This window comes from Limanda limanda, chromosome 10 (assembly GCF_963576545.1).
Source record: "Limanda limanda chromosome 10, fLimLim1.1, whole genome shotgun sequence".
Classification (NCBI taxonomy): Eukaryota; Metazoa; Chordata; class Actinopteri; order Pleuronectiformes; family Pleuronectidae; genus Limanda; species Limanda limanda.
In genome coordinates this window covers 10,932,493-11,004,581 of record NC_083645.1, presented here as the reverse complement: position 1 = coordinate 11,004,581, position 72,089 = coordinate 10,932,493, and the positions used below count along the sequence as shown (strand labels likewise).

General features: G+C 42.8%; 2 protein-coding genes across 4 annotated transcripts; both read left to right on the top strand.

Annotated features, from left to right (window-relative positions):
- Positions 1-32,787: 32,787 nt before the first annotated feature.
- On the top strand, positions 32,788-44,588 carry LOC133012206 (synaptopodin). The gene is made up of 3 exons (XM_061080185.1): positions 32,788-33,538; positions 37,639-39,698; positions 41,582-44,588. The coding sequence occupies exons 1-3, from the start codon at positions 33,370-33,372 to the stop codon at positions 42,749-42,751; spliced, it is 3,399 nt and encodes a 1,132-aa protein (XP_060936168.1). The 5' UTR covers positions 32,788-33,369; the 3' UTR covers positions 42,752-44,588.
- Positions 44,589-46,597: 2,009 nt separating this feature from the next.
- tspan17 (tetraspanin 17) lies at positions 46,598-71,252 on the top strand. 3 transcript variants are annotated; one of them, XR_009680741.1, is made up of 9 exons: positions 46,598-47,207; positions 56,497-56,547; positions 59,633-59,779; positions 60,990-61,160; positions 61,628-61,753; positions 61,941-61,988; positions 62,667-62,815; positions 62,912-63,028; positions 65,735-65,803. XR_009680741.1 is itself a non-coding variant. In XM_061078982.1 (8 exons), exons 1-8 carry the CDS (start codon positions 47,118-47,120, stop codon positions 66,180-66,182), a joined length of 816 nt encoding a protein of 271 aa, XP_060934965.1. In that variant the 5' UTR covers positions 46,598-47,117; the 3' UTR covers positions 66,183-71,252. The 3 variants fall into 3 exon arrangements, 2 of the variants coding, with proteins under 2 accessions (XP_060934965.1, XP_060934968.1); XM_061078982.1 differs by lacking the exons at positions 62,667-62,815; positions 62,912-63,028 and adding an exon at positions 66,117-71,252 and having other exon boundaries at positions 65,735-65,851; XM_061078985.1 differs by lacking the exon at positions 62,667-62,815.
- The last annotated feature ends 837 nt before the right edge of the window (positions 71,253-72,089 follow it).

Below are 72,089 nucleotides of genomic sequence, written 5' to 3'. Positions count from 1 at the left end.
TCGAAATAGACGACACAAATTCCTCTCTTCATTTGATGACTTTGGCTTGTCAGCACTAACAGCTTACTCTGGTATTTCTCCCCTCATTCCTCCTCCTCCTCCTCCTCCCTTTCTCTTTCTGTCACCTTGCCTTCTCCTTGTTTTTCGTCTCCATCCTCTCACCCGGCTGCCATATAATGGCATGTGTTTTGATTGGTGCAGCGGGGGGAAACAGGGTATTGTCTGGACAGGATCTAGGCTGAGATCAGCAGATAGATTGTGCGGTGGTTTAGGGCAGAGCTCTGGCTTCCAACGTCATCTTTGTTTTAGTTGGACACTGCAAACACTTAGCTAATCATAGAAAAGAGCCAGACATGGAGGAAATAGGGACTTATAAAAACAAGCAACCGGTATGGCATTATTATTATGTCGAACTCATTCATTAGAAATATGTTACTATTTATTATGTGTCCCAGATAATATCAGACCTTTTGTTTTCATTTTGACTACGATGAAATATAATCTACTTGATAACAGTGCAACAGAATATGAAATATTAGGATTTTTTTGCTGCGTCCATATTGATTAATAGTGCGTGCTATTTCCCACCCATGCTTTCTTTATCTTTGATAACAGGGCCAAGGTTTTGGACTCCACCTTTCCCTCCTTAGTATCTCTGCTCTGAGAATCCTGAGCTGCTGATTTCATGGTTGGTTCTGGCTCAACCCAGCGTAATAATTGTCAGGAGTGCACAGGCCTGGCTGCTGCTCTGTGCAAAAGGGGCTGACACTGAAAGGATGCAGACAACTGATTTATGTTTTCTGGCAAAAAAGCAGACAATTAATTCCTGGCGACAGGCTCAAATTACAACATGCTTGGGCTGCTGTGGCAGGGGTGCATGACCTAAAATTGCTGGTCTGTCAGTGCCATGAATCTGAAATGATATACAGGGGTTGGTAGCCAATATGAAACAGGGCGTGAATGGTAATATATCCCATCTGGTGTTCCGCACTTTGATCAATCCAGAAAAGAGTCTAAATGTTTCAGACTCCTGTCGAGATTTATTAAACAAACCCAGATTAATCTAAGGCATGTACATATATCTGCATATAGCTGAGTAGATATATATGTCTATGCATTCATACAATATTCAAACATAGAGAAGTGAGTCCTGAAAAAATTGGCAATAAACCCAGAATGATTTGAATATTTCATATTTCGATCGACTGATGAATAATATTATTTGTAAATGTCCCTACATGTTGTTTTACAGCATTTCCATATAGATCAAAGTCAGGTAGGGAAATAATATTCTCAACTTTGTAGCCATGCTAGCAGGTCTGTAGAGGTTGTTGTTATGGTTCAGTGTTGAATTGATCTAAATGCTAACAGCATGCCAACATGCGCCCAGTGACAATGCTAAGCTGCTCATGTTTTGGCGCAACTTTTATCATGTTCACCATTTTAATTGGTTTTAATGGCTAAATTAAAATGGTAACCATGGCTGACATTGTGCAATAACATGAGTATGTTCACAACAGCCTCTACAGACCTGGTGGCATGCTTACATTTGCTATTTTGGATGCCACCAGTATTGAACATCTAAATGGGTTAATAAATAGGCAAACTGATCAAACTGAAATTCTGACCTGTTTTTGTTAGATAAGAATAAAAAGGGAATGCCAAGTAACAATTTATTATGCGGAGGGCGTACATTTTTGTAAAATATATAAAGACATTCCTGACAATCGTGTCATCTCATTTAAAATTACACATCAACCTGATGGCGGAGCTATAGGAGAAGTAAAGGGATCACCAAAGTGTGTTGAATCAAATGGGAACCAAGATAAACTGTAATGTCAATACAATCCAGATATCTCAGTCTGGATGAAAGTGTTGGATCATGGAGGAGAAAAGGAAAAAGCAGGGAGTTACAGAGCTGAGCCAATGTTGTGTCATATTTATACATCCCTGTCCTTCAGAGTTTATATCTTATATCAAGCACTGTATATTATCAGAGTGACAATCTGGGCAGAGGGACAGTTACACAGGAATCAAAATATGTGCCCAGTTTGTGAAATAACTTCCTTTCCTTCTGGGGAGGACTCCATGTCGCCTGATATTCTGTGGGATTCAAGGCCTCTGAGGCTTTCCACAGTGTGTCATTTCCTCCCTGGAATCCATGGATTAGTCATATCACTTCCTATTGTCCTTGCCAGGCAGTGGCCCATTTAGCCACAGCTCTCCTTTGTCCACGGCTGCTATAATGGTGAAACCACAGTCAGCACACGTCCTCGACTGTCAAAACCATTATTTTCTTTCCTCTTACTTTTTCCTTTCCTATTTAATTGTTGGAAAATTAAATTGAGAAATTGGAGCGCAATGGAACTGTCATCCATTGGAACATTATTCCCAGGCTTTGAATGGCATTGGCAGAGGACGTTTCATGTGTGACTAAAGGCAGACAGCACTGATACAATCTTTCAAAACCACATCCATGTATGGTGTTGATTAAACCCTAAACGAAACTCAATGATTACATTTGACTTTAAAATGTCAACATGTTGATGAGAAAACACTTGCTTCAACACTGTACACCAGTAGCCCAAAGCTTCACTTTGAGAGACTCTCTTCTGACTGCTCAGTTAGGCCTCTGGGTGGAAGGAAAAAAAGAAAATAACTTTTTCCATCCAGCTCCATTGCCCTGGATCTGCATGTGGAAGTTTTAATCGGAGTCAGATGTGCTTCTAATCAAAGGAATATGGCGGGAAATGTTAGTGAGCCCCAGCAAGGAGCAACAGAGCTACAGGAACTGTGATAAGACCTGAACGACAGTTACAAATTACACTTCTTGACTTCAGAGCCAACTAACAAATTAGCTGTGAGCCTAGAGTTGATTTTATTTCCACTGGGAACGTGGTCATGTAGTGGTGTTAAATGACATTCATGAGGTGCTGTACAGTGGTGAAGCAAAGACAAACTAGCTTGTAAACAGGGACAAGCTGTAGATCTTTTTTCGTAGTGGCTATTATTGCTCATATATTAGCAATGGAAATGAATAGATCTGATGTACATTTCTTTTAAATTAACTTTAGTCAGGGTTTATAAAGAGCAAATGATTATGTATGATGTGAAGGGGGTACCTTGTAGTGATGAGCCATAGATTTATAAGGGTTTTAGCTTCTTTTGGCTCATTGTTTTGATTTTTTAACACATTGTTTTTGCTTTGATTCACTCTCATTTCTCATGACATTGTTCTCCACAGCAGCAGCAGGCAGTTTTTTTTTTCTTGACCAGCATGAAACAGACTAAAGCTGTTTTCTGACATGAACTGAAGTGCAGATATTCTCCTGAGAGGGGCTGTCTGTAAGAACGTAAATGTTCGGATAATGTGAAACCCGCGGATGTCTGATTGAGTCCATGTGAGAACACAGCAGAAGTTTCTCTGGAAGATTCCCCACGAGTAGATGATGTTTCTAACAGCGACGGACACTATCTGAAGAAAACAAAAATAATAGAGTTATCGAAGAATGAAAAGGAGGAGTTATACACATAGAAGACGCCGAAGAAGATGTCATCTTGGAAGGACAACAAGATTCAACAGTTTTTGCCAATGAGGGCCAATACCTGCGTTGATGAACTGTAAACAAAAATTTGATCTTTGCAGCTGAAGTTATACGTTATGTCCTGCCTCCTGCATGCTGGGCCACTCCGCGATTGAACGTTCTGGAGATTTTGTTGCTGTTGTGAACACATCTGACCAGAGAATCTCTGAACGCTGGAGAAAGTCTGGACACCATTGTGCGAACATTCTCTGGGGTTCATGTCTGAAAACAGTTTTGAGGAGCAAAAACTTATTATGGACTTAGCGCAGGGAAACAATTATCCTACATACTGGAGGAGGGAGTGTCTGTTAATATCCCTAATGCTAACTAATGAGCCTGTTGTGTTGTGAGCAATTCCCTCAAGAGTTGGTGGCGATTAAAACAGAGCTAAAGGAAGTGGCAGGATTAAGTGGCTGAACAAATTCTTCTACTTTCACTAATAAAAAATCTAATGTTTGAGAATAATTGGGCACATGAGCTTTGAGCTCTGAGGATTGAGTGTGTACTGATGCTAACTGACCAACTCTGTTTTCAATCTTATTTTTCGTTTACTGTTGTCTTCCACTTCCGTGTATGTGTTATAATTTCCGTGTAAAGATTTTCTCTCACCAAGGAGGGGGTTACTTCTGCTCAGCATATTTTTTTTTACGCTGATGTTGCACATGTAGTTAACACTCTAATACCCCAAAGTAGCTCACTCTGTCCTGTAACAATGGCATACCGCCTATCTAATCACCCGCTGCAGCCGACCCCACTCTGTCTTTTCCCCTCTACCTCTGTTTGTCAATGATCCCACTTATTATGCAGTGTATCCAAGTGCCTGCATGCCCAGAGCACACTGACCACCAGCCAGCCGACCACATGAAAATGGATGTGATGAGATCATGTGCTGATACACGTTCACAGAGGAGGAACAAATTCGGCTATTCGTCCTTGTCAAACCACTAGCTCCTTTCTTCTGCTTGCAGACTAAACAGTCGGGCACGCATTGCGCTCATGCAAGTTTGTGAATGCACACAATCAAATGCCACCACACGGAGATACTCAGAATAAGATACACACGCATGGACACTGACAGATACGCACAAATAAGGGTGCATGCCATGCATCCATAAGAAGGACTCTTTCCCTCATTTGTTACTCATCTGCCAGTCTGCAGGGTCACAAACTCCTCTGGTGACTACCGTCTCAGTCTGAAGCTTTGTTTGCATCCTCTCTGACTCGAACAGACAGGAAAACCACAGAGCCGGGACTTTAACTCCCATTAACATAAAACAAACCTAGGTCATGCACAAAGAACTCATGGGAAAGCAGCACTGAGTGTTCAACCTCTAACTGCTCAGACCTTGGCTCCATATAAAAGGGCATTTGCATTGCACTCCATTTTCTGAACCAAACTGGCTTGGTTCACAGAGCATATCTGTGGTCGTGAGAATACTAATAGAGGCAGTGGAGGAGGAAAAATGCAAGGAAGAAGTCAAAATATAGAGAAAAGTGAACTGTCAGAGAAATGGGAGACCATGTAGGAAGCCTGTCGAAGCATGTTTTGTCTATTTACAACACAGTCATTGCCGCTGTCTGGAATGTCTGCGTTTGACTGGAAGAGCAGTAATCAAAAGAGCTGCAGGCTATACATGGCATCCGCACAAGAGAGGTTACGGGGATTCAGCACTTTGCATGAACTACACTACTCATTAAGTCATGCCAGTCGGGCCAAAGATTGAAAAACAAGCGTGGGTGAGATAGTTAATAAAAGATCCTCTCGTGTCTGCTTTCATTTAGCGTGCTGCATTCCGAAGAAAGCAACGATCGCAGTGGTATCGTCCAGGTGGGTGGCTGGTAACAGTAGTGAATGAGTGGTTTTCTCCAGGCGTAGATAGGTTTTCCATTACAAATTGTGTCAGGTGAAAAAACATGTTTTCTTAATTGCTTGTTGTAAATAGCGAAGAACGTTTTTCTTCTTAAAACCACATGCTGAGCAGATGGGATTAAACCGGAGCAGCATTCATAGATAAACAACTAGGAATGGCCCTTAGGTGGAACCTTCTCTTTACAATAACAAACGTGTTCACTTTGACTTGGAGAGGACACTTCCTCTGCACGCTGTGTGAATAATTTGAGTATTGATTCCACATTGTGCTGTCTTGCTACGTGCCCTGTCAGGGGTCAGGGGCGGGAGCGGACGTGATGCAGGAACTGGTATTTATGGGAAGAGACGGTGATGTCAGAGCGGCAGCATCTTCTCCAGACATCCAGACATGTGTCGGTGGCCACGTCTGCCATCAGTGAGGCGCAGCAGGGGTTGTGTGTGTTCATGTGTGTGTGTTTGTGTGTGCGTGGGTGTGTGCATGTACAGACAAGTACACATGTGCTCATACACTAACACACACACACACAGTGCAGAGTGAAGCTCCAGTCATCTGAATCACTTGGCCAGAATTGAGCATAACTCACACAGGGATGTAGTGAAAAGAGGTGCACCAACCTCAAAGAGTTAATGTTCCTCCACATAGTGTTTTTACAGACTGAATCACGCACCTGTGGCATTGAAGAATGTTTTCAGTCCCGTCTGGTCTTTTGTTTACCAAGAGAGCGACTGAAAGAGTAATGTGTCATTAGGAGTCACAGTTGATGGAGTAAAACCAAGGAAGGAGGTTCATTGGCTGCTTCGCTCCTACTTTATTTGAAAAGAGAAAACAAGACAAAAAATCTGTCACCACACAAGTGGCCCCGTGAGGCTGTAACTCTTATTACACACCAGGAGACAGAGCAGGACGGATGACATATGGAGACTCTCCAGTTCTTACATCTTTCTCACATAGTAAGGCAAAAAAAGCGTACGATTTTAAGGCATTTGGGGGAAAAAATTATAAATCAAAATAAAGCTTCTGCCTAATATAACAGGCAATAATATATATGGTTCTATCCAATGTGTCCCCTGGAATCTTTTGAGGCCTGCGATGATAAAACTTAACTTTCATTAAAAGAAATTACTTTAAATATTTTATTGCATAAATAAAGGTTGCATGACCTATTACCTTCGTAAAACTCGCACATCATGAGCACAGTGAGCTTGATGATACTCTGGCTTCCTGCCACAGTCCAAAAACACTCAGGTTGGAGTTAGGTCAATGGCAGACTCTGAATTGAGGTGTTAATACAGGTGATTGATTGTTTGTCCCTGTCTGTTGGCACGGCGATACAGTGGTCACCTGTCCAGAGTGAAGCCCACCTCTCGCTCAATATCCGCCGGGATTGGCTCATGTGAACCCTCACAGGATAAGTGGTATAGATGCATGTATCACGATATTTAAATTTTGCCTCTTGTTATTAATTTGGCGCTACAATACTCATTTTTTAATAAAAATACTTTTTGACCTGGCAGAGGTAATAACAGGCAAAAAACTGCTTTCAGTTACGATATACAAGGTAATACTGCACAGATCAACGTAACTGCTTAATTACTGATGTCCCAAAGTCCAGCAATAATGAAAAATAAGGACTTAAACCTTTACAACACCTATGAGTCTCCTGCAGTTTAAATCTTTAGGAACCACAAATCAAATGTAGCACTTACTAACAGGACCAGTTTTGGCTTGTTTTGGGTTTTGCATAGAGATCACAAACCACAATAAAAGACTCACTATACCGAATACTACCAAATAATTCATAGACCGACATTTTACCCTTTAAAATGTGCAGCAATTGCACAAGCTTCAAACAGTATTGTCTTTTGACCAATAAATCATGTAGACAGTCTATTGTGACGATTACACGAGATTTCCTGTTCAGAGTGATGTAAATCAGGAGCATGGCCACCAGTGTTTACATGATCACTGAGCTGTGTCTGGCACCAAGAGAAGTTCAGAGAGGACACTGAACACAACAGAAGCTAATTCCTCTCAGCATCCCAACACACCAAGGCAAATCAAGCTGATTAGCCCCCTAATGAGCCAGATTAGCCACATAGAGATTCTGGTATGCAGTAATAGACTGTGAGACAACAGATACAAACACAGATAATCACTGTCCTTTCAATACCCCCCCCCCTGTGCTGGGGACCTCATTCACCATGCAAGAGTTTTTTTTATTTTTTTTTTAACTTAAGTTTTTATTGAACTTTTCTTAGGCATGGTACATGGCAAATTAAACACGTTTCGTTATACAGGAACAAGTAGTATATGGTACAATTGACTCTAATAACAGACTTCGAACACATTGTCTCAAAAATAGGCAGCTATTACAAAACACAGTGAGTACATAATGATATCCACTCATACCTTCATTGCATATCTGCACACCCCACCATACATGACATAGCATACATCATATAGACATATTGCTGAGGTATACAGTATTACAGGATCATGCAAGAGTTTTTAATAGTCATTTTCGCTTCACACAATAGGGGTAAAGCCAGTAAATTCATTACATCTGTAAGGAGTCATGATGGTTCCCATCACTGACTAATGAATAAGAACTGTGCAGCCAGACCAGTTCTCAGAGTCTGGGCTGGAAACCACAACCAAGAACATTATTCACATCCTGCACTATTACATTTAAAGAAATGGAAGAAGGTTATGTCTGACCACACATCCTCACTGCATCCACACACACACAAACACACACGCACACACACCCACAACAATTCTCTCTCACACGCACTGCAAACCCCAAAGTGATGGCCAATGCTTTGACAATGCGGCTGCCCACCACTTCCACAATACGCTCCAGCATTCTTTCACTTTGTTCAAGTCCCATGAAACCTGGGGATCTCACTCTCTTTTGAAAACTGAATTTCTCACAGCTTCACTTTGCATGTGACCTCTCATGAAAAACTTTCCCTCAAATGTGATCGAGCTGCCTGTAACTTTTACAGAGGAAATTCTTTCCTAAGCCTGTCTGGGCTTGGACGAGTTTTAAATTTCTATTACTGAAAGAAACTTTTATCATCTCTCAGGAGGTTATGCTTTCACCCCCGGTCCATTTGGTTGTTGGTTGGTTTGTATGTTTGTTTGATTGTAAGCAAGTTTAAACTCAAACTTGCACTTGCTTTAACATTGTGAGCTACGGCATTTTTTCCACATTTTCACAATATATGAATCACGGATCTTGATGCCAAAAATCAGGGATGTTTAGAGGACTGCTATCTATGAGTGTGCAAAATTTGGAGCAACAGGGTCTGTGTGGCCTTGGCGGATGTTTTGCGCTCTACTGAGTTAGCTAGTTAGAGATGGCATTGTGGTCAAACGGACCAATCACTGAGACATAAATTCTTCTTTGTTTCCGGCTTAACACGACTATGTTCTCCTACGTCATTCCTAATGCAATATATCGCTTCCTGTGGGGCAGAAATGCAAATAGAAAACTTTTTTAATCATCATTGTTCATGAAGGAAGTGAAAAGCCAGTGACAGTGAACTGTTGCTGCTCATTATCGCGTCCTGAGTGTGTCTTTTCCAGGATGCAGGGGCAGCGGTCTGTGTTCCTGTTTCTGTCCCATCTGTCAAGCGGCTGCTGGACAGCTCGGAGGGGGTCCTCCTTAGAAACTGTCTCCCGTGGTCTCCACGGCCTGGCCGGACTAGCATGAATAACCGTCTCCAACCCTCTGGTGAAGCCGCTGTATCATGACCAATCCACCGGCCTCTGCGGACTCTTCGACACTTTTCTCAAAACCGGAAAAGGACTTCTGTCCTTGCCAGTATCTTCGCTCGGCCTCAGAGGGCTCTGGGATCCACTGCGGGCCGGAGAGAGACCATTAAACCAATGCAGGGATGAGTGATGAGCAGAGCACACTGTGGAGACCCCGCTTAAATGTGAACAGCAGGAACACCTATTACAGCCTGACTCACCGTTTGGCCAACCTCCAGGCAACTAACTGGCAGGAGAAGTGACACTGAGCTGCAGTTGTCGCACTTTGATCCCGTTTCTCACCGAACAAAAGCCCTGTGAACTGCTTTTTGCATTATGAATGAAATCATTCTCCACTTTGACTCCATTATTAGCAACATGATTTGACATGAATGTTTTTGCAGCTGCGTTATTTGTGCGTTTATCAGCAAATCTTTGTGTTACATTGAGTTATTCCAAGGTGAGACATTTAAACCTTCTCCAGTGGCTTATTTTCGCTGAGAAATGGAGAACGAGAGTAAGACGAATAAAAAATAACTGAACCAACAATAGTCTAGTGTCCTGAGAAGGAATATGGGCCCACGGAACGGAAAATGATCCAACATATTCTCTTAATTCAGAGAGTTAAAAAAAGAAGTGAGAGGGCCCTGCAGAGCCCAGATGGCAGAAGGTATGAAGGTATGAATTTAATTGCTTCCAGACGCTGTTTGAGAAGAGAGGGTACACACTACTGTAACTGCACTAATCCACACCCAGAGACTCCTGATGAACAATGTTACAAGTCACAACAGTGTGTCAGGATATAGATGTGTGTATGTTAATTCATTAAAAACCAGCTTGTGCGGTGTCACTGATTTTATTCAGTGATGATATAACTGACAACGAGCTGGAGCTGGAAATAAGATCAAGAAAAAAACACTGACTTTCTCTCATGTTTCTCTTTCTGTGACTCTTTCTTTTTCTCACACACACTGGGGCCTCTGATTTCCCTGACATTACACATTCACAATGACTGCAGCAGATATTTTTGGCTCACTAACTAATGTAATTTGCAGGAGGTAAGTTTGAATAGATATCTTGTCAGGAAACTTACTTTGTGCAACACAGGTTAAATCCTTAGCTTGTGCGGCGGTGACCCAGATCGGTGTTTTTGGCATTTTGTTTTGGTAAATTTTGATTACGTTCCACGGAGCGTTGATCCAAAGACAAACAGCGAGCCTCTTGTTGGGGGAATAATTCCTGCCTTGTTCCTGTGCCATCTGCGGAGAGGCCCGGCCACAGTACGAGGCTGAAAGGCATTTAGATGGAAATGGGCTGAGACAAACGGAATCAGATGGAAATGTCACATCGTTTGTGACATAAGCTTGTGCATAATGCTGATCAGCTGTGAAATGCTCGGTTTTAATTATTTTAATGCTTAAACCTTATTAGCCAGAACAACACAGCATGGGAAAAAGGGCCCGGCAAAGTGACAGGTTAGAGTATGTCTGGACTTTTTTTTATTTTTATAAATCTTGTGCTCCCCTCCCATTTCCCCTTATTCTTTAACACTTAACATGACAATGGAGCAAAAGGGTGTAAAAGTGTTGCCTGACATTCCATTGAATTATCTAATGTCCTGTACAGATTACAAGCAGACTACATGTGAAAGACGTCTACCTCTTGTTATGTAGCTATTCACACCCAAACCACTGACCTGTGATACAGACCCAGAGTGTTAATCCAGTTTCTCATGCAGCTTTAAAAAAGGGGACAGACCTTTACCCTGGTCTGTTGGGTGCTGCATTGTCCAAAGATTAAATATAAAGATGGACGATGCGTCTCCACTTACTCCCGCTATCAAAATATCCTGATACAAACGAGGGATGGTACCCTGCTGTGGTAGCAGGGTCCCGTCAACAATTTGTGTCTCAGCTGACATTTATTACATTACACCACATTTTTAGTAATGTGCAATTTACCGGAAAAACTAGCCGTTGATTATACATCAGTCTGCACCTCAAATCACAGAAACCATCTTTGAGAAAAATCTATTTCACGTATATTTTGTCTTTTAATTCTAATACTAATACTAATAAACGCTAAATTAATTTCTGGATAACAGCACCACCTGAGGGTGACCACTGGCAGTTAGATGACATACTAGATCAGATCGGTGCCAGGACCTGACCCTGGACGGTTTCCTTCACAGTGCTCATTGGCTTTTGCAACATTGCATCACACAATTTTTTCCTGTGAGATTGAAAATATCTCAACTTGAGCGAGTGAAGCAAATGTTGCAAAGTTTGCGTCTATTTCCATCTCTGCATTGACTTTGTACCAATCAAATTTGTAATCTCATCACTCAAAACATTTGCTTCACCTTTGGTGTGAATGCACCATGACATGGAGTGGGTGGGGATTATCAGCTATTTTGCAGTCAGCCCCCAGGTGGCGATCAGGTCACTTTGGCTTCACTTTTGGGTAGCCACCGTGTTTTCCATCCTTATATGAAGTCTATGGTCCATCCATGGAAAACCAGGTCTGTTTGTTCTTCCACTAGTAATCTCAGACTAAATCACATTGACCAAAACTTTTTGCAACATCCGCTGTTTGTTTGTTTTGGCCGCTGCAGCAGTGTGAGCACAGTGGAGTGGGATTCTAAACTACATAACTGCAGAAATCTATCAGGTTAAAACATTACAAATAAAATCCAGATGAGCTGTTAGGGAAGGAAAGAGTGATTGAATCCAGGGCAAGCCCCCCCAGATTCACTCGCAATTATTTCTGATTCCCTCCTGTCTGAGCAGCGCTGTAGCCAAAAACACATTAAAGGAGGCAATGGTGCTATAGCTGATTGTGTTTTTTATTTGTAAATAGCAGAGTTGGCTCCTTGTGTGAGTGTGTGAGTGTGTTTCGACAGTATACCGAGACACAGAGACTCAGCCAGCTGATTGTGGTTTGGGCTCAGTCTCAGTCGGTGAATTAATGCACTGGGGCTCCCGCCATATGCTTATGGTGGTGTGGGTCCAAACTGGCACACACATAAATGAACACACACACACACAACAAAAAAGGACTCCAGGATCCACAAGCAACTCAGAAGCCTTGCCCAGTCTGTGGAAGCAATTGAGACCACAAAAGTCTGTCGTAATGGGACATGTGCCATGGAGTATTGTAGTGGAAAATTCTACTGTTCCTGTAGTGCCTGTAAACACAACACAGGTACAGTCACCAGGCGTAACATTAAAACATCGTTAAAACAATGATTGTTACCACGAGTCTCAGATTAATCATTCAATGTGTACGTGTCCCGAAACTGTCGCTAAAAATCTATTGTTGTGTCTATACAAAGTTCCTGTTTCTATGCTGTGTCTTAAGATAGCGTCGCTGTTTCCTATGCTAATATCGTGCTGATCTGATAATCTGCCTTCCCCACGTGTTTTCTGCACATGTGTTTAACGTGAAGTTTCTGTTTCTGTTTTTGCGGAAGTCTGCACACTTCATAAATGCCAGTTCCTGAGAGACTCTTTGCACTCTCAAGCAGACAGCCTTGCTCTCCGTTTGACTTGTGTCCGAAGCTTCGTAACAAAGACAGATAAACTGTTTGTTTGATTCACTATTTTTCCTGACGAAGACGTAAAATTGCCATAACAACTTGGTGTCAGAAGTGACTTGCATAGGTGACCATCGGGAGAGGCGGACCTTTGGATGTCAACAATTTAATTGGGGTAAGAAAGTCGTCATTTTCTTAAAGGAATAAGTGAATAATAAAAAGGTAGGATATACTGATCAAATTAGGAGGGTCATATAATCCGAGTTGTAAGATATAAATTATATCTGAGTATTTGTAGGATAATCATTGTATTAATCCGAGTTGTTAGATATTGAAATAATATCTAAGATAAAGTAGGGATTTCGTCATATTGACCCGAGGATGGACACGGAGCGTGTCTGAGACATATGACGATTGTCGTCGTACTAATCCGAGTGTAACATTTTAAATAATGTCTGAAAAATAAGTCAAACACATTCTGGCTTGAAATAGCACACCAACCTCTGCGCTTCCTGTTTTTTTTCACAAAAATAGACAGACACACACAACCTTTCGGTTGATATGTAGTGTTATTCTAACAGATAATAAACATATACAAACACAGGAAATGTATTTTCTACTGCTTCTTTTTAAAATGTAAAAAGTCAGAAGAAAGTAAAGACAAGTCATCTGAAAAAATGTGCAAAACATGAGGAATGTTTAGCTCAATGGGAAAAAGAGTCTAGACTGCGAGAGGAACGCAGCAATCAGGGTAAAGTTGCCAAAAACGAATCCGTCTCTCCTCCTAAACCAGGGTCCAGGCAGCCCCACAACTCACTATGTGTTGTCACCACATAATCCATCTGTTCCATCTGTATCACCACCCACTGCACCCCCACCGTATGATACTGAAACTAACCCACCCACCTGTTGTTTCTTCTCTTTACCCTGCTCTGCCACACCCCGGAGCGTATGCAAAATCCAAGGGGGAGGATTGGTGTCCACCGCCGCGTCCATACCCGCTGCCCCTGGTCCACCTCCAACAACAACAACAGCAAGTACAACCAGCCCAGCATGACCAACACGTGGTCGTGATAATGGTTGCGTGATAATGGGTGCTTCATCTTGTTCACAAGAACAATGGTCTCGGGAATGTCCACAACGTGCCAGAGGTGGCTGAGGGATGCGAAGAGGACGAGGTGGTCGACCCCATGGACATTTCTCCCTGGCAGATTGACCTCTTGAACCGGGTGATATGACGCAGACACATACACACACAAACACACGACACCCACATTATGACGAGCGCATTACTGATTTTCTCTCTAAACCATCCCCTCCAAGCCATACCAATAATCAGGTTAACTTACATTGTCTCCGTACGCCACATTACGAGAAACTCCCAACCACAGACTTAATAGTAGAGGGTGAGACGGTGCAGTTCTTGGTGGACACTGGCGCCACAAATTCTGTCATTACCACGTCTGAGTGCACTCTACTGCGCAGCGATCGTAGTACCACATCAATCTGTGCAAATGGAGGTTCAGTCACAGAATTCTTCTCAAAACCTGTCCAGTGCAGCATGCCTATTAGCGGCCTGCAATTTGACCAACGATTCCTGCTTTCTGATTCGTGTCCAGTAAATTTGTTGGGACGGGGCCTGCTAACCGGGATGTGTGCGGTCGTCACGTGCTCTGACAAAGGCATTGCGATCTCACATGCCCCTGTAGATCCCTCCCAGCTGCGTCTGTATCAGGCATCGTCTTCGAATGACACATATGTCTACAATTGGCACCTGGACCAGGAAGCTGCGCTATCAACACTGCAGGCGGCCCAAGGCTATATTCCCAAGGGCCTAAAAACCATGAAAACTAATAACCTCCACTGCACAGCACATCTGTCCGAGGGACCAACGTCCTCCTACCACCAAACCTTTCTTAAAGAAAAGCAGAATGTCATGTTCTCTGTATATGCTCTTTTTGATAAACATTAACCTCCTTCCCACCAGCCTGACGTACTTTGATGTTCCTAACTCGGCCCCACATATCTCCATTGCTAAACACGCGTCTCTGCAATGGCAGGAACTCGGTATCTTTGTTAAAGAATGCGACATGGTCGACGATTAGGAACCCACATCGGATTCCCGTGTCGAATATTCACCTTTGGTTTGTGCTCACCGGGCGCTCGTTGAACTCCTGTTACCAAACGTTCCCTCGCTCTTCGTCATACGTTCCTCACACTCCTCCTCTCTCACGGCTCTTTCGACACCACCAAATTCCACAGACTTGCCCCCACCATTACGACAGCTACCTGCTGAGCTGTGGGCAACTCACAAATATGACGTAGGTCTCATCAAAGGCTGCGTGCCCATCACGCTCACTCCTAAATCCACTCACCGGCCACATCGCCAACAATATCCTCTCCGTCCAGAGGCTATCGATGGTATACGTCAAGTTTTCACCTCACTTCTCGAAGCAGGCATAATAGTGCCCTGTAGAGACTCTCCCGTTCAGACTTCGATCTTCCCAGTAAAAAAGGTCCGCCCTCCAGGCCAGCCAACCGAATGGTGATTCGTTCAGGACCTACAGGCCGTCAACTCTGCCATAATACTCCCTTACCCAATTCTGACCTTGTCCTGTATGTCGATGGTTCCGCCTCTCGTGACCCAGACTCTGGACGAGCACTTGTCGGCTTTGCCATAGTCTCTGATGATTCTGTTCTCCAGATGGGTTCCCTGCCTGGCCACCTCCCGCACAGGCAGCTGAACAGGCAGCTGTTCGTTGCCCTTATGGAGGCCTGCCGTCTTGCCCCTCACGATCTGTCACCATCCATACAGACTCTCGCTATGCCTTTGGCGTCGTCCATGACTTTGGGTGCCTATTGCCGCCGAGGTTTTCTCAAATCCGATGGGTCTCCAATCTCCATAGACTGTATATATAAATGGACGAAGCGTCCATGACGTCACCCATTGGTTTCTGAGGAGGGTGAATGAAGCAAGTAGGAGGCGTTCATTCTGCGCCATCTTGCCGGTGCTGACTCCTCCTCGTTCCTCGCTGACCAATCAATGGGCAAGGACGAGCAGCGTGAGTGCTGACTCACAGTTTAGCGACGGCAGACGAGCTCTAGTTTCCTGGTTAGCTCAGGCTACGGCTAACTGGCTACTCGCTACATGCTAACCGGGGAGCTAACGGCTAGCCGAGACATGCTAACGGCGGAGCTAACGGCTAGCACTGTGCTGTGACCGGATGGTGGCAAACTTCACCATGAACGAGCAGTAAGTAACCTTGAAACTATACAACAACAAAACCTATTTATTTATATATCATCATAATCATATGCTTAGATGCCTCAAGTGGTTTTTAATGTGTAATTTGTATAAGTTACCGTTTATTTAACAAGTCTAATGAATAGATTGAAGCAAGTTAACTACAGTCGTGTGTTTGTGACTTGATTTTTTATTTTAATAAGTTAATATAACACCAACGTTGTAAACAGTTCTCATATTAAGTATAGGATGTGGAGTGTTATCAACAGCTCTGTGGGAGATTATCACCTTGAATATTACAGATGAGGTACAAAGACATTTGATCTGTTTATAAAATGTTTTATTTCTTTCAGTACTTTTATCCAAAGCGACTTACAATATGTGCATTTAACCATCAGGGTACAAACCCAGCACTGCAGCCCCTGATGTCCTCAGCATTTCCTGTGGCAGCAACAACATGCTGGAGATCTGCAGCTTCAGGCTGGTCAACATGAGGATGACCTGCACCAGCTTCATGTGTTCCTCCCTTAACTAAAGATGGCCTGCACCTGTTTACAGTTGGCTCATTGCTAAGTGTCATGGATAATAGAGTTAATTTCTATATTCATCATGGTTGGATAAAAAAATGAACACTTATTAGAACAATGTGTATCTTTTGCTTTCTGATTTGATACACTTTATATAAGAACCCAGTGTTTTATTTTTCTTCTCTGCCATTAGAGACAGAACACGGTCAGCACAGCTTTGTCCTTCAGGCTCGTCCTTACCTAATAAAATGATAGGAAACAAAAAAGTATGGCATTATTGTCGAGGAAGTGATACTTATGAACAAAGTTTGTGTCCTTATTTTCTGTGGATATTCAACTATGTATTTGAATATGCTTTTGGATTAAACTGTGCACTACCAAGACAATGAATGTACAGTATGGAGTTCATTCACATTAAAAGTATTGCATATATTATTTAATACATTATGTATTATGTGCAATACTTTGCTTGACTGTAAGTATTGAAAACACTAGACGAACATTCAACACAAATACACATATGTTAAGTCATACATGTGCCAGGTTAACTCCTTAACAACTTTTACATGGTAAAAATAAAAGTTTATTACTTCAAAGTTCATCAGATCATAATCATTTCAGCTTAGGAAATAGGTTGTGTACATCAGCCTGAGCTTCTCTATGTGACTGTCTATTCTAGTAAAGTTACACTTCCTATAATTTATTTAGAATTAACACAATAATTCAGTGAAGTCTGCCTAAGATTAACGATGTAGAAACTGAAGGTAGCAGACACGATTAGTTTTCACTGTAACACGTTACAACACAACACCAATACTCTGAATAAAGAGCTTTAGGAGACGTTATGCTACTTTAAACAGCTGCTCTTACAATGCAGATGTGACTTTAAATACTCAGGGTTCAGTTGATCACAGTAAATCTGTTTCTGCAGAATAAGAATCTGTGTCACACAGTCAAGTCAAATGGGACGGTGAGTGAACCAGCTTTATAACATTAGTTATGATACGTGGTGAAGCTAATTCTCCGGACACGTTAGCTCCGGACACACACAGTCTCCTCTCTCAGTTTAAAAGATTCATCACCAAACTCTACCGCTTCTCTGTGCTGGGGGGATCGGCGCATCCCGGTGTGTGTAGGTAAAAACTCCCGTCCGGTCTGGTTAGCCCGGTTAGCATCCTATTACTAGTGGTCTCTTGACTGCTGGTTAGCGTAGCTAAGCTAGCGAGCTGCTACAGAGACACCGGTACCTGGGAATAACTAATTACACAACTAAATATAAGACTAAACTTCACTTACCACAGAAACGGGAGCGCAGACACCTCTTGTTGCTCCATCAGGAGATCCAGCAGCTCTTCAAACCGTGTTACTCATCCGATGTGTGGGTGGAAGCCTCTCCATGGTCTCAGGCTGTGTTCACTCCATTAGCCTGTTAGCTCCAGTGGAGCCGAGAAGACACCAGGCTAGCAGTGGCAGTCTGTCGAGTTTACTGTGACGTCACGTGAATTTCAAACCTCTTTATCACTTAAACGAGGGAGTTAGAATTAAATTCACCCCCCTCAGAGTTATCTTGAAGGAAGAACCTCGCGATTGAGACTAAAACCAAATTTTTAACCATGCTGTAAACTAAAATCGGGCTTTTTAACATGGGAGTCAATGGGACTTTTTTTTTGCTTCTGCAGCCAGGCGTAGCGGCTTCCCATGGAACTGCAGCTTTTTTCACTTCCGCATCGGCTTCATCGCTCAGGCCAGGATGTTGCCCCTTGCCAATCTCCCAAGGTCCTCTCGTGGCCTCTCTCCTAGAAGCCATCCTTCTTCCCGCCACCATTTCTGTCTGCAAATGTGCCGCGCATACGACCCTGACAGACAGAATCTCCAAAGCAGCGCCTTTGCCGACTACGCAGCTAAACGGGCTACCCTTGAGGCTCCTTCTTTCTCCCTAATCTCTTTCCCCACTTCCCCAGTCGCCTCTCTCACCGACCTCTCTTCCCTCTACACCCCCGCTGCTACGCGTCTCTGGCGGGCCTCTGGTGGGCCTCTGGTGCCTCCTGCCTAACAGGGTATGGTATGACCCCTCCTCCGACTCCTCGTCTGTAGGTCTCCCTTGTCTTTCCCGTGCTCTCTTCCCAACTTATGCTAAAATTACTCATTGGCTGGACCATGTGTCAAAAGGGGGGATGTGCACACAGGTCACGTCACAGTGGTTCACTAAAGGTTATAGCTCATCCGCATCTAAATTTTGCGAACGTTGTCAAGTCTGCCTCCAAAACAATTCAGCACGCTCAAAACAGCTGACACAACCTGCTGCACACCCTCCAGCCTCTGGTCCCTTCGAACATCTCATGATGGACTTCATTGAACTGCCGTTACTGACCTGCAAACATGCCTGCATGATAACGCCCTTGTGTCTTACTGCATTATCTGTCACGAGTTTTGTCCTCCACCAGAGCACGAGTACAGGCGGCGCTGCCCCTGTCGGCGACAACACCACTGCACGACCTGACCCCTGGGACATACATCCTTGTCCAGAACACCAGACGGAAACGGTGGATGGATTAACACTGGATAGGACCCTTCCAGATCCAACTGGTCACCGACACAGCAGTAAAGGTCGCCGAACGTCACACCTGGATACACGCCAGCCACTGCAGGAGAGTTCCCGCACCTGACGACGTCCCTCCAGTCATCTCCTCCACACCGGACCCTCAACAACAACAGAGCAGCCCCTAAAAAAAACAAATAATCAGGTGAAGTGCTAGTAACCTCTACCTGATTCCCAACATGGCCAACCGTTTCAGAACCACCGCCAACTGCCTCAACATGCTACTACTCATGCTGACCATGACCGTCATCTACGCCACAACTCATGCTAACCAACAACAACACCGCTGTCCCGGATGTCCAGGGTTCGTCAAACTCAGAATTCAGTTCGACCCGACTCGAGACCAAACTCACGAGATTGGTCTCAGCGACCTGTTTTCCCCAGGCACCACAAAGGGACGAGTAACTTCGACCACACCCATCTATCTCTGCCAATGGGACAAAAGCTGCGCGTGGAGCCAGGTTGTAGCCTGCTCAGGTAGTTGGAACCCCGGACCCACAAAACGTGATGACAGAGCCTTAAAACAACGCCTGGGCCTATCTCAGGGTTCCGTCTCCACCAGCGAAAATCACAGGTTTCTGCTCACCACAAAAACCGGCCTCACAGCTCAAACTAGCAACTGGATCCAGGCCACCTGTGGGAGTCTGCAGAATGGTTCTATTTTTTTGTTTGTCGCACTTGAGGTTAAGGGTAGAGACCCATTTACTCTCATTGAATTTGTTCCACAAAAAGAAGTAAAGTTCCTCGCCAATGTCCCTGTCAGTAATGCATCCCCTTCCAGAACCTCCACCAGTTCCGAGACTCCCCCGATCGTTCGCACTTAACTATAACACATCCGACCTTTCTACCGACTCCCTGTTTGCCGTAGAGACCGGATACACAGACTCAAATGCCTGGTTATTACTAACTGAACAGGCAGCCACATTATCACACGCCGGTGATTGTATCGTATGCGCAGGTCCCCACCCAACACTTCTTATGATCTCCACACCCTTCGAGCAAACACAGATATCCAATGGGTCACTGGTTAACTCCTCGCCTCCAGACATAACTTGCCTCCTGAACTTAATGAGCAGCCATAACCCATCCAGCGCCTGTCAACCTTATGAACACCACTATCCCATGACTCTCCAGAACGCTACTCCACCCCGATTCGACCCTCACCCTCGAAGTAATTTCACTTGTTTCATGCGGGAAAAAAACGGTTCCATTAATTACTTTGTGGGAAATTTCCCCGACTCTTATTGTACGACCACGATTGACCTCACCTCCAATGTTGCTGCTGCACGACTGACCGTGGCCAGAGCAGACGTTTGGTGGCACTGTGGTGGCCGTCGACTCCATGGCTGGCTGCGGCCTACATGGTACGGCCGGTGCGCACTCGTCTCCTTTGTCACGCCAATACAAGTCATCTCCTTGTCTTCCACTGATCCGGCGTCATGGTTCCCACCGCAATCACCCCAAGCTCGACATCACCTATCCAAGCGCGATGTGTTTTCATTAGGTCCCGACCCCCTCGCCGGCTCCCCAGTTTACATTGATGGTATCGGCATACCGCGTGGGGTTCCGGATGAATACAAACTTGCAAATCAAATCGCCACAGGTTTTGAGAACTTCCCCTTATTTACCATTCTGTTCTCCATAACTCCTAACAAGAATGTTGATCGCATCAACTACATCCACTTCAACGTCCAACGGTTAACTAATTTCACCAGAGACGCTGTTCACGCAATACACAACCAACTGTCTGCCACTTCCCTTATGACCTTCCAGACCCGCCTCTCCGTAGATTTCCTGCTCGCTGAAAAGGGCGGCGTATGTTCCATGTTTGGAGCAGAATGTTGCACGTTTATACCAAACAACACTGCGCCTGACGGCACCCTCACACGCGCCCTATATGGCCTGCGAGCACTGTCCACAGAGATGAAAGAACACTCTGGCGTCAATAATGGTATTGACGATATGTTTTCTAGCTTCTTCGGCAAGTGGGGGAAAATGGCCGCCGCCTTACTTACTTCTATTGCGGTTTTCCTTGCCTTCTTTGCCGTCTGCGGCTGTTGTTGTATTCCATGCGCTCGAGCCCTCATCCTCCGCTGCATTGACCGCGCCCTAGGAGAGAAAAATGCCCTCCCACCACTAGGGCTGCACGATTAATCGAAATTTATACCGTGATTACGATTATGGGGTCAAACGATCTCCAAACTACTATAATCAAGTTGAAAGGTTTTTTTTGGCATTTTTTTCGAAAGAGACTCTCATGCACATTTCAGTCCTTCCCCTAAAGCATTCAACGCAGCCCAGCTGACTGCCACTCACTCTCAAGCAGGCGTAAAGTAAAAGAGGCGTGTTGTGTGTGTAGTGAGCGGCGGTATTTAAAAAACAGCGCGAGTGGAAAATGGCAGAGGGAGGGCAGCTCCGTTTGATCGACCAAAGGGTAGAAAAGGTTTTCTTGTATGGGAACACTTCAGATTCAAAGAATCTTACGAGCAGCACCACACTATGTATCGGCCGTGCCGCGCAGCGCCCATTCTCCAGCGCGCAGCCGACCGGCAGTTCACACCGGACCTGGGAGCCCGTGATTCTCCGCTTGTTGTTGTATGGAACCCGCTCAGGGGTTGGGGGTAAAGGATGATGGTCGTCATAGCCCCCCCCACCCACCCCTCTCTTTCTCTCTCTGTCTGTCTGCTTGTAGTGGGGGTGCAGATGGGGACATTTAATAATAATTTAATTTAATAAGTTCTCAGTTACAAAGTGTTTTTATGGAGAGTGTTAGGGTTGCCGTCAGGGTTTGAATAACCGGGCACCGATATCCTGGTTTAACGGAGGAATAAAACACGCAGCCGTCATCAGTGTTTACCGGAACCCGGAAGTGACTGGTACTTCTGGTGACAGTCATTTAAAGAATAAAGCATAGACTTCAGAATAAGGGCACATATTAATAATCGTTTGAATATCGTGATTTCCATATTGTCCAAAATAATCGTGATTATTATTTTTTCCATAATCAAGCAGCCCTACCCACCACCCTATACAATGGTGTGTGAAGGAGAGCCTCTGTTGAATCATTCAATGTGTGTGTGTCCCGAACTGTCTCTAAAAATCTATTGCTGTGTCTAGACAAAGTTCCTGTTTCGATGCTGTGTCTTAAGATAGCGTCGCTGTTTCCTATGCTAATATTGTGCTGATCTGATAATCTGCCTACCCAACGTGTTCAGCACATGTGTTTTTCTTGAAGTTTCTGTTACTGTTTTTGCGGAAGTCTGCGCACTTCATAAATGCCAGTTCCTGAGAGACTCTTTGCACTCTCAAGCATACAGCCTTGCTCTCCGTTTGATTTGTGTCCGAAGCTTCGTAATAAAGACAGATAAACTGATTATTTGACTCACTCTTTATTCCTGACGACGATGTACAATTGCCACAACAGTATATTTATCATATAGATTGGATTCAGAAAAATTTGCGTGTGTTTTAATTAGGGCTGTCAAAGTTAAAGTGTTAATCTATGAGATTATTGTGCCCGAGATGAATGCGATTAAATATTTTAACGCAGTTAACGCAACTTTGTTTACTTCCGGTGTGCGGAAGAAAATTCAGCTCCTCGAGCAAGCTGCCAGCGTCTCCCTCACCAGTGACCACAGCATGTCAGTCAGCACTTTCACCGGAGCTGGCTAAACTGGAGAAGTTGGAGAAGCTACTTGTACCATGCAGGCAACTCCACTCTTTCCGTCCTCTCATGTGCACTTTTTTTATCTTCCTCGAACTGTGTGTGTGTGTGTGTGCGCATGTTCGTCTGCGCGGAGCTAACCGCGGCGCTAGCGCGGAGCTAACCGGGCTGCTAACCGGAGCTATGGGCAGTGGGCAGTGGGCTATGGGCAGTGGGAGCTGCTCCCACTGCCCATAGCCCACTGCGGGTCTGCGCTGGGGAGCTGGGGCTCTCGCAGCCAGGCTTCGGTCCACCTGACTCTGGTTCAAAACGATATGGTTGCAATATTGTATCTTCGTCTCCAGCACTCAAAACAGGTCAATCTGAGGAGGGCTGTTATAGACAGGGTAAAAAGGGTGCTGTTTTAAATGATCCTTGTGGTATTTTGACCAAAATATGTCTCAGACATTTCATTAAGACCCCAAGGAACCATATCAACTGTAGTTAAATGGGCATACGGTGGGACCTTTGAAGTAGCAGAGATCTTCCTGTTTTCATTTTCATGTTTGTTTGCACTTTCAGTTTTTGCACTTTAACATGACAGATTTGAATGTCAGTTCAGATTACCAAGGCCACTTGTTATGCTGTTGTTTGTGTTGTTCAATGTTAAAGATGACAGTATCAATGGTGTCTCAAATACACCTCTTTGTTTTTTACCTTTTACTAATCTGGATGTTTCAATGAAGAAAGAAGCAGTTTTATTGTTTCCAAGGACATTGAGTATATTTTCAGCTGGTTTTTAAAAAAAAATTTGTACACAATTTATCATACATGATATTTAACGACCTGGCTGTTACTTTATAGGTAGGTGTTATAAGCCTGAGCCTCTTTGAAAACACAACATTGTGTAAAATACAGGCTGTCTGAAGCGATTACTCGTTAATTTATAAGATTTAGTCTTTAGAAGAAAAACAAACTTTTAATCGTGATTAATCTAGATTAATGAATTTCAAAATGTGAGATTAATTAGTTAATTTTTTTTAATCTATTTACAGCCCTAGTTTTAATGTATTAGCCGGCGCCAGGTCATCATCCCGGCCTGCTTGTGCATCAACAGTGAAATGAGCAGTGGCGTTTCTACATTAGGGGAAGGTGGGGCACTGCCCCACCGGATGGCGCTGTTGTGCAGAAAGCTAAATACTGCATATCTGAACTTTGTAGCAAAAATATATTTTATTTTATTTTATATGCAAAGTAGCGTGAATGTGTGTGTGAATAAACTTGACTCACAAGCATTATAGTTTTGTTTTGGAGTAGTTTGATTTGTGTATGTATCTGTCTGTGTGCTCGCTATGTGAAACGCTTTTTACACACAACGGGGCAAGCATCAGACCTGTGTCATGGGAGCACCAATCAGCGTGAACCACACAGGCCACAGTTAACCATAGACTGTATAGTTAAAATTGGGAGAGTGGGCATTTTCAGATGGGCCCTACGAAATCTCCCAAGCTACTCGACTCCAGCATCATCTGAGCTAACAGGCTAACAGGCTACCCCCATCAGTGAACACCACCCGAGTCTGTGGACAAGTTCACTCACATCGGATGAATAATACGTTTTGAAGCTGCTTGTTCTTCTGACAGAGAGCCTAAAGACGTGTGAGTTCCCGTTTCTGAAGTAAGTCAAGTTTAGTATTGTATTTATCTGTAAGTAGTGATTCGCAGGTACCTGCTGTACCTGGGTGTTAGCTTAGCTCGGCTAGCCCGCAGACATGCTAGCAGCAGTAATAGCGATGCTAACAGGACCGTAGCCTACGGAGTAATTGACCAGACATGAAGCCACATGATCCAGGCCACCCAGCAGAGAGAAGCGTTAGTGTATGAGGATGAGTGTGTTTGGAGAATAAGCTCCCTTACGTAAGATATCTAATTGTATGTAAAGTTATTTCACTCGCCAACTCATTTGACTTGACTACGTTACACAGATTATTTTTCTGCAGAAACAGATTTACTGTGATCAACTGAAACTAAGTTTTTATAGTAGTACTATATTTAGTTTTTTACATCGTTAATCTTACCCACCACCTATTTCCTAAACTGAAATGATTGACGAATGACTGAACTGAATCTGATGAACTTTGTTGTAATAAACTTTTATTTTTACCATGTAAAAGTCTGTTAAGGAGTTAACCTGGCACATGTATGACTTTCTATATCTGTGTATTTGGGTTGACTTCTTCCTCTAGGATGTCAAACATGAGACACAACTGGAATCCAACCAGACTGAACACTGAGTCATCACTTCAACACTGACTCCAGGTACAGACATGTTTTCATAACTTACAACCAATCAAAGCAAAGTATTGCACATAATACATAATGTATTAAATAATATATGCAATACCTTTTCTTTTTTTTTTTTATGTGGAAGTACTCCATACAGTACATTCATTGTCTTGGTAGTGCAAAGTTTAATCCATTCCATATTCAAAATCAGTAGTTGAATATCCACAGAAAATAAAGATACAAACTTTGCTCATAAGCAACACATCCTCTACAATAATGCCATACTTTTATGTTTCCTATAATTTTATTAGGTACGGACGAGCCTGAAGACACAGCTGTGCTGACCATGTTCTGTCTCTTATGGCAAAGAAGAAAAATAAAACACTGGGTTCTTATATAAAGTGTATCAAATCAAAAAGCAAAAGATAAACATTGTTCTAATAAGTGTTCATTTGAATATATAATATATAATGAATATAGAAATTAACTCTGTTATCCATGACACTTAGCAATGACTGCCAACTCTAAACAGTTGCATCTTTAGTTAAGGGAGGAAAACACAAAGTGTTGTGCAGATGAAGCTGGTGCATGTCGTCCTCATGTTGATAATAATAAATTAATAAATTATGCAAGTTATTTGAGCTATTTGTCTGTCTAATCTGTTTACTTTGTTGCAATCATTTTACTTTAATACTGTATTATAGGCAACATCTTTGTGTCGCGCTGGGTGCTAAAGCATGTGAAATGTATTTGAAATAGGATTTCTGCTCCCTGCTGGCACTCAAAATGCAGCCCATAGTATATCATACTGGTCTATATAGGCCTACTGCTTATAATAATCAGATACCTCTATTTTTGTGACGGTGACATGACGTCATACAAAATTGCCCCACCAGAAATTTCAGGCTAAAATCACCACTGGAAATGAGTTGTCTATCAGGCAGCGCTATGAAGTTATACCACAAAGGAATTGTAGGACCAACTGCCTCTCTTCAAATGTGGCCTTACAGTAGTATACATCATCAAACCACAAGTGGACACGCCCTGAATCTACCAGGCTTTATTCATCACTGCTCCAGACCACAACACCCTCTGAGGTTGTGCATATGAGAAATACAGATGTCTGCTTGACTGAAAATAAACAGAGGCAGAGCTGTAACATGAGCTGCGCCTCCACCAAATTAGTTCTACATACATGTCCAGAAGATCAGTAATGAAGACAATTGGTACGGAGTTGTACTCTCAAGCACACCATGCATCATATGCCTGGCAATCACAGAGGAACATCTACCCATCAAAACATCCACAAGCATGCTGAATAATCTCCCGTTCTCTCTCTGCCTTTCGCTGTGTTTATACTGAGGCTGGGCCTTTGAACAGCCCCACGGCTGTATCCCATTACATCCAGAGGGATGTGCCGAGGGATGGTATGGTGAGCGAGAAAGCGGAGAGGGGCCTGTGTATGATTCTAATCAATTCAGGCCTTCGCTGTGGCAAAGTCTCTTTAATAACTTCTGTAGATGGATCCGACTTGAGAGGGAATGCAAACCAGATCACTGAGGAAATACCACGGCCCACTCTTTGCAGCAAAAGCCCCTCTTCGGGAGGAATGTGCGCGAACATTTCCCCTCAATTCCTTGGACTCCCACACACACACAGCTGCCCTTCAGAGTCAGGCCAGAGGAGCAGAGCCAAGCCGGCCGCTGGAGATGCAGAGAGGGAGATGGAAGAAGAAAAAAACGTTAGACATAGCGGCTAATGGCTGCTCTCCCAGCTGCATGGGGTCTTACACATACAAACATGTCAGGAGAGGTTGGGTTAAAGGAGAAAGCTTACAGGAATGGCGATGGAGAGAAGGGAGACTGAGGGAAAAAATCTGGAGTAAGTAGCCCAAAGTCAGACTGTGAAGAGAGGACCCACCGAGATAAGGAGAAGGAAAATCAATCTAGTGACAGACGTGTGAGGAAAGAGAGGAAAATGATAGAAGAATACAGAGAGAGGGAGAGTGGGAGTGGGAGGAAAGTGATGTCGGAGGCAGCGCTGAGACTTTACTTTAAGTAGACTTCGCATGATGGATTGTCGGAGCCGCCTGGCAGCATCATCCATCCATCAGGTGAGGGAAGGTGCTGAGAAGAAAAGTTCAGACAAACATTTGTCGGAGTAAAATCCCAACACCAGACGACACCTTCTGACTGACTAAAGATACAGAAATGATGCCCATGATTTGGGGTTTTGCCCCTTTGGTAAACTTTGTGTAACCTGCTGTGAACCACAAGTAATTGCATCACCAAACATATACTGAAAGGTCACCAGGATATTACTCTGAGCGGTACATATTTTCCCAGCCATGCAGTTGCAATCCAGTGCTCACAGCCACAGCCTCATCTCCCTGGGGGGCCTCTGTGTTTTAGGACGTAGGTAACATTTAAAAGATTGGTGCAATGTATCTCTCTATGTCTCTGCACAAGACTGTAGATGTGTAAATCTAAAAGACATCATAATTTCTGAGCCTCAGACTCTATGGAGTGAACCAGATGTTACTGTTGGACTCTATGTGGCTCTTGTGGGATCTTTTGAGTCGATTAATGTTTGGAGATATTGCATTTTATTGGCAAATTTAAGGATCAACATCCCTGCAGAGAGGCGAGAGATTCTGTACTATGTGCCAGAGTGTTCATGAGTTACTGTCCTGAGCAATAAACACACAGTAAAAAAGCTCTATGCGGTCTCCATACCTGGTGTTTCTCTGAAAGAAAGAGATTCTTTTCTGTGTTTTATTATTTAAAAACAACCAGGCACTGCATCAACAGATTCTGTGGGTTTTAGCAGGAACTTGACTCTGTCATTTTTCCTGCAGAGCCTTCATTCTTTATTTGGATTTGTCTTTCCAGAGGTGCTTGGCGGGAAAAATCGCAAGGAAAAGGGGGCGAGGGAACAGAGTGGGGCCCGCTCGCTCCTCGACATCCCCGTGTTGAATATGAAAATATATTATGGCATAATGTGTTCAGTATGCAAGCTTGAAGGAAACCATATGAAAAGATCCCAGACAAAGGAGCCTTCTGTGCTCCAACTGACCCCCCTCCCAACCCCATCCTTCGCCTGTTTCAACCGAGGGAGTGAGGGAGCAAGGGGGAGAGGTAAAAAGGGGGAGGCGTGTGTGCAGGCACTGAAAAGGGGCAGTGCTGCACACTCTGGCTGCCTCACACAGCCAGACCCACTACAGTACAGGTGAGCAGCATGATAACACCAGCAAACAGGAAGGAGCACAAAACCCCTGGAATTGTATCTGCTGCTGTGAGGCTGTGAACGCTGCAGACTTTGTCACCTGCAGCCCGTTACATTTCTCCTTTTGGGGTAAGACGTTGTCTTTGTTTGCAGAGAGAGAGACGCAGAGAGGGAAGCAGGGAAGCAGGGAACTACAGCAGAAGAGGAGGGAAACTTTGAAAGTCTTTGTCTGTGCAGATGACAAACATCTGTGGCTGGCTGCTGTGGTATTTTTTCCCCTCGGTGCAGGCTTGCAGACTTGCAGAGAAAGGGGGGGGGGGGTTGGCTGGCCACATTAGCACCGTGGTCACTGATATCTGGCTGGAGACTGTATTGACTTACGCATATAAGTAATTGCTTCCTGTTAACACAACAGGTGAGAGCCATTAACTGCTTTACGGGGGGGCGATGGCAGGTTCTATTCGGCCATATGTTACTTTGCATATATTAACAAATGATACCCTGAAGAGGCTTTAAAACTTCAGAAAACTTTTTTTGTCTCCATGTGAAGAGAAAAACTGCTAAAAAATCTGTAATAATCTGCAAATAGATGCTGCTGTATTGATATTACTTGTGCACGTTTTACATTCTTAAAACGTGCTTGTACTTCCTTCCTTTCATGTCTAACAGTTTTCAGATTATGGCTCTGATTGTTTTGGAGGGTTCCTCCCTCTTGGCACTGGATCACAGACACCAAGGAAAAGTATTTATCTCTGCCTCTTAAAGTTCTCCACCTGCGTCTCAGACAGAGTAGGATGAGCCGCTCATGAAGCTGACACTTCATCACAAGGTTTTCTCCTCTGCATGATTTATGAGTGCACTCGCAGGATTTTTGAAAAGAGAAAAGAGAAAGTATAGAGTGGAGAGAAGAAAGAGATATGTGTGACTTTCATCGGCGTCTGTGCCACGCAGAGCTTTACATGTCAGTCATCAGCTGTGCACAAGTCGAGGCATGTCGACTATCACACACTCCTGAGGAATTATGATCCAGGAATGCCAATTTTGGAGCACTATCCAAAATTATTTTGCACTGCTGAATGACTCTTTTGTCTGAGTAAGAGGAACAATGGAACAGAGAGAGAGAAGGAGCAGAAGGCCCTGCTAAATCCTTTTTGCCATTTACGGCGGAATGGTAATTTTTCTCTGGCATGCCAAACTGTAAAGGAGCCGCACACCGCAGACACACGGCAGCTCTGCCCCTGAGGGACTCAGTCATAAAGGTCTGCATGCGCTCTCCGGACCAGATGTCTCATTGTAAGCTTTGTTGTCTGATGCACTTTAAAGTCTCAGTGGCTGGAATGCTCACCTGACATCCACACATCTCATATTTAGCAGGGTCCAAAAGTCTGGGACAGCTCTCCCAATCAGCCTGGAAACATATTCCAGAGCCACAGATGATGCACAGATGTTATACCTGAGGTGAAAATACACACATAGGATTTATTAGGTGACTGACATGCTTTCAACACGCTGGCCGTTGATTGCAGATGTGTGATAAATGTATAACACTACGGCCACAAGGGACATGAGAGTGATTAGGGTTTGTGCTGCTGCCAGAACATTTCCTTTGTGTGTCACCACTATGTGAGACATGGTGCAGGGAGCTGTGGTGTACATTGTGCTGTCTGCATATGAATCCGTCACGTACTGACGATATACAGGAATTCTGTGATTACACTCTAAAGTGGCCATGGGCTAAACTGTAAATGATATCCTTGGCTCCTCACATGGAGGTCAATGGGTGGCAAGGGAAAAGTGTGTGGGAGCGGAGCAGCACAGGTGGGCACTGTAAAATTACCTTTTGAACATCAAGGTAATTGCGGGGTAGAGGAGGGGAAGAGGAGAGCTGACATTAGGTCTTAGGTATGGCGGGTAGATAGGATCACTGGGAGCGGGGGGGATATCACAAGTTCGTCTGGATGAAACACAACACGCAAGATGGAAATTAACAAACTGGTCCAGATAACAAAAAGGAGAAAATAAATAACAGATTGTTGCAGTTGTGGATTTCGAGTGTCCATATGTTGGTGTTTTGTTTACCGAGCCAAAGCGATTATGCATCTCTGCCAATGTCAGTTTTAAGTTTCCTACATCTGTTCTCCATCCAGCACTTAATAAATATTGTTAGATTGTATCGAAAAACAATAATTAAACTATATTGTAATCAATCTACTGCAGCAGTGGACCAGCGGGAACCCCTTGATACATGTTCGCCTCTGTTCCTGTTGATTACATAGACATCTGAAGTCTTGGAACAACAACTGTGTTTTAAGTAAATACCAGTAAAGCCATCAGGGTTGCCTGGTGAAAACCATTCCAAAGAGACTGTTTCTGACTCCAGATGAGATCCAGTTTGATCCCAGTATAGATAACACATCTGGGGGAATCAAAGCCCTGTTGTCAAAAAGGGTCTAAACAATAGCAGCTTTCATCTTGTCTCACTTGACACATTCACACCAGTAAGCTGAACTGTGGAGGATATTTGTCTCTTCTCTGCAGTGAGGTGGTGCTCTGTTGTGTTTGGGCCGATTGTCTCCGGAGGAATTAGACTGTCATGACCCAGCAGTGGCGGATCTGGGACGTTACTTGATTACACAGAGGTCCCAATTATATGTCAAACTTCCATGTACAATTCCTGATTCAGTCAGAGGCACATTTAGGTCAGGCCATGTTACTGTTAGCTCGATAGCTCTGAGCAAACATTGAATATATTTGTTGAAAAAACATTGTTTCTTGTTCAAGCACATTGTTATCAAGAAAGCGTAGCAAATAAAAATGAATGAAGACAGAACAGGGGCACTTAAGGGGCCAATCAGATCCATGCCATCTATGCCCCTACCCCCCAGGGTCGCACCTCTGGATCCGCCCCTGTGACTCAGCAGTCGCGTTTGAGAGCGTCTCAACAAAACACAGTTTTCAAGGCATGCAAACAAATTCACGGAGCTCACAAACCTTGAGAAAAGACGAACGTGCTACTGGTTGCTAGGCCCCTGAGAGACTAGACAGTTAAAAGATAATAATTATTTTCGTCGTCCTCGGCACAGGCCACCCACTCCTGAGTGCTACAGTGGTGACTCATGAATGAAAACAAATGCAGCCCTGATCAGCTTCAAGGAGAGGCAAGTCTGATCAAGGACAAGGACGTGCAAACTCTGGTTTATCATTGCAAACTTTGCCAGTGGGTCCTATTAGCTTTGAGGAGGGAAACTTGACACTGTGGATCTAATGAAATGCTTTATCCGATAGGCAGAAGGAATGCAATGGATGTCACTGAGGGACACTCACATCTTTGTTTGTCTCCTCATATCGTATCAACAGGCGTGGACTCAGATGACACTCATTATTTGGCAGATTTCATACAGCTTTCTGACATTCAAGTATTAATGAATTGTGACCTTTCTTCCTTATTTGGAGTTTTATCATGTCCAGACTTTTATGGCTGCATATCTTCATTTCCTGCTACATCCTTGCAGCCCAACTCAAGTTCAAAATGAGGGCACTAGTCTTCATCTTTAAAGACTTGCATTGTTTAGAAAATAAGTATAGATTTGTGCGTTTTGGAGTTCAAGCTGTGCTCATTAAAAGTGTTAGATGAGCCAAAACTGAGTTTCCCTATTTGCCAGGGTTGCCATCTGTAGAAACTGCTGCTTCTGAGTCGGCACAAAGGTCAAGTTTTTGGACTGCTTCCTCGAAAGCATCATGATAATACTTTAAGTTCTGTACAAAGACGTGGGTTGAAGCTTGTGTCATAGAAACGGTGATGATGGAGAATGAAGCAGGGTTCTTGTACCAGCGGTTTCCCAAACTTCTAGATAGATCTAATATCTAGCTTTTATCTGTCTAAATGTCACATTTTAAATAACATGACTGTTGACATTTGCATAACTTGAATTAAACCTGCTTATTCCTCTGTTCACAGGGGATTCTGCAAAGAAAATGGACGTGGAAATGTATTAAAGACCATTTATATACCACTGGCAACAGCAAACGGAAAACTGTCTGAACATCAGAAGACAGATATCAACTTAGTTTTTTTACTAGAAGCAAAACAAACAAACCAAATCTGTGGGTAGCATCAGCTGACGGCTGAATTACTGAATTACTGACAACTCCCTGATTCCTCAATCAGCAAAAGAAATTTCCTTCTCGATTGTGGTTTTGTGAACAAACACCAGAAAGACATTGAGCCTGTGGAGGCTGTATCTGGCTTTACTGTATAACAAATAGCACAGGAAACTTCAGTAAAGCAACACTAACTGGCTGCTTTGAAGCTCTGAATACAAATCAGTCTGTGGAATAACCTTTCAAGAGCGAAATGTTATTCCTCGCATGCACCTAACAGCAGGAAGCGCCCACATACACAGTCCCCCTACACGTCACTGCAGAGTTATGATCTTCAAGATAAAGGGCAGACCCTTTTCTGCGAGAGAAAAATAATCTCCGCGCTGGAGATACGGATGCAGACGAAAAGCATGTTTTGGTGACCAAAATAGCAGAGGAGGAAGAGCAAAGTCTGGGAAAGGAAGAAAAAAAAGGAGTACTAGAGAGATGCAAATAGAGAAGCCTGGACTGATTCTCACCCGTCTTTGCCAGATTTTGAACAGAGCACAGCAAACTTGTGCAATTTTCGCGGCAGTTATCCACGGGAGCTCATCCAAGACACATTGGAACTGACCCGGCTGGGAGGTCCTACTAGACAGAGAATAATACTTCATGAAGACCAAAGTGATAGCACACTTCTTCCATCAAGTTTCAGCCGACTACAGAACAACTTTTGGAGGCATAGTTGCGGAGTGGGGAGCCATGGCCGGAAGCAGCAAACTGGAAAGCTGAGCCACTTCTTTCCTTGTCCGCCCTTTGGTTTGGGTTCTTGTTTGTTTGTAAACTTTTTTCACTGCCTGCCAGTGAGGAGTAAAACGTCCCATCTTCCCGCTGGATCAGTGGCTTCATCTTATCAGGAGAGAAGATTGACCTGACTGGAACTAAACCGTCCCATTTCCCACTGCTACGGGTGTTTTTGTTTCTGCTGCAGCAGGAGCATTTAAACTGTGGGTAGCGATGGAGATGAAGAAGGGACATGCATCGATCAGGAGAGGGGTGAGCTTGAGTCCAGGAGGACAGAGAAAACCTATCCAGGCAACAGAAGACATGCACACTCCCGGGACAGAGTGCAATGCATTATGGGAGAAGACAGGTTTCAGCAAAGAACATATGAGCCGGAAAACAAGTAAGTGTTTGTTTATGTGGCATTTATGTCTTTATTTGTGGAGCCCAAGCAGTGGCATGAAAGTGCTCTGCTACTCTGTTACTCTGTTACTCTGTTACTATGGTACTCTGTTACTCACGCCGTGATGCTACATTATAGCTTGAGCTGTTGTTTACCCCATTTTCAGAAATCGTACGGCTGAGACAGCCGATAGAGAAAACAGGCAGCCTTGTGTCATCTGTGCTACTTGACGCAGTGAAATGCTCGATGAAACATCTGTTTCCATGCTGTTAAAAATAAAAAAAAGGCTGTCCTACCACCAATGGAAATGCAATCAAGCGTCACCGCTAAAGGGCTTCAAATACAAGACAGCCACTGACAATAATGGCCTAACTTCTGGGAGAAGCTGTTTAGAGAGTTTTTCCAGACTTTTCTATTTTTCTTTTACAACCACCAACTCCAAAAGAAGGAGAGGAGTTAACTCAGCTCTATAATATCACAGAGTCATTATGAAGTTAAGTAGCAATATTAGAAAACAATATGGAGATATTATTACCTCTGGGCGGTGACGGGTTTGTCAGACACTGCATTCAAAGAGCATAAAGCAACATTGTGGACATTGTGCTGTGAGGAAGCAAAGCAGAAAGGTTGTGGCCATTAAATAACTGTTACGTAGCCAAGGCCCTGATAAAAATCTCCAGCCTCTGCACCTATACAGCACTGTTCTCATCACTCATTACCCACTAAGTAGTTACCTCAAGTTTAAAAGAAATCCGGGAAGCAAAACAAAGGCGTAAAAATCCACAGCACCTCTGCAGGGACCGTTCATTATGCACAAAAGTAACAATATGAGCAGCGGGGCTCAGTTTCAACCTCTGGGCTGGTCTTGTATTTCCCCCACGGGATCTACCCTGGAGTTGGGGTCAAATTCAGCCTGGTGAGATCCCAGGACCTCCAGTTAATCCTCGTCTTTCCATACGGCTTCACACATCACCCACGGGAGCCGCTGGTGTCACCCCGCACAGCCATCGCCCGGAGAGAGATAACATCCGACAGGGTAATCTGACCTTTGATACACAAATGCATGGTTGGCCCCCTGACTTAAATCCTCCTGCTGTGGGGGAGTGTTCCCATCTCAGGGATAGGACCAAGGGCAGAGGGATCTAGAGAAAGTTAGAGGTAGGGGGAGGTGGACAATGTAATGTAGAGGCTCTTGCATCATCCGTGGAAGGCTGAGTTTTGTCTCGATTGGAGGACGAGAAATTCCTATCCTGCACTTGCAGGTTGGAGCTCATGGCCCAGAGGACTCGCAGAGGGCAGAGGAAGCACGTGAACACACATGGCGCTGTCCAGACAGACGTGCAAGGCAGCTGAGGTGCTGGAGCTCTGGTGTCCCAGTGGTCTAATAAGCTGGAGCAGCCTGTTTCTCTGGCTTCCCTCTCCTCTTCAAAGGCTTGAACCAGGGTCAGACACTTGCCCGCCATCACAGGATATTAGACAGAGATAAGACCACCATTGATTGAACACCTCTCCAGAGCTGTCAAAACAAAAGTGTCATCTGCGTGCAGCTTCGATACTTTCTCCACATGAGCACTGTTTCTCAGAGGCTTGTCTCATTCTTTATAATAAGTGCTCGCCCAGTGGAGATGGTGGTAACATAGAGTTTTAAAGAAAGTGCAAAAGTGCTGGAGGCTGAATGACGGACAGAACAGCCTCCAACTTCAGCCCCCTCCCTCCCTCTCTCCCTGCCTGCCTGCCTGCCTGTGTGCTTGGCTGCTGAGGGGATGAAACCCGATCCCGTGGCTCGGACTCGGTACAGAAAGGGGGTGTGAAGCTGAATCGGACTCAGTTAGATTGAAAACTCTCCTGGAAGTACTAGAAAACGGCGGAGCTCTTGAGTTTTGACGTGGAGAAGAAGGTAAGAGATTAGGCACTGAAGTGATGACACAGGGAGAGCATGACTTGTGGTAAAAAGTATGACTAAGAAGTATGTTGTTTTTGTATTAGATGACCTCAACTAAACTGTCCATAAACTTTTGGTTTATTTTTTTCCCCCATACAACTGAACTCGAAGTTGAAACTAACTTATTTATTTATTGCCCTGCTGTTATCTATGATGCAATTTTCACAGGAATTTAAAAATAGCAAGAATAATTTATTTCAATCAGATTTATCTCCAATTATTGGTTGTTGATTGATCATCCTATCTGGAAAAATGGCGTCTGTCGTCTGTCAATAATTACTAAGTTTTGTACAAATGAAATGGAATTTACTTTAAGAAATTGGGGAGAAAAGGATAGAAATCCAAATTTCATGAAGGGTATCACTTGTAGTTTGGTCACTGATGCCATTTGCACCTGCTGTTACTTGATAAGAAGGTCTGGCTCACAGCAGAGGTAGATGTTTACAGTGAGGACATCTCATTTCATGTCTCACTGCTCAGGTAAATATTCATGGCAGCATGGATTGCAAACAGTAAATGGCAAATAACAGTCGTTATTGGGACCTGTGAGCTAGTTATTGACAACCCTGATAAAAGCATCTGAATATACAATAAGTACCTGTGCGACAGGGCCGCCTCACGTCTCTGCTGCAGCTTATAAAAGACAGTGATTTATGCTCATGCCAATAGCGCTGAGGGGAGTGCTTGTTTAAAAGGCTGTGCGATGATGTTTTTATCCTTGTTATATTGTTATCACATATATATAATGGGGTTGATCTATGATATCCCTTTTAGCGCCACGCTCCATCGTTTCCGCTGTAGTGTCAGCTTGAGTGATTTGACACAGTTGAAACGGACATTGATGGATTTCCCTTCAGACATGAAAACAGTCATTGTCAGAGGTGTCAGTCTGTGTTTGCATAAGCAACGATAACGTATATATAATCCCACTGGGCCCCATGGTCCCTCTTTATTAATTAAAAGAGAAGGATAAAAGTGACACAATTAATTTGTGCTTGTGAACTTGACAGGAGATTATGTAAGAGAAAACCACAAAGAGTTAAATAAATTACTCTGAGGGCAGACTTAAAGTCTGTAAAAATCAATGACTGAAGCATATTACTATTTTTACTGGAGGGAATGATTATTAGCTTTATACTCTGTGCCGGGGAAAAATGCATTTAGAAGATACACTGTGTTAGTGTGACTGACACATGATTACACCATAAAATGTTGCTGTCTAGATCCATCACCTCATTAAATGAAAAAAGAGACGTGCCTGGGGGGGAAGCTAAATATCTTCCACCAGCCAGAAAAAAAAGATGCAGCTTTGATTTTCCTCTCATGAACTTTGAAGCGCAATGCAGTCACTATATTTAAGATTGGGAACACTTGATTGTATAGTATGTTTATAGACAGCATGCGAAAGATGTCATTTTTGGAAGCTGCAGATTGTAAAAAATGGTCTATTAAGGGTTCAAGCTGTAGCGTCGCACAAATTAACTCCACAGAGAAACCAAAGGCATGTTGGAAGCTCAGGCAGGGAGTTTTTCCTCAGCGGCGGAGGAATGCTCAGGGAGGGACTGCTGCAGATGGCAGAGGAAATAGCTCCGCTGCCTGGAATGGAGCTCTTAAGCTCAGAAAACAAACTTTCAGTTTTAACACAGACATATTCTAGCTCTTAAATTCAATGCGGTCAGCAAACTGCAGAATCTGGTCCATTTTTCCGGCCCCATAGCAGACAATGACCCAGATTCTTTTTCTTAGTAACTTGCAACAACAACAAGCTTTTACAACTTTCCTATTAAATTGTTTATTGGAAATGTTTCTGTCTCTTAGCTCTTTGTCTACACCTTTTTTTCTCGCTGGATTGGAAGAAATGAAAAGTAGAGCGAAGAATAATAAAAAACATATGGTGCAGAGACAATTATGTGGGTTTAACAAAGAAATTCTATCCCAGACTTGTTAAAAAATGTGTCCCTGTTGGTTGTCTCTATTTGTATATAAAAGCCCTGTGGTGAGCTTAAATTGGATGTTGAGGGAATGCTGTATGTTTAAATAGTATGGTTTGGGTCGGTTTAATCATTAGTCGAAACATCTCTATAAAGAAAAAAAAACAACTAAAGCCATTGTTTCTTTTATTGATCAAGTTGTCCACTCTCTTTCCTTTTCACCTCAGATTTGACCCGCAGCGCCAGTTTATCAGAGAAGGAGCTCAAAGAGGCTCGAGTCAGGAGCCAAATCATCGCCGCCCAGCTCACCGTGCCTTCCAACTCCAGCTCCAGGGGCGTGCAGCTCTTCAACCGCCGCAAGCAGAGGGTCAACTCCTTCACACTCCAAAGCTGCGGAGAGGGCTCAGAGGACGACAGATCAGAGAATTTGAAAACTGCCCCCTCAAACAAATTGACATGGGCAGAGAGGAGCAGTGAGGAGCACGATAGAGATCTCAACCTGAAAAATAGCGCCACCCAGCCTCTATTCTCATCACCTGTCAGTGTACCTGGAGTAGGTCACATCATGGAGGAGCCATGTAAAGATTTCCACAAAGAGGAGTTGGAGGATAGCTTTATCCAAGAGAGACACTTCCTGCCTGTCAAAGAGGAACAGGAGGAAGACGAAGAGGCGAGAGATACAATCCATGAGGACAAAGTCAAGGAGGAGAGTCCCCCAGGAAGTAATAATACTGATCCAGTCATGGTGGGGCATGTTGAAGAGGAGGCAGAGATAAATGGGGGGCTTACAGGGCCGGCTCCCCGCGGAACGTTTCTTAACGGCTGTCACAGTTCCTCTGGATCAGACAGGGCGTTTGTGTCCACGTCCAAGCAGACAAGCGCCATCATCAACAGAACTGCCAGGCCCTTTTTCTCCCCACCGACGGTGCAGTCTCCAGAAGCAGCCAGCCCTGTCATGAACATCCCCCCTCCTCCTTCCTACAACACTCCTCGTCTGCCTGCTTACGCTGCTCCACAACCTGTGGCCTTCTCACCTCCACCTCCGCCTCCATCGTATCCCACGCCACCTCTACCGGCCTTCACAAACCAATCGCCGAAGGCCTACTACTCCAGTCCACCTCCGATTTCTCCCGTGATGTCGCCTTCTTCCCTTCCACCATCTCAGTTCCCTGTTTCTTCTGTATCCAACTACCCACCAATGCCTAATTACGGCCCACCCAAGGCCCCAAAGCCCTCCAACTTTGTTCCTCAGCCCTCTGAAGAGAGGAGGCCAACAACAACGGTCAAAACAGGGATACTTGAGGAGGGTGCGGTTAAGAGGGCAAGTAGGAAATCAATGTTCACATTCAAAGAGAAGCAGGTGGTAGCTCCGAACCCCGAGCTGCTGTCTCTGGTGCAAGGGGCGGATGACAGGAAGAAGCACGGACTTAGATCTGTTCCAGAGCCAACATCTGAGGAAGAGTTACTGGCTCTGGGTGCAGAGGCTTCCAACTTCCTCGCCAAGGAAGAAGATAGGAAAGATGAGGCTAAAGCACCAGAGTGGACCTCCTGCCTAAAGAGCTCCAGGACCCGACCGAGAGAAGAGCACAGGCCAGAACAGACCCTCACCAACGTCTCAGGAAAGGGGGCTGAGCTGTTTGCCAAGCGTCAGTCCAGGATGGAGAAATATGTTGTTGATAATCAGAAAGCAGGTCAAATGAGGTCCCCGTCTCCCACGATGTCTCTGCCACCATCTTGGGTTTACCCATCGAACATGCCTGGCAGAGTCAAGGCCATTGCTAAAAACTCTGACATGAGCACTCAGCTTTCACAAAACCTAAAGGCCCAACAGGCAATCGAGCAGAAACCGAGGCAAAAAGCTCCAGCACCCCAGCCGGTTCCAGAGCCGTTAGAGAATGGATGCTCCAAGTTAGAGATGGACCTATCGAGGCACCGGCCCTACCAGATTAACTCGTCCCTCTTCACCTTTAACCCCGTTAAAGACCCCATTAGTACACTACCCAGAGGAGCACCACAGGCCAAGAACATGATCTCCACCCAGACCTTCTTAAGACAGACTTCCTTGCCCCACAACCCTCCCTCTCACATCCATACCCAGTGCATGTCTCCTCAGCTGCCTCTCAGTCCCCCAGGTGGAGTCGAATATCGGTCTAATCCAGCTCCTGGGCAGCCAAGGATCAGTTCTCCTATGTCTGCCTTTTCTCCAGAGCGAGTGTCCACTCCCCGGTCAGGAGTCCAGGCACCGAGGCCAACGTTTTCTGCCAAGAGGGCAGGGATTGCACCACAGGTGTGGAGACCCTCTCTGTATCACTTTTAGAATAAATGTCAATAGAGGGATTGGGTCTTTTGTAGAAATCATGCATAAAGATTGCAAAACTCAATTTGATGTGGAAGGCTTAACGTTTAAAATCGAATGCACTTTTTTCTTAAACTTACGCATCCTTCTTGTGCCTCTTCTTTCTTTGTACTATTGCCTGCATTGTAGAGACATCATAGAGTTGAATCTTTTTAGATTTGAAATGATTGAAACTTGCAATATAGTGTAAAATACTTGCCCTATAGATACTATAAGGTGCGCATACCAAATTGAATGTCATATTCAGATATTTTTAAATAGAATATGGAAGTGACCATATAATTATCTTAATTTCCACCCGCTTTTTTCCACATGAAGATCCTTATCCTTGGTTATAATTTTTCAAAAGCGCCTTGATGGAATCAGATAAGTTGCTGAGCACGTCAGCACTTCCATTCTCGGTGCCTTTCAGAAAATGATGAGAAACAACCTCACACTCTTTCCACTTTGTTTCCCAGTCCTGTGGTCACCAGGATGATGCTGCTTCACAAAGCACTTTAACAGATGGTCTGGCATCTGCTTTATGATCTATGATTTGCAATTTAATGCTGCTCACTGACATGAGAGTTACAGCTAGAGAGCTCCTTTTATGTCTTTATGTCTTCAGGGTAATACACTGCGCTTTCCGCTATTTTTTTCTATCTTAATATATGGTACATGGCGTGTACTTCTTTGATGTCTCTGGCAGGCTGCATACTAATTTGCATCAAAGATCTACATATTTATTGTTTTCGTAGTGATTCCATATGTATTTTTCCCAGGATGTCATCAGTCAGGTTTTATGCATGTTTCAGTTTTAAAAGCTTGAGTTACTCCTCTCTTCTTTTCTGCTGTTATTCTGTCTGTTATGATTGATTTTCTTTGTGTTAAAGTTTTTTCCTTCTGTGATTAAAGCTTTGTGCTAACACTGTGCTGTGAACTCTTTCTCCTTTTTCTCATTTCCTGACTTCATGCACTTCTTTCAGACTTTGACTTTTAATATTAACTCTTCGTTATTTCCCTTTTCTTTCTTGCAATCACTGCAACTACTGGCACACAGTAATAAATGTAACGCGATGGTTAAGTAAACAGATTATTTACATAAGCGGCCAGGTCTATTTTTACACAAGTATGTGACATTTAATGCTGAAAAATAATCTCAGCTCAGCATTTGAAGATATTTTACACTTCAGCATCTGGTTTATGTGTGTTTGGTTTTGTTTCGTTCTCAGGGACTCAGACTTTCAGACAAATTATGTGAACCTTGACCTGGGTCTTGTTTCCCGCACAGACGCCCTGACCTTTTGAAACATGACCACGTCTTAAAAGATCATAAACTGCCGCGATACTGATCTGAGCAATTCAGACTATAAATCCACTGACATGTCTTCATATTATTATCCTGGGCAAAGACTATTAGTTAGTTGATTAGTAGGTGTATTAACATGGACTGCCAAGTTCAGGTTAACCACCTGAGCCAGGCCAGATTACAGTAACCTGAGAGAGACACTGAAGACCGGCCCCGGCTGGGGACACTGGCTTTAAGGAAACCCAAACAGCAGAAGGGAGCACACTCAGATGACCTGCCTTTCACTGGGGACTGAGACTGCACACATAAACACGTATTCATCAAAATAAATTTACTTAGCAGCTATAATGAAATAGCTTTGAAAAGTCAAGATCAAATCAAAACCTTCAAATTGAATTATTCCTATGTTGTAAAAGAATTACACTCTCTTATTTTGTATGTTTGTGTGTTATATTTGTGTATGCATGTATTTGAGAGCCTGCCCTACTCCTTAAAATATATTTATTTATTATATTTGTGCCTACAGACGCCAAAGGACTCAACAACAGTTGAAACCTCAAGTGATACCCCCACACCAACCAGGACACCCAGTCTCACCAGACGTTTCAGCAGCCCAGATGGTCCCGCCTCAGGACCCTGGACGTCAGGCCTCCAAGTGAATCGCCCCTCCACCACCGCCTCCAGCTCCAACCGCTCGTTCACTTCCCCTGGATCCACTCCCAGGGGTTCTAGATGCCAGTCTCCTATGACCAGTCAGAATATCCAGTTTTCCACTGTTAATCCAACCACAACAGTCAGACCCTCGCAGATATCTGCAGCCACCTCCCCACGCTCACCTCCTTGGGGGTCGAGATGTCAGTCCCCGATGGTAAGCCAGAATACTTCCACTGTTGTCTCATCCAGACCCTCCCAAACACCTACAGTCACATCTCCCATCTCAGCTCCTTGGGGTTCGAGATGCCAGTCGCCAATGGTAAACCAGAATACTTCCACTGCTGTCTCACCCAGACCCTCCCAAACAATCACAGCCACATCTCCCATCTCTCCTCCCTGGGGTTCGAGATGTCAGTCGCCCATGGTAAGCCAGAAGACTTCTGCTTTTGTCTCACCCAGACCCTCCCAAACAATCACATCTCCCATCTCTCCTCCCTGGGGTTCACGTTCCCAGTGTCCAGCTCCCTCGCACAACAGTTTATCCTTCGCCTCCACCAAACCTCTGTACACATCCTCTGCCGCCTCTCCTGTTCCACTAACCAAAGACAGTCGCTGCATGTCCCCCAATGTTAATAACTTAGACTCAAAGGCTAACCATCGCCTCCTGGCCAAGAACATCATCAATGCAGCCAAACGTAAAAACAGCCCGTCCCCTGGTGCGCTGAGCGGCCACAGCCTCCCCATCTCACCACTGGGAAGTTCGCACCATGGCTACGACTGTCACAAACCGCCCACAAGCCCCTTCCAGTCGCGGACACTGGGGGCCCGGTCCCCTCCCTTCACCAGCCCCCCACCCACTCCGACACAGAGGATCTGCTCCCCTGTGAGGCTTTACAACACTCGCTCCCTCACCGACTCTGACGCCTCTGTTGAGTCTGAGGACTCGGGCCTCCGGTCGCCGGGACACTCCTACAACACCTGTCCCCGCGGCTGGGGAGGCAGCCTGAGGGTGAAGAGGAGCAACGTCTCCACTGACCTGTGAAGAGGTTTACAGGATGTCCATTAAAGCATAAAAACACTTTCGGCAGACTTTCTTGCCATTGGCTCGACCATAAAAAAAGATTTTCTGATTAAATTTCATCCAAGTTACTTTTCTGCAGCTTTTATTGCCGGTCCTGGACTATGATTAATGTATTGAGGTAGTTTTAGTATTTTATGTAACTCACATTCATATTCCGGTGTGAAAAGAACAAGCTTTTTACATATCACAGTTGCTGTGGCTTGTATGCTTCTATACATACCAAAACATTCAAAGACTCAAAATAACCAGAGATTTGAATTCACTCTAAATGACTGTTACTCTTTTTTACATCTTCACCACACTTTGACAGTGTCTGACTATTATAGCTGAATAATGTCAAAGTAAAGGGCTATTTTTTTGAATATTATTAATGAATTATCATTATCATTATATTTGCTGGCCTTGCACAAGGAGAAGTGGAGGGAGGTTTTAACTTTTAAGGCAAAGAAGGGACCCACAAAGTCAAAGTCGTGTTGATACATTTCTTAATCGACTATACAGTACTTTGGTTGAGGCACTCTCCTTGTTCTGTATTAATAAAGGATCATATTTAACAATCCAGTTAAATTCTGATGAATATCAATGTAGATGATACGAAGTTAAATGAGATTCCTTAATTTTTCCATGACAAAATCACAGGGGTCGGTAGGTAGGACACATGGCATTCACATTAACATACATACTGCAGTTTATTATTCATTTTTAATCAATGGAAAATAAAAAATATGCATAACTATCACAGTGCAATAATCAGTTTAACACAGTGTACATTATGTTGCTTTATGTGCTGCATTTGCTGAAATGAATGTACGGGTTACAGGCAGGTTGAAAGAGAATGGTAGAATGAAGGTGGTGTTAAGTATGAAGAGTTATGTGGTTAGATGGGACAAAGACACGTCACTGTGGCCATGATTGAGGGAAAAAAAGATTACAAAAGGGTTATTTGCAAATGTTTAAGGATTGATGACGAACAATTGGTTAAACAAATGTTAGCCGAAGACTTGGCATATTGATTGTACAAATTATGTTGGAGATTGATGTATGTATGCCTATTTTGTGGATTTTACTGATCACAACTTTTCATATCAGTGATATAGTCATAACATGTTAGTTGTAAGAATGTTGTATGTCGTATGGAATATTAATCCGAGTGTTTGTGAGAAAAGGATCGGAGGAATGACTTGTATTTTAAACACATTTAAATACATAGATTCTTTTTATACTTGATTTGCACTTCTATTCATTCCATTTTAGCAGCCATGTTTGCATTGTTTCAAACCTGATTTGCTCAAAGGAGTGTCATTCACGATAAGACCAGCAAATAAATATCCTTCCGCTAAAAAATATGAACATTCGTGCACTATGCAACGTGGTGTGAGGGTTACAGCTGTAAACATGGCCGCTGCATTCACATCACAGCTAGGTCCTTGTTTCAAATGTGGGGGGAAACGAAACCCATCTTAGCCAGTCAGGTACCAGCACACACATCAGATCATTCTTTCATTCCCTGACATGCGGGGGCCAAGAGCATCAGCACATTTCTAAATATTTACTTCAGTGTGTGTTTTGAGTGGCAGGGACACCTGCTCCATGTTGACCTGGCTCCTTCAGCACGATGGAGACACTGTCATGGATTGATTACAATCTGGTTCACCTCTGCAGTTTTGCAAGCTTTTCCTTTGGCTCTGTGATTGCATTCCTGAATTGTATCAACACAGCTCATGTTGAATTTCATTTACTGTATCGTTTCTGAAATAAGAATACAAAATAAAAAGTGATGACACACCAATTTAAATAATTTGCAGTTTGTCCATTGCTTTATTATTTTACTGCATAAAACCCTGGATGAAAATGATAATGTAACTGAAATATAAAATAATAATAAAAAGATCCACTGGAATTCATACAGAACAGTGGCGGATCAAGGATTTTTTAAAACCAGGGCCCAGTAAAGGGCTTTAATTTACACAAAGGACGCAATTATATGTTCAACATCCATGCACAATTCCTGATTCAGTAAAGTGCACATTGAAGTCATTCCCTGTTTCCTGTTAGCTCTACAGCTTTGAGCAAATCGGATGTCAGCTGGCCCCGCCCCTAGATCCCCTCCGATTGAGAAGATCCACAGATTTATACTGTTTTGTTATTTAAGTAATTTAACGCTTGTTATACACTTGGAGTATTTACGGTGAAACTATCACATATATGACAACAGTAATCCTGTAGTGCCCCATAAACAAGGATTCATATGTAAGCCTCTTCAGTCGCCCCTGTTTTAAATTAAAACTTTATGACAATCTTGTTTATGTATTTTGATGTAGGTTGATAGTTTTAATCAGATGTTATGAAAGCAATTTCATAACATCTTTGAAGGCATGCAAACAAATAAATAAAATCTGCTCATAAGTTGCACATTGCCCAAATTAATGTCACATGCACAGGCTGAACCACAGCAGGCTGTTTGAAGACTTGTTTCATTTGGTTTTACTGTCAAGTGTTGACCTCTATTGACTGTGCAACATACTACACATCTGCAGTGATAATTATTAGACTGAAATGTCCTCAGCAGCAACTCCTCAGGGTGAAAACAGAGACCAAAACCTAATTTATCAAAGGTTCGTAGACTGCCATCTGTTGGGCTCCAGACAGAAGTTCAAATGAAGAGACACTGATTCTGTAGATGCAACAGTTTGCGTCATGGTCTCCATGTTCAGTTTCGTCAAGAAAATACTGTGATGTGAAAACAGGGAAATAAGGAATACAGTTTCAATTTAGCGTCCACAGTTTTCAAAAGTAAAAATGTATATTATTCCTGATACATGGTTTTCACTGCCGACATTTTAACATTTAATATAGTAGGAAAATCCCATCTGCATTTAATAACAGTAATAAAGTCATGAATCACACAAGTATTGCATTTAATTATTCCAGTGTCATTCATGATATTATACACACCTACGATTTCCCCCTAATGTCACATGAAAATATGTGTTGGAATAAAAAGCCTACACTTTTACAGGATCAGGTGCCTACATTAATTATGCACGCCGTCATCTTTACACTATGTCGACAACTGAACTGAGTGAATCTAACCTGACTAACACATAGAATCACAAGTCATCTGATTTGTGTTAGATGTCACACACACGTCATTCAATTTAAAAAGAAGTGCTAGCAGACGCCTCTATTTTTGCAGACTAAATATATATGAGATTATGGCGATATGGCCAAATGTTATATCAACACAAAGACTTTTACATTGGATAGTGATAATGTTCTCGATAGATATCACATGTGTTTCTTTTAAGTTTAAAGATTTGTTTTGCTCCTGGGTGAAGGTTGTGGGTTATAAAGACTTCTTTAAGGGCATCGGATTTAACTAATCTAAGGTTGAACAATTATTTGTTATATCTCCTCACAGTGCACAATGCCTTTATAAATCAATATATTTATGTATATTTATACAAATATATGTCCTTTGTTGTATTGCTATCGTTGCAAACTTATATTGCAATAATTGTTGCTATTGTTTTTATTGTATTATTTTCCCCTAAATTAGACCCTAATATAAAGAATTTACTCCTTTAACTCATTCAGTGTGGATGGGGGAAACATTAATCTGGGACCCATGTGTTGAAATAAAGTTGTTGTTGTGTTCTTCTTAGTTTTTCAGATCTTGAACCTTGACAGATCCTGGTGCAGAGATCAACCTGAGTTCCACAACACGAGTTGAAGGTGAACACAAACAGGACCGGTCCCCGGGCTGAGGGCCCGGGAGGTGAGGGCCCTCACTGGGACACCAGGTGCCGCTCTTGAGGTGAAAAGGGCGAGAAGCTCCGCAGTGGTTTCCTCTTTGACAGCAGGGGCTTGTTTTACAGCCCAAAACAACAAGGATGAGGATTCCCAGCGACGAGGCACCCGCAGCACTGATAATGAGGAAGACGATTAGGTGAAGAGCCCTCGGCCTCATCCTGCTCCGCCGCCGAAGTGACGCCAGGCCACTCGAGCATCGCCTGAACTGCAGATGAACGAGCCTCAAAGTGTCCCCGGATTTGTTGTTGTTAGCCGCGGATGCTAACCAGAGAAGTTGTGAGTTAGCTGGCCTAGCGAGCTAACTGTGAGAGCGAGGAGAAGCCCACCAGCCTCATGTGTTTGGTTCCCTGTCTGCTGTCCCGGCGGCTGCACTCGACGTCGTTTAGCTAATGGAGCCGACAAGCATCGGCTTCACCAGTTCAACCCCCGCAGCTTTGGCCACCGAGCCCCCGAAGTACCAGTCCTCGTAGTTAGTTACCTAGCTTAGCTGTTAGCCACCACTATCCCTGGAAGAATGAGCAGAAACAAACACCAACATTTAAAAGGGTCCGAGGTCAGCTGCTGTGTGAAATACTTCTTATTCGGATTCAACATTCTCTTCTGGGTAAGTAACTCCAGTCACTGTGTGGTGTTAAACCAAATAAAGGGAATGTGGCTCATTAAAAGTATGTTGAAAGATTCTGGGAGTTAGCTTAACGTTCACATCGTCGCTGTGGACAAAGTAAACAAGAGTAAACCACGATATAGCACTGTTTTTAATGGTAAACACCAGTTCAAACATCTAGTTAAGTTTGAAATTAGCCATGCTTCTGCCATGTGTTGTTGTAGTTGTTGTGGATAGTTGTTTATTTGTTTTAAATTGCATAACAATAGGTTCATTGACTAAGAGGTCGTCACCTAATGGATTTTTCGTGCAGGAAAGTAGCTAAAGAGTCATCAAAATTAGCACTAAAGCTAAAAACATTGTTGCCATAACTTTTATAGACTATAAATATATGACAAAATAATAAAATTGAGTCGCTCCATTTATGTGAGTAAGTCTTTTTCTGTTGGTGGGAAACTTTTCTCTTGCGAAACTCCTGAAGTGACTAATGGTGATGAGTACAATGTAAACATGTCCAGCCCATATGATATTACTGGCTGATCCAGTTTTTTCGAAGAGTAAATTAATCTCTTTGCTTATAGTTTGGTAATCTCTCTGTTTGGTGGACCCACAAAGTAGCCAGGGACTAAAGTTGGGCTCATGTTGGTTCCCCTCCTCACTTTGACCCGGCACTAAGCAGTGGTACCATTGTGTTTGAGTCAGAGAAAAGGCAGGAGACTCCTCTGCATTGTTAGGCCAGTGGCAAGTGAGACCACGTCTCCTTTACAATGCGCCCTCCATCGTTCTTCTCCCACCCTCAGTCTGAAAAGTTCTTCTGTCTGGTCTCCCTCTCCCCTCCCTGCTCGCCCATCTGCGTTGCCTCTGTGCAACTGGTGTAGTACAATGTTTGCGGGTAGAGCGATGGCGTGTCTGTCTGCCTCTGAGGGGCTACCCACACACTGCCTGAAGGAAAAAGCCACACGGGCCTGAATACCACCCAGCCCTCCTCTTCCCAAGCACCCCTTTCACTCTGTCCACAACCATAGTGTTCAGGCTCTGTGGGAAACCATTGTTTCCCTTCACTCACACACCCACAAACACACAAAGAGGGGGTGGTGAGAACAAAGATTGGGGGGAGCATAGGGTGTGATCCTGCATTTTCTCGCCTCGTATTCTTGTTTCGTCTAATCCACATGAAACTCGCTCTCCTTTCGTCACCACCACCCTATTCCTCCATTTCACAACATGGGAGCATTACACCATACCTGTGACATGTGAGGTAATATGAATTGCAAAACATGCCACAAGCCAGAGTTTCTCGTTTTTTATTAAATGAAAAATTCCCAGATTAATTTAATAATTTCCCTTACAATTGAAAAAGCACTCTGTAATTTAGTTGGATTGAGAAATAAACCAGGAAACATTGAGTCATAGGGCTGTAGTGTTGGGTTTGACTCATTGGGTCTCTTCAGACACTCAGGCCGAGCTAACAGTCCTGTGTCTGAGCTCTCTGTGAAACAAGTTCCAGCTCGCTGGATGTTTCCGTTAATAATCACTAAAAGATGTTCTCCTCTTGTCTGTGTGCTGTGAAACTGGATATGACAGACAAGCCAGTGCGTTGCTGGAATAGAAAGAGATGGGGTCTACTCTCCACAGATCACCCCATTTGTCTTTCCTCTAGTGATCTTGTCAGGCTTGGAAATGCTGCCCAAATTGAGACAGAATGCTTGTAGGACCCTAAATATTGTGAACAAAATAGGGCAATAAAACTTAATGCTCTGCTTCTGTGTGAATTCTTCCGGCGCCCGGACACGCTGTTGACAGCCAGACATTCTCACCCAAGAACAACCAACCTTCTCTCGTCCTCAGAATAGACAAATTCCTCACATCCATTTAATTAATCACATTTTCTGCCTGAGCTGCTGAAATGTTTGGATGCTCTGCGTGCTGTAATTAAAAGCTTGTTAAGCTGTAACCAAGTTGCTGAGTTGGTTGGATGCAGCTTGTCTGTTATTAGCCAGCTACAGCTTCAAATGTCTGTTCGCATTTGGCACCCAATAGGCGTTGGTGGAACGCATCACAGGTAGAGAGCAGCAGAAAACCCAGTGTGAATGCAGCCTTTTGAGGACGCATTTGCTGTAGTATGATGTGGACAGAGTAGGGCTGTAACGATTCCTTAACGGAGATCTAAACTTAGATTCTAGCATCCATGATCTTGCATTGCAAAATAGGACGACACAACCGTGAGACACACAACCCCACCCACTTCCACCGCTACAGTTGCCTCCTCTCACTCTTCCTCCCAAACATGCACGCACACACACATTGAAACAGAAAGAATCAAAACCAAACCGTTTATTTAGAGGATCATCATACCCATTGTACTGCATATTGCTTCCTTCATCTGGAGCTCAGGATTCAGAAACAATGAACACAAAACATAAGTAAACGAGTCACAACTTGTGAACATTTCCACAAGTTTGAAAACTCATCGGTGGTCCCTGTCCTTCCTCTGACGAGCCATTTAGGGAGAGAATGGTCTAACATTAAGAATTACTTTTTGACTGTTCAGAGTACACTGTCCAGGTACTTAAGGTGCATTACATGTTGTCATACTTGTCGATGTGAGCATGCTTATGAACTCAAAATTGTATATGTGTTTGGTAGAGCTGAAACTGTTACTTGATTAATCACTTAATCAGTTAACCAATTAGGTTTTGTAATTATTTGCAAGAAAATTCAATCACTGATCCTAAAACTTTGCCTGCTTTTAATCTGTGAGCATTAAATGTCTTTGCTCATCAAAAGGGAAAGTAAATTAAATATCTTCTGGTGTTTGGGTCATTGGTTAGATGGAGCAAATAATCACCAGTATGTGTCCTCCGGCTCTGGGAAATCGCATGAGCATTGTCACTATTTTTCCGACAAAATATCTTGACAAATTGATTACTTAAGAAAATATTCATCAGGTTAACTCATAAATAATTGTTGTGTCCCCAGCAAATAACATGACAATCCTCCACAGCGCAGCTGATGCACACTCACATATTACTTTATAAGGAACACCATACTAAGACTGAGTAGGACCTTCCTTTGCTCTAAAAACCACCTGAATTATTTATGACATGGATTCCGCATGATGTTGGAAACTTTCCTTTGAGATTCTGCTTCACATCTTTCCTGCAGATTTGTAGGCTGCAGATTCATGCTGCCAATCTCTGTTCTATCATATCCCAAAGGTGTTTTATTGGATTCAGGTCTGGTAGCTGAGCAGGCCCCCGAAGTTCACTCATCTCACTGTCTTGTGAAAGCAGTTTGAGACAACTTTTACTTTTTTGGACAGGGAGCATTATCCACCTTAAGGTATTCATTAGATGACGGTGAATTGTGGCCATGAAGGGATGAGCATGGTCAGCCATGATTGATTGACCATGATTGATTGGTGTTAAGGGCCCAAAGTGAGACAAGAAAACGTTCTCCCACTATTTGGTTGTGTCCAGTCATACTTTATAAAACAGAGATTCATCAGACCAGGTTCTGTTTTTCAGTCTTAAACCTGGCTGCTGCAGATTTCTGCTCCTGGCTGACAGCAGTGGGACATGATGTGGTCGTCTGCTGTTGTAGACCGTCCACCTCGAGGTTTGACATGTTGTCCAAGTTGAGATGCTTTGCTGCTCACCACAGTTGTAAAGAGTGGTTTTCTGACTAACCACAGCCTATCAGCTCCAACTATTCTGAACTTTCTCATCAGCAAGGCGTTTCCATCTGTAGAAGTCCCGCCCAATGGACGTCTTTTGTATTTCACACCATTCTGACTAAAATCAAGAGGCTATTGTGCATGACAATGTGAATGTGACGTACTCAAACCAGCCCTTCTGGCTTCAGCAATCATGCCCCTGTCAAAGGCACTAAGATCCTATGATTTTCTCCATTCACATGTTTGATGTGAACATTGGCCAATTAAACTGTATCTACATATTTCTAAGCACCGCTCTGCTTCGTGATTGGATAATAGCACAAATAAGCAGGTGTACAGTTGCCCCTGTCCCCACTGAGTAAACATATACATGCCGAGACACGAAATAACAGCTATTTTCTATCTTCTGGCGGTTAGTCTGAGGATGAATGTGTATGTTTTTCTGTTCAGTAGTATTTGCCGTCTACCACAGATAAAATCAAATGTGAACAGGGAGGCAAAGTCCACTCACTAAAAGATTTTTCTTTTCTGATTTGTTCTGATTTGTGCTCCGATACCATGAGTCAACTGCAGTCCCTCTCAGTTGGGTCTCTGGCTACAAGATAATAGCAGAGACAGGATCTAACTTTTTCACGATTATAGACGTAGTTAGTCCATTCCAGTCAGATACATTTGGGACTTGAATCCAATTTCAGACTCTTGTAGCATTGCTGCAATTAATCAGCCAAATAGATTCATTGATTTTGCACTATCAAGCACAGAGAAGTGTGAATGCAAAAATCTGTGGAAGTGATACTTTGCTCTTGAGTCAGACGAGCTACACATTTTGTTGTTATCGTATCATCAAGAATGACTGCATTCACACAATGGGACACATTAGATATTCAGCTTTTTAGGGAGTCATTGAAAGGGCAGTCTCACTTGAGTAAGTCCATACCGTGTGTGTGTGCGTGTGCATGTGCGTGTTCAGGCAGCGTGAAGCTTGGTTTGTCTGCTAGTTAGTTAAGGTTAATGGGATCAGCTGGCTTAAAAGGCATCTTCTCATGTGTTGATAATCACTGTGTCCACGAGTAGAAGAACCCTTTGCTCTGGACTGGGAAATACACATTTAACAGCAGTACTTGACAGTGAAATTATCTGAGCAGACTGATTTAAATAACAAGGCAGACACAAGGACCTCCAAGTCCAGCCATTGTTATTTGCTTATTGGCTTAAGAACAGCGATAAAGGCACAGGGATTTGATAGTAGGATAAAGATACACAGAGGAATAGGAAACAAATTACTGGCAGGTGAGATTTAAGTAAACAAACCCTAGCGGGCTTTTAAAAAGCACAAACAAAAGAGATGTCCTCTGAGCACGGATGAGTGTAGAATGTTTGTCAAATTTAATTTGTTACATTTTCACTCTCTTTTTGTCTCAGAGTAGCAGTGGCACAATCTGTTTTTCCATGCCACCAACTGACCTGAATTTGACTCTGACTGCCCACATTATACTGCGGAAAAACTAACAAGCATGACACAAAGGCAGGTTCAGTTCAATCTCAGTGTACTCATTCATTAAATACACTTGAAGCCAAACCATATTGTCCCACGAAGGAAACTGTGTTTGCAGATAGGCCTTTAAAACACACACATTATGTGGTTTAACATAATGGTGACTTTACATACGCAACGCTCAAACAACCCTTGTTTTTCATGACTCCAGTGCACTCAGCTTCCAGTTTCTAACGCTTGCCTGCATGCTTTAGTTGGACTCAAAAAACAATAACGTGATGGTCAGACTGGGAATGAGATTCAGTCATGTATGCTGCTTGGATTACCCCAATTTAAGGATTACTAGTAGAAGAAAGAGCAGTCTAGACTTCAGTCGTCTCCAGAACACATAGAGCTTTGAATGGAACTAACTAGGACTGCTGATAAGAGACCGTAGCGTATCTACCATCTATTGGTGGCGGTGATGTACTTGATGCTGGAACACAAATAGAGTCCACTCTCATACACGCCCTTGATGACGGGCACACTGGGAATTTTGTTAAAGTTTGTAGGCAACCAAGAAAGTTGGGGAGGGTTGTTTTGCTCTAGTTTTTTGTAATCGTATTACTCACTGGTAATATGTTGGCATTTCAAATGGATTAAAAACATTTTTTCACATTCTTACATTATAGAACCTTAAAATGTTCTTAGGTTCAGTCTTGATTTTTCATTATCTCATCTCTGGACATGTTTAGTTATTCTGTATTTCATAAATAAAATTGATGGAAATATTCCAAGACTGAAAAAGAGATAGTAAACCAGATTGATAGGCTCTCAGCCAGGCATGGAAACCTACATGTCTCATTTAATGCTGCCTAAGAGGTCATCTGAAACTATAGCGATGGCACTTGATGTGCTTTTATGTACTTTTGACCAGAAAAAAATACAAAATTGGCCATATAACCAAAGTACTGTTCTGCTGACTGGCTGGTGTTTTATTTTAGAAGCCCACAGAGTAATGAGGCAATTTTTTTCTTTCTCCTATTTGATAATCCGCTGCAGAGGGAAGATGGAGAGATGGAGAGATAGGGAGAGCGAGGGGAAGATTCTTTAGTCAATCATCAGGGCATCGTGTAATTGATGATTTGAGCAATTAGCCTGAAGTGGTTGTAATATTTATTTTAAGTGCCTGTAATTTACATGAACTACTACACGATAAAGCACCATAGGACACATGACATCAGTCATTGTGGCTTGAGGGTTGTGTTCTTTTTATCTGCCAAGTGCTCGGGTATCATTAGAAATGAGAACTCCATCATAATGTTCGTACGCCAAGCTATTCTTAATCATTTCTAGCTAATTAGGAAAGTTTTAATTGATCTTCTGTTTTATATTGAGAGATATTTGTATTTAGGAAATGAGTTCTGTGTGTGCCAGATATTCTTTCGAGTTTCCTCAACTGACTGATTTCCTGTAGAGGACAGACAAATGGAAGCGAGACAGGAAGAACATCAGCCACATAGGCGGAAAGTGTCAACCTTCAGAAAAGAATACATTTTATATCGGAAAATCATAACCTTCTTTTTTGTGATATGGAGCTCATACAAATGTGTTTTGTTGAAAAGGGCAGCGTCCTGGTGGCAACCTCAAGGAATCTTTCTCATGAAATGACCACTTTGATTCAACATAGATTTTTTGTGTCAGTGAGGCAGGATTGCAGAGTTTTGCCTTCAGGTTAGACCGAGGGCGCTCCTTCATGGGCTTTGTTCTTAGAAAGTTCCGAGCCTTGAAGCAAGTCACTAATCTCAGCAAAAGGTCACACCCTAGTATATGACACACAAGGATTTGGGACGCTTTATTCAGTGACAGTAAAAATTGTCCAAACCAGACTGTCATCGCAGTCCGATTTATATATTTAGCAGTGACTTAACAAACCGACAACACAGTGCAGCAAAGAGTTGATTGCAGAAATGTTTCCCTCGCCTTTTAAAATCCAAATATTTGAAATTGTTTTTTTTTACCAAGGTTGGTTTGCCCATATAGCCATTAGAAAACCAATATAACATAAATTGTACCTTCTCGCTGGTGACATCCATGATTAGAGGCACGATGTTTTTGGAATTTTGTCTGCCCGACTGTCTGTCCATCAGTTTCTCATGAACTCGAGGGGATTTCCTTTGTACAATTGTTTGCTTGGACTAAACTGATTAGAATTTAGGAGTCATATGTCAAGATCAAACTAGTCATGGCGCAATTTAACAAATGTCTGCTAGAATAAAATGACCAAGTTATAACATTTTATGTCAAAAATGTTTTGCAGAACTCTGCAACAAAAGGGAACATGTGATTGTATTTCCCTCAACTTCACTGGTTCGCACAGGCTTACAAATAGTCAATAACTATCCTTAAAAAAGTAATGAATAACTGTTCACTCCTTTGAATATACAATACATCTGTGCACTTGTCACTTTATTAGAAACGCCTATCTTATGCTGTATAAATACAACAGTCCTGCAACAAATCCCTTCTAATGCCTCTTCAACGGTATGATCTCAGAAATATGTGGAGGCCACTGTTGAACTGTACTGCTTTATATAAAGAGATGTGTGTTTTGTTTAGCTGTCTGTCATTGATTTGAATGGTGTGAAAAAAATATTAGAAACTAGCTTGAACATACAGAATGCAGCTTAGCAACAACCCCGTCTACGTCTTCCAAAATAAACAACTGAATGAACACGTCTTTACGGTTAAAACAACAAAATACAGCATCTAGAAAGACTTTCTGTAACAATATACTTGAGGTGGAGCTGTACAATTGTGGTCTTCATGCTGTAAACTGAGAGTTGTTTTCTCTGTCATGATTTTTTGTGCTCTCGGTAATTATGTAGAGTATTTTGAGTGAGAGGCTCAATGGTTTATTACTCTCGCCCTGTCAGTTTAATCTCCTCTGACTGATCTCCAGCTGCTTACCTTCGCGTCACTTTCAAGCCGAAGCCACCACACCCTTCCATAGAACTGCTTGCATAACTGCCAAGTCAACTCGGCAGCAGCAGCACCCCCTCCCAGTGACTGCTGCTGCTGTTGTTATTATCACACTGTGGGTCCTGTTCGGCATTGACAGGTTTCCTTTGCTTTTCTTGCTTTATTTAATCAACTTCGCAGCAGTGTGATTTAACTCAATTTCAATGTAATTTTCATTGTTATGTCCTTCAGCTAAGTGCATTACTCTACCAAATCTCTTACAAATTACATTTTTTGGCAGCTAAGAAACTTTCGATCTTTACTGACACGTAGTCTAATATAATCTCGATTCCTCTCTGCTGTATTTTTTTTCATTTAGTGTTTTTTTTTTAACTTTTGGTGGTCCAGTGCTGTGGTCACCCTGTACTTTCTGAAGTTCTTCTTATGTGGCTTGTTTTAGGCTGAGCCCTATAATCATTCCTCCCTTTGATGGGAGACTAATACAGGAGGGATTCACCTTTTAACACATACTCTTACGCAGCCCAGTGCAATGACTTAAACCTGCAATAACTGGCAAATGTAATGAGTCCCTCTGTTCACAGCTAGTTTAAGAGACATAAGTCTTTTGAGAATTCACTATTGTTTAAAAGCTCTGAAGCTATTTTTCTTCCGAAAAGTAAAAGGAGTTCTACATGGGCTCACTTTAAACTGCCAGGTTTAGAAGAGTACTTGGAGGTTATATTGATTTAGAAGATCTTTGTATTTGTGTTCGGAATTATCTTGTTTTTGCTTTGGGCAAGGATGTATTGGGAAAAGGTGATGTCATGGATTACTGTTGATCAATCAGAGTTTAAAAAAACAAATTACTGTAGACTGTTGTGTTTCCATGGAGACACCCCTTTAAACCTAGAACGACTGAATCGCACCCTCAGTCTTTTTTCTTTCTTTTTTTTAAATTAAACGTTTGTGTTTATATTTGATCTGTCACGTCAGAGGTTTTTGTCTGTCTTTGATGCTCATTAGATCTCAAGTATTCATGCTTTTAAACAAATACTGAAGAAATATAGTGACATTTTGAGATACTTGAAACTGGCAAGATGTAAAATAGTCTCATAACTAATGGTTATGGCCGCTTTTTATGTGACAGAAGATCCTCTTCTCTCTGCTTTGTTTTACAGTTACTAGGCGCAGCATTCTTATGCATAGGCTTTTGGGCATGGGCGGAGAAGGTAAGTACAAACACATGCACACATAAACACACACTGGTGAAGTACAACATGACTGGCTCAACAGCATAGCTCAAATTTTTCCACCGTCCTGGCCGAAACGAGCTGAGGGAGTTTAGGTGGGAGCGGAGAGTTTGACAGAAGTGGAGTAGAAATATGAAGACGAAGAATGAGTATTTACTAATAACAATCCTGTAAACACGTCTTCTGGCTGCTGCACTCTAGAGGATAGTTGGGCCGACTTTTGAGCCAATTCGCCCCATCCGACATTTGCGTTCCTGACCGGAGGCCAGTCGGTGCTGAATATCTGCTCAAATGTTCCTGAAGTCTGAGGGATTTACAAAATAATCTTAATGCTACTGATGGAGTCGAAGCCGCCCTGATCTAGTTACCGTAATTGGCTCCTACAGAAACCATCAATCGCCAATGACAGCAAGCTGACCTTGGAATCACCACCAACTGGACAGCGCACATACAAGTGTAGCCAGCTGACAACGTCAGTCCTCCTCCATTTTGTTATTTTCTGGCCAAATCGTAGAGTGTGTGCGTTCTTGCGATTATTATGTTAAAAAATCTGTAAAATATGTCCTCTGGTCGTTATTAAGATCGGTTACGAGTTAAAAAATCCTCTAGTGTGCACCAGGCCATAGACACCTTTGGAAATTAACAATGTTGCTGGAGCCCATCCGTTAAAAAAATGGAACAGGTACTAGAACAGAATAAATGAACTGGACCTTCAGATTCTATTTATTTCCCACAGTGCAAGCCACAAATGTCAGGTGTCATGTGCTTATAAGAGGTTGTTTTTCAACATTTCTTCCAACAGATTTTACAGTCAATTTGTTGATTCATTAGCTAGAAAATGCCCCATTCAGTTCAGTAAATTCTGCAGAAGCTTGGACTCATTAGTAACATCTGGTCATGAACTCCGCAAATAGACCTGCACCGGAGTACCTTTGTGGAACAGAGTGAATAATTTAAAAGGATTTTGCCAAATGATGAATAGCGGGTACTGGAAAGACACAATGGCGAGTTTGGGTCTCAGTGACTCAGCTGATTAGTTTCAACCCTGCTGCGTGCAGCCCGACCACATTATTGTTTCAGGGCCTCATGCTTAAATTCAAATAAAGGAGGTATATTCTCCACCAGTGCCATAAAAACACAAGAATGCGGTATTGTCCTGCAGTTGTTCCTCAGCTCAGTGCAGAGCAGCTTAAGTTAAGCAGTATGAGACTTCAGCTGGTTGGGCTTTAGATGCAAGTTTTATTTTGACCTGCACTATATGTGAAAAATAAACAGTATGCCAGAACGGAGAGCAGGGGCCCACATTTACAAACAATAAATGGTAGGTTCCCTTTAGGTGAGAGATTCTGAGAGACCACCCAGGAATTGGAACACCTATTATATTTGAACAAGCTTTTAGACCCACAAACAATGCTCCTCATGTTACACTACACAGTGAAAGTAAAGGTGACCTATTACGCACATTTCCAGCTCTATATTTTTACTCTGAAACTCCAGAAATTCAAAAAAAAGATCAACAAAGTCTATATTTGTCTAAAATTGCCTGTTACACAGCCCCTCATTTAAGCCTCTGACTGAAACAGGCAATTTGAGCTCAGTGCTTCTTAAAAACCGACAGCAAAACCAGTGCTTTGTAGCAGCGCCTCATCCTCTTTACTGGTACGGAGGTTCTGAAAGCAAACCGTAAATCTAAGAAACAAAACATAACTGATTGCGAATAATAACTTCTTAAATCCATCTGTATATGTTTAAGCCCGAATCTGATCTAAGAATATGAGAGTGGGATGCAGGGTTTCCCCCAGTGCTGTATAGGCCTGGCGGGCCTATTTAACCCCTTATCAAAATAAAAAAGTTAGGTGTGCATATTAAACAAAGTGCAACATGTTTAGAGTATAAGAAACAATGGTGTCCAGCTCAAAATCCGACTCAACACCCCCCCCCCCGCGGGTGCCTTCTAGCAGCCCTACCACCAGGCTTAGCAAGTTTTCTGGGGGAAACCCTGGGATGCATGAACATCCCCAGCAACAAAGATTACAGCAGGATGTCTGTGTTGGGTAAATAATTACGCCCATTACCTGCTTATTGTGTGGATTTGTTCCCGTCACAATCCTTATATGAAAGTGTTTCTGTATATGCCCTTTTTAATCACTGTACTTTTTGGAAAAGTACCAAAATGTTCAAGTGGAAAACGACTGCTGACATTTAATCCAAAAACTAAAGTTGCCAGTAAAATGTGACTGTTTGTTTGCAGGAGTACACACAATCCATATAAAACTCCTCAAGTCCCCTATTTTGGGAGAACAAGCTGTGCTCGGAGCGGATGACTGTATGAACAAATCTGTGCTGATATCAGCTTGTCGTAAATGTAAAAACAAAAATTGGGAGTTTGGCATTCAGAGCGGTGTGACGCAGGAGCTGTTATCTCACAAAGATTACTTTTGAATTTGAAACTTTAAATATTGACATAGCATACATGATAAAAGCATTTTCCATTAAGCTGAGTCACTGTCTTCAAAGTGTAATACAGATTGAGAAAGGGCCGTTCTTTCAGATAAAGCATGTCTGTCAGTGTAAGGCATGATGCAGACCAGAGGCTGACAGGAAAACATGTTCGTGTATACACTGTGTCCTCGGGGGCCGTGGGGCCGGACAGGAAGGACAGATGTCTGCTGTGAACATTTCTGTCCCCTGATAAAAGTGACTTATTTTGTTGGCTGGACAGTGATCTACCGGAGAGTGAAGCTGTGTTGTAGATAAACTGATAAGATAGCACCATGTGGGGTTTGTTGTTTTATTTAGAAAGCAACACATTTGATAAATACCAGTCAAATCCAACGACACTATTGTATTTCAATAGATTCCGTTACATTTCTGTATCTGCGACCCCAGTTGGTCTCTTGGGTGTGTCATTACTTCACTTCTTACTTTGACACCAAACTCTTTTCAAAGCTTAAAAATGAGTGATTTTCACGAGACCTCGTAAAAGAGATGATGAGGATTGATTGTGGAAATATTATAGTCAGAATTTAAACCCCTGCCTCTTGTCTTTTCTCCTCTCCCTCAGGGCGTGCTGTCCAATCTGTCGTCCATCACGGATCTAGGGGGTTTCGACCCTGTGTGGCTCTTCATCGTTGTGGGAGGGGTCATGTTCGTCCTGGGCTTTGCTGGCTGTATTGGAGCCCTCAGAGAGAACACCCTCTTGCTTAAATTTGTAAGCCAGCTCCTGATTCTCTCTGCACAGACTCCATTTTAACCACCCCACACCCTTTTTAGATCTGCAGTTCACACCAGAGCTGAGGCTGTCAGTTTTGATTCACTCAAGCCAAATGTTATGGGTGATTGCATGTTATTTGATTACTAAACCTACTCCTTTTTCACTAATAACCAGAGCCACTTATGTAGTCCTTATTGGCCATACAAATATTCCCATACTGGTGTCAACCAATGTTTTCTTCAGTGGCAACTTTTTGATTTTGGATTTGAAAGAAGCTCAGCATTGTTTCAAAGCCATGACCTCACCATTTTAGGACTTTTCTTTGTGTTCAGCTGTATTGATGAGCATGAGAACATATGAGTGACACAGTCAAACTAGCCTTGTTGCAGGCTGTGATTCTGAGTAGCTATTAACCCCAGCCCATGTCCATTAGCAGCAATAAGTCAGGCGTCAGGGTGAGCTGCTAATGTGGCTTTTGTGCATTTATCATAATCCCTGTCTCCTCCTACATTTACTGTAAAGGGATGACATAAGGGTACCTCTGGGACTGCGCTGAATGTTGCCACGCTCTTACTCAGCAAATCAGGACCAATCTTACCACCAGACCTGCACAGGGACACATGAGAGTTGTGGTCCTTTTCCAAGAAATACGAGGAAAAAAAATGGGTTAGGGTTAGGGTTGTTCTGGCCCTGAGAGCTCAAAAAGAGTGTGTCTTCAATAATTTGACAACACGTGCACAGCAATAGAAAAACACACCGCAAACACTCACAACACTACCAAATATAGACAACACTGCATATACTCACAACAATACAATTCACAACATGATCAAGTACTAACAACACAACCAAAATACTCACAACAAATAACACCACAACAATCTTTATCACTTGTAAGTGTCCCTTGGAAACTCTTTGTTATGTTGCATGTATTTTGTTGTGTTGCAAGGATTTGTTAATGTTGTGAGTAGTTTGTTGTATTGTGAGTACTTGCAGTGCATTTTATATTTGTGGCACATGTGTTGTCAAAATGATGAAAACGTTATCTCCATTTGCATGTATTGTGTTTATTTGCATGTGTTTTCTTGTGTTTATTGCAATGAGCTCTAAGGGCCACCACAATTTACAACACATGATACACAGATGTTTGAATTGTGACATTTTGTGTTTGCGTATTTACTCTGACGTGTGTCTTATACTTTTTCAGTTTTCTGTGTTCCTTGGTCTGATCTTCTTCTTGGAGCTGACTGCGGGGATCCTCGCCTTCGTCTTTAAGGACTGGATCAAAGACCAGCTCAACTTTTTCATCAACAATAATGTGAAGGCCTACCGAGATGACATCGACTTACAGAATCTCATTGACTTTGCCCAGGAATATGTGAGTCCACACTAACTGATTGAAACTTGTGTGTCACTGGCTCATGTTTCCAGGCTGTAAGAAGTCACTGCCTTCTCTATACATTTTTAGTTGTGTATGTGTTTAAAAGCTGATGTTGAATCTGCTCAGCGCTGGGCTGAGAGGAGAATGAGTCAGCAGCTGTGCAGTAAATCTCATGTTTAATGTGATTTCATTTCCTTCAAATGATTATCCAATTATATGAATGAAATGCTTTCGATAATTGGCTCCAATGTGAAAATGCTGGGCTCTGTCGTGTCGCACTGTAGAGCTAATTAGATCCGCTGTTGTCTTACCATTTGAGTCTGTCTGTCTGTAGTTTGCCACCCGCCCCAGCTAACCTGAGCCAGACTCTGTAGAGCTGTTTTAAGACCAGATCAGAGGAAATAAATGTGTCCGTTAGTCAAAGCTGGCAGTTTAATCTGGTGTTGTTGCTGCTGCTGTCTCAGTGGTCATGCTGCGGAGCTCACGGGCCCGACGACTGGAACCTCAACATCTACTTCAACTGCACTGAGCCGAACCCCAGCAGGGAGCGCTGTGGAGTCCCCTTTTCCTGTTGTGTTAAAGACCCCGCAGTAAGTCACTCGGCAATGAGAAAAATCAGGATTTTAATAAATAATCTAGGAGACAACTGCAACATTTCTTTCTTTAAGAAATAAGTAATTACCGGTAGTTATTTAAATTTCTCCTAATGTCACTCAGACATATAAATGATCCCCTATTTATAGAGTACTTCACATTTTTGTGTTGTTCTTTTTACAGGAGGATGTAATCAACACGCAGTGTGGTTATGATGTTCGGCTTCAATTGGTAAGTATCAACAGGTCTCTCTTTACCTATTGCTATTCTGTTTTCATGCTATATCTAATCTTGTCCTTCAGAATATATTCCATATATATCTAAATATAAAAAGACTTATACGATTCTAGCTGGTTACGGAGAACCAGTTCTTATTTATGGTACGGTCAAGGGCAGTCGTCTAAGGCATGATTGGCAGCCAATGCCAGCCTTCCTGGTTAGACTGACGCGATGCTCCTGAGTGGAATTACTCCTGAGGCAGAGTTGACTGACAAGCTGCAAACCTGCTTGATTGAGGTGATCTCAGCAGTTGTTCGGTTGGAGTTGCAATCGGCTTCATTTCTATTGGTCTTGATTGGTTCTCCAGGGTCTCTGCATGACCTTCAAAAGAAGGTAGTAAATCAGTTTAGTGACAATTAAATCCCTCAAAAAGTATTCAAACAACTTAATTTCTATTTTACAAGGTTTAACATTTTGTAACTACATTTTCAATATTCATAGCATGTTTTTCCAATGTGAATTTTTTTATAATGTAAAGCTTTGCAGACTTCTGTGCAGCTGCATTAAACTGCACAGAGCAGAACAAGCTGGTCCAGAAGTCAGACACATAAATTATATAGCATTCAGTTAATTTGACAAAATCAGACACCCGCTGCAGATTCTTGATTGTACTACACATGGAATACAAAGCCACTGAATCAGAGCCAGGCGGCCCCACACACTCGTGCCAAAGCAGGTGTCAGTGTTTACAGCTTGGAAGAGGGAGAAAAGCAGAACTGTCCTTCTGGTCGCAAAGACAATAAAGACATCACAGAAAGGAGTTGCAGAGACAGCAATCGGTAAACTTGTTCTCTTTTTTTATGTCAGCAAATAACAGTACCATTAAGTTGATTTGCATCTGTCTCATGTCTGTCTCTCACTAAACCTGCTCTCAGACATGCACTGGACTCCGCATATCCTCCGGACTTTACCCAGACGTCATGTCTGAAAATGGCTTAACTTAACTGGGCAGTGCATCTCTTCGTCTGTTTTTTGCTTTCAACCACTTCCAGGTCAGTTCTGTGACTTTGTGAATGACAAAAGTGCAACAGTTCATTATGTTTTATAACTGGCCAACGGTGTTCATAAAATGCAGCTTGAATATTGACTCACCGAAACAAACCTGTGCCATCAGGCTGCAGCTTCTGTGTGAACCACTGCAGACAGTGTGTGTCCATGATGGTACTCTGCATAGGCCATAGGTAATTACTTGACATTGACTATTGATTAAACATCGAATTTTAAATGTTGATCAGCTAGGCATACTGGGCCACATGGCTGCACATCTCTCCGAAATACAAGCTAAAGGACTCGGCCAACTTTTTTATATTTGACGAATGTACTTAATAAAATCCTGGTGAGCCAGCTTGAATGGGTCCAGTGAATTAATAATAGTGGGTTATCTATAATTTTCAGGTGCAATGAGTTTTACAGTGGAGGAGACACTGAATGTGTTGGTGTTAATCTTCAGGCTGCAGAGCCAAAGCTCTGTTATATTTGAGCTTTTTCTACATTTTGTTTTTTCTACAATTTTTAATTTTACAAATGTCAATATTATCTTAGTTTTGTATAGAATGTTTTATTCAATAATAATTTTATATAGATTTTTACAACACCTTCAAGGGTATCAGATGCCACTTACTACTTACAAGTAGGAAAAATAAAAAGGTCAATGTTGTTTATGCCTCAGGTTTACTGATGGAGCCAACAGTTTTAAAAGAGGGAGGATTGTAGTGGGAGCTCTGGGGCCTCAGGTGTGACTGGGACAATGGCAAATGGTTTACATGGCTCCGGGGTCAGGTCGGAGAGGCCCCTTTACGGACTTTCGCTTCAGGGCCCCAGGGAGGTCAGGACCGGCTTTGAACAGAGTTGAGTCTCATGTCATGAATCCCGATGGGTTTTTGAATGGAGGTGGGCCCTACCCCCACAAAGTGAGTTGTGTCTGTGACATGTTCCCATTATCTTAGTTTAATGTTTTACTGAGTACATTTAGTTAAATTCTCAGTTTCATAAGTATGTATGTGTGGCTTTTGTCAGCTGTTATTTTAATATACTGCAGCCATAGGAGGCCACTTGTAATGGCTGAGTTGCTTTTCACCGCTTTAGAAACCCACCTGGCCAATATCATGCTGACGATGCGATTCTGAGCAGTATTTTGTTTTCAAACAGCCTCATTTGTTCGGCCAAATGTAGCAGAGAGTGAATGGGAGAGAGAGTAAAGAATGCTAAGACCTCTGAGATTTATGTTAATACCTGTGTTAGTGAGCGTGTTACTGTTATTACTTTCCTCTTTGAGTTAGGCCCACCTCCCAGCATATCTGAATTCTGCTGTGTTGATACAGTGTTCCATAAAGGTTATTGCAATCTAGATTCTTAAGTTTTGCAATCTCAAAATCAATATATGTATTTAATAGAAGGAAGTTCAAGGTTTGTCCCCGATGAAATGGTTAGAGCTCAGTGTTGCAGTGATTTTGGTGTTTAAAAAAGGTCTTAAAGGTATTGAATTTAACTTCAGGATTCCTGTCATTGGTCCATCCATCATGCTTGATAAAGACATATGAAGTATAGTCCTTTTTTCTTCTTTTTTAAATACGTGTATATCTGGAAACAGTTTGCGGACACAGCAGTCTGTGAAGGGTTAAGCAGCGTGCAGACTCCTCTGCATACTTCTTGCCTTAATAACAGATTGTTCTTCTAACGGGGATAATTAGGCTCCAGTTTTAGCAGAGAGAGCAGCCTTACTACACTCTGTAATTGGCAACTCAGTGGGTTATGCCAGTCCGTTCCCTTTTCCTCTGTGTGTGGGTGTGGTGGTTACAACTCACTGCACTGCAGTCAGAAATACTGCTGTTGCTAGGCACACTGCAATACACTGAACCACCTGCCACGGAGTTGTTATGAATTCATTTTCTCTCTGCGTGCTCTTGTGCTGGCGCCATGGCTGTTGACACTATGCCCATCAGTGATATGCACCGAGTTCCTGTGCAGCCCTTTTTCATGGATGGCAGGATGAGAAACAGGAAGAGCAGGAGACCTGGGGAGGACAGCAGCACAACAAAGGCAGAGGGCTGAAATAGCTTGTGAGGAAGTTCACAGCCAGAACAACCTTGTGTTTCCTGTATTTTTTTTTTATTGGCTGCCAGTGGGCTCCCTTTACATCCCATTGGTTGAAAGATAGCCTTCAGGTTTTGCGATACAACAAAGGGTTTGCCTCGTTGACTCGTCTTGAAGAGTAACAAAGACAGCACTGTGTCGTCTTGTTCACACCCAGTCTAATTCTCCCCTTGTCAGTGTCTTTGCAGCTCTAATTTACACCTTTTTATTTGCATCTCTGAACGGAGCACATACATCATCGGCTGAATCTGCCAACGCAAACAGCCATCTGTCCGGTAACAGGAAACAGCTTCTGCCTGTTTGTTCAGTCCCAGTGTCCGCAGAGAAGACTGAATACACTGCCTTCTTATCCTCCATGATGTCCAGACACGGACATCTAAGAACGACTGTCACTCTTTCCTTCTGCCCTCCTCAGCGATGGAGTCAGCGGGCAAAACGCTGTGTATTTTTATTTTGTCCAGGATTAGTTAAAGGTCAGGCAGGTCAGAGTCTGATATTTCACTCATGCTAAAGTGTCCTATCTCGGAGCTCATGGATCTAATGATTACTAATAAACAATTTATGAAGTCATAATTTTATTGTGTCTGTACTTTGTTTCTGAAAAGGAGCTGGATCGGCAGAAATATATCTACACCAAGGGCTGTGTGGGACAGTTTGAGAAGTGGCTTCAGGACAACCTGATCATTGTAGCTGGAGTCTTTGTTGGTGTTGCACTTTTGCAGGTAAGGAATCATTGTAGATTATTATACCTGGAAATATTAATACGAGTACACTTTGTTCATTTTAAAATCACATGTTTATTTAAAACAGAAAATGTAGATTGTTTTTGATTTTGTGTCATCACTGCTGCCTAGTGGTGAGAAAAGGCAACATCAATCAAATCACTGCACTACAGCAGTCTGGTCCTTTTTTAAAATGGTTGAAATAAATTGTGTTGTGTTCTGATGTCCCTTCCTGTTCTAACGTCCTGTGTGGCTCCCTCCCCAGATTTTTGGTATCTGCCTTGCTCAAAACCTAGTGAGCGACGTCAATGCCGTCAAAGCCAACTGGTGACAGGAGAGGTGAGGTGAGGGAGCCCCCCCCCCAGGCCCACCCCAGGTCAACACAGCACACTAACAGTTCCCGTCCAGCTGAGGACGGAGAGCCATGAGCCCGGTCCACTTTCCAACTGAGCTCAGCAGCACACACACACTTACAGACAAACTGTCACTGAGCGTTTACTTTTCTGTGTAACGATGACACTTGAATGGTTAAAGGGAGAAAATATCCCACGCAAACCAAAACCGTCAACACTTTGTTTACCACTAAGCAGGGATTCTAACCCAAATAAACAGAGGACCGCCTTGCCTACTTCAGAGATAGTTTCCATTATGTTTGCTTTTTCCTCTTGATTTTGTTATTTAGACCAGTGTATTTATGGGGCACAGATGCACAAGGACTCCTGTCAGCTGGGAGATTGAAAGCCATGGATGAAAGTAAGAGACGACAAATGAAAAACAAAGGAAAAGGGACGACAAGTCTCAATCTCTTTGGTCAAGAGTAACTTTGTCACAGAGCCACAGTCCCACCCAGCGAGGGGTTGAGTATCTCATATAAAAACAGCAGAGTTTTTTTTACACGATTATCCCGACTTCCTGCTGCAGGGGATGGCGGGGGGGCAGCCGGCCAGCTGGCCAACAAACACATGGATTCTGTTGCGTGTTACATTTCCCAATTGTGACCTTTTTAATGACCACTGAGAAGACTCTGAACACTGGCTGGTCATGTCTCCAGCTTCAGCGTTTCAAGAGATTTAAATTCTAACTGTATATATATATAAAAAAAGTGCCATTAATTCTCAATGACATGTTTGTGTCTTTTCTGTTCTGTACATGATTCTCTGCACCCCCGCCCCACAATACCTCAGGGTCTGGCCGAAAGAACTCAGTCAAGACTCAAAGTGATTGTACACACACTTCAGGATCTGAGCTTCAGCACATTCAATTTGAACTCAAATATAGAAGGCTCTACATTAAAGTGCCAAGTCTCAGCTTTGATTTCAGTAGTTTAAAGTCAACATAGAAGGAACTGTGTGGGAGATTTAACCCTTTTAACACGTCGTGCCCAAATTTCAGGGCTTCAAAAATAATTGGACACATGAAGTCAAACAGAATTATCATATTTAATGTTTTGCTTAAAACCGTGGGCAGCCAGTGACTGTCTGAAGTCTACGGCCCACAGACATCAGCAGCCACTTTGTATCATCCCTGGTGACTCCCTCCCTCGCTGCTGCCTCCGTCGGCTCGGTCTTTAATATTCACCAAGTCGACTGTTGCTCAGTCAGACTGAGATCAGGTGACTGACTCAGCCCTTCACCCGAAAAGGCTCTGGTTGCCCTGGTTATATGTTGAGTATCGTGGTCCTGCTGACTAATTGCATGTCGTCCAACGGGTTTTAATGTGTGAGACTGAATCTGAGCTCTCGGGATGATCCTGTTCACCTGCATTTATCCTGTTGCTTCTGTTATCAGTGGAATCATCAGTAAATGCCAGTTCCACCAGCAGCCAAACATGTCTGAGCCCGAACACAACCAGCTCCATGTTCGACACATGAAGCTTTGATAATGAGCTGTTCATCTTTTCCCCCAGAATTCATCAGTGGATTGATTTTTGTTTCATCAGTCTTAAAGACTTTGTTCCACATCTCGACCGTCGACATGGAGAAATGCATACCATGTACCTGGGTAGCAGGATTTTCTTTTTTACTTGATGTACAACCATCCAATTACCGTTTACTGCTAAACCTGGGAGCTTTGTGCTAAAAGGGTTATATCTTCCAACACAATCTGTCAACGTTGATGTTAACCTACTTTTATCAAAGCGGATACTTCAATATGCTGAAGCTCAGTGCCTGCAGAACAAAATCATGTGCAAACGTACAAACACTTGAGGCCTTGACTCTATTATGCTTTCTGCCACCGGTAAAAAGCATATCTATCTATGTCTGTTAAAATTACACTAACTTATAGCAGAATAACACTAACAGTTCTTCGACAGCCACCCTGTTTGCCCTGCAGTAACTGTATTATCTGATGATTTACTGAAGGATATTAGATTGTATTATGGATGGCCTGGTGGGGTTAGGATTGTAGGTTATATGCTAAAGAGTGGGGGGAAAAAACTTAATGACGGAGTTTGTTGTTTATCTGAGCATCCCTCAGGCACATGGGATTGCTGGTTTGGGGCCTTTTTTACTTGACTTTGTTACCACACTTGTCTTACATTTATATCTTGTCTTCTGCATTATGTAAATATTCGTTTCTGTTCTTTGAATACGTCCTTTATTCATCCTTTCCTTTCGTAGAGAGACTTGTATCCCAGGTTTATTGTTTGACTTCAACAGGCGCCTGTTTTAAAGTCTGATCCATCAGGGAACTGCACATCATCTTCTTATCTGTGATGTTGTTAGCAGTCCAAACGAAGACCAAATAATCTCAGCTGGTCACAAGCTAACTGCCAAGATTTTATCTGGCTGCAATTCATACTTGATTAGGAACTCCTAATCCACATTAACAAACAGCATTTCTGCACAGCCAAAATGTGAATTAATTGTCCCTTTTTATGTGGCAAGTGCCAGTTGAAATGAGAAATCAAACAAAAAATTGCAAATGCTAACACATTGCTTTTATCTTTAATTCATTGTCTTGTCTATAGTTTGGCCTATTTTTTTTAAATAGAATAGTAAATACATGCTGTTACCTTTTTGATGTTAGCATCAGTGTCAATATAACATGAATGCTGCTTTTACTTTGACTAGATTATTGATAACTTAGTGCATTAACCAGGAAAATAACAAGTCTCACCTGATTTTGGCATTTGAACAATCTGCCATGTTGTCATGTTGTTTCCAGGCTGAGGGAAAATTCAGATTTTTTTATTCTCTTTTTCTTCGTTTACACTCAGCCCACATTGCCGTTTGTTTTTCATCTTATACAAAAAACCAAACTCTTGTCTCACACGTCAAGCTACAGCTTTTCATCTCGTCCGTGCTCCTCACAGAATGCAGGTATAACTGGGTTCACTTGATCATTTTATACGTCAATTTTTTTTATTTTTTCACAAGCATTATTCTATCGCACAGGTGGGTTTCAGGTGAGATTTACTGAAACACATGTTTTGAAATGAAGCGCACACAAGATGAGAGATGAGCAGAATTGCTATTTTCTGACATTACACCAAAACCTCTAACTGCTCTGTCATTTCCTTCAGCCACTGACGATTTCCCGCTGTGTGTACATTACATGTCACATGTTGCTCTCGCTCCCCATGCTCCCGCTTCCAAACCACTACCTGATCTGACTGCACATATCTCCTAGGCTGTCATTTTGATGTATTTTTAAACACAGCGCCTGTAGCAATCTGAAAGCAGAACACGTTTTCTCTTTAGTCTTTTTTCTTTCAGCTCCAATGTAGAAACATTTACAGGATAAAACACAACTTACGGCGAGTTAATCCTCACCCAAAGTTCCCTGAAGTGACATTGCTTTACTTTAATTTGTCTCGATTGTCCTGTAAAATGTACGAGGATGAAACCGGAAGCATTTTTTCATCACCTTTCTTTTTTCTAATTTTAATGAATTAGTGGATTTGATCAGTTAATCTGTTAAGTGTTCCCATCGTTTTCTTCTAAATCGCCCTCAAGGGAAAATGTTTTCTCAGGGTCTGAAACACCCCTTCCCTTCATAAATAAAGAGCAAACTCTGGTCATGCATGCAAGGAGACTGGTGTCGTACGTGACGTTAACAGAGCAGCCGCTGCCTTTTTGAGTGATGCCGCGGGTCTGGCTGGGGCAGATGGAGGCCACGGGTGTCAGTTCTGCTGCAGCTCTAAAACAAAAAAGCACCGACTTTCCGCAGCCTCCGCCGTGTCTAGATGGATCTGCCAATAATCAGAAAGTCACCTTGGTAATGAGGACTAAAGTGCCATAATAATCTGCAGGATGGCAGGACTTTCTTTATGCAGACTCTACAAAGGTGACTCGCTGGAGTTTGTTTGGTTTTAGCAGCTTCGGCTGCTTGTATTCCTCCAATGCAGGGGGGGGGGGGGCGAACAATGCTAATTGTGCTTTGTACTTTATCATAACAGCCTCGCAATCACAAAACAACCTCTTTCATTTTTTTCTGCTGTCCCTCTGGGCAGTTAAATCATTCCTGAGGAGCCTTATGCATAACATGAATGTATAAGTCTGTATCAGCATGGACCTACTACAGCAAGAAGTCTTAATCTTTACCCTCACATGCACGCAATGCACAAAACCAGTGAAGTTTAGTAATGTGAATTAAAACTTGCCTATTTTGTTTTCAATGTTACTCTGGTGTCCTCATCTTTTTTTAATTGTTTCGTTAGCAAAAAAGCAAATGAGCATTCCATTTCTTCTGTTTCCAGGCGTGTGTGTGTGCTCAGACCTATGTTTTATATGCAATCGCAAACTCTTTGTTTGGTTTGGCTTTTATGTCTCTTCAGTGGCTGTGGATGATTTTCTAAGTCTGATCACAAATCACTATATACAACTCTACATATGCATTTATGAAGGATTTAACTTTATTTCCCTTATATTCATGCAACACCGTCCTGTGATCCTGTCTAAGCTTTCGGGGTCTGCTTATGTCTCTGTCAAATAGTTCTTACAAAGGTGAGCAGCACATCACTCAACCGTTCCTGCCTGTTCAGACGCCGGTCACATCAGAGCACAAAGAAGCAGGAGAACTGATTTGTTTGTGATCATATTGAGTTGTTGACTGGTACACATTGGCTCCCAGTTGAAGAATATGGATACAGATACAGTAGATAGTGATCTCTTAGGCTCACAGAAATTATTCTGAATATCTTTGTTCAGCTGGGCAACACAAACAAGTTTTTTTTTTTTTCTTTCTGAGTTTAATTAACAGTCTGTTTCCAGTTGTGTCTCGATTGCAGCAGAACACAACAAACAAAACCGTACTGTCGATCAGTTGTTTCAGTCGCGACCCGTCCTCTGACGGGCAGCCTTGTAAAGAAATGTAAATGAAAACTGTGGGACATGGTCTGTTACACTGTATATTGTGTTAAAATATGCCTCTTTCATATATTAAAGGATTTAAGATAATAGCAGTGCTGTGTGGGTTTTATTTCCGCTAATCCTGTACAGTAAGTACAGTTACTCAAGTGCTGTATTTTATCGTTTTTAATTTCATGCTTCTGAAGACTTCCCATCACTCCATTTCAAAACAAAATTAAGCCTGTTTCTATCAGATACATTTATATGATGTGAAGTTGCATTTTTTTTTATATAAGGATTAAACACACATAACACATTTGACCAGTTCAAACAATTTAAAGATTTATTTTTAGTTTAAGCATTCCTCTGAAGTATAAACAGCAGTTAAATAGTTATTTTAAAACTTTCCGTGTGAAATCATCAGTAGCAATAAACCAGCAGTAATATGAAAAAAGAAAATGTCTGGACAAACTTTGAAGAATTTCTTCAGGTAGTAACACATGAAATAATTATGATCAACTTAGAGGGTCAGTGTGTAGAATTTAGTGACCTCTAGTGGTGAAGTTACATGTTGCAGCTGAATACCCCTCCCTTCACCTCCCCTTCCAAACATGAAAGTACCTGTGATAGCCTTCAGTTTTCATAATAACTCAAAACCTTAGTTTTGCCCAGTATGGGCTACTGTTAATAACATGGCGGCCTCCGTAGAGAGGACCCGTTCCCGATGTAAATATAGTATAAGGGTAAAGAAAGCAACAATTTGTACAATTTAGATCCAACACACTAGTGGAAACATCACTAGGATTATTTTACCATTTTTGCCAATAGATCCCTTTCACCTAAATCTTACACACACAAGTAGATGTTGAAGATGTACACATTATTGCTTTAATTAGCTAGTTTTTCTGAGTAGTTAGTTTTGTGAACCTTTAATTGTTTTAATTG

Bases quoted from the DNA above. Each gene is read 5' to 3' on its own strand.
- LOC133012206 (XM_061080185.1), top strand. From the start codon at position 33,370: ATGGAGATGAAGAAGGGACATGCATCGATCAGGAGAGGGGTGAGCTTG. The intron at 33,539-37,638 runs GTAAGTGTTTGT...TTTTCACCTCAG, and splicing joins ACATATGAGCCGGAAAACAA to ATTTGACCCGCAGCGCCAGT. The intron at 39,699-41,581 runs GTGTGGAGACCC...TTGTGCCTACAG, and splicing joins GGGCAGGGATTGCACCACAG to ACGCCAAAGGACTCAACAAC.
- tspan17 (XM_061078982.1), top strand. From the start codon at position 47,118: ATGAGCAGAAACAAACACCAACATTTAAAAGGGTCCGAGGTCAGCTGC. The intron at 56,548-59,632 runs GTAAGTACAAAC...CCTCTCCCTCAG, and splicing joins TTTGGGCATGGGCGGAGAAG to GGCGTGCTGTCCAATCTGTC. The intron at 65,852-66,116 runs GTAAGGAATCAT...CTCCCTCCCCAG, and splicing joins TTGGTGTTGCACTTTTGCAG to ATTTTTGGTATCTGCCTTGC.